The 72,089-nt window shown below is 42.3% G+C and overlaps 2 protein-coding genes across 3 annotated transcripts; one reads left to right on the forward strand and one right to left on the reverse strand.

The window, feature by feature from the left end:
- The first annotated feature begins 2,253 nt into the window (after window positions 1-2,253).
- capn1a (calpain 1, (mu/I) large subunit a) lies at window positions 2,254-36,589 on the forward strand. Its single transcript, XM_034184325.1, has 23 exons — window positions 2,254-2,360; window positions 5,628-5,632; window positions 18,025-18,271; window positions 21,242-21,311; window positions 22,092-22,210; window positions 22,289-22,422; window positions 22,553-22,721; window positions 22,854-22,937; window positions 23,023-23,108; window positions 26,131-26,205; window positions 26,289-26,449; window positions 26,551-26,720; window positions 26,851-26,862; window positions 32,296-32,507; window positions 32,636-32,675; window positions 32,787-32,852; window positions 34,726-34,783; window positions 34,914-34,978; window positions 35,068-35,136; window positions 35,212-35,290; window positions 35,390-35,503; window positions 35,626-35,684; window positions 35,783-36,589. The coding sequence occupies exons 3-23, from the start codon at window positions 18,026-18,028 to the stop codon at window positions 35,807-35,809; spliced, it is 2,115 nt and encodes a 704-aa protein (XP_034040216.1). The 5' UTR covers window positions 2,254-2,360; window positions 5,628-5,632; window position 18,025; the 3' UTR covers window positions 35,810-36,589.
- On the reverse strand, window positions 36,458-42,823 carry mrpl14 (mitochondrial ribosomal protein L14). 2 transcript variants are annotated; one of them, XM_034184326.1, is made up of 4 exons: window positions 42,763-42,823; window positions 42,478-42,562; window positions 36,738-37,163; window positions 36,458-36,698 (listed from the first exon to the last, which is right to left on the reverse strand). In XM_034184326.1, the coding sequence occupies exons 2-3, from the start codon at window positions 42,555-42,557 to the stop codon at window positions 36,797-36,799; spliced, it is 447 nt and encodes a 148-aa protein (XP_034040217.1). In that variant the 5' UTR covers window positions 42,558-42,562; window positions 42,763-42,823; the 3' UTR covers window positions 36,458-36,698; window positions 36,738-36,796. The 2 variants fall into 2 exon arrangements, with proteins under 2 accessions (XP_034040217.1, XP_034040219.1); XM_034184328.1 differs by lacking the exon at window positions 42,763-42,823 and adding an exon at window positions 42,690-42,724 and having other exon boundaries at window positions 42,478-42,623.
- Window positions 42,824-72,089: the final 29,266 nt, after the last annotated feature.

Consider the following 72,089-nt stretch of genomic DNA (forward strand, 5'->3'; position numbering starts at 1 on the left):
GCTCCAATTTTGGTAAAACGTGGTGCAAATTATTGGTTGAACTAATAGGATTAATAAATGGAATAGTTTTGACTGTGTTGAATGCTTGGTCTGCAAGGTAAAGGTAGAACAATGTCGACGTCCATTGGATTCTATTGCATGTGACATATGTTACCCTGTAACATGATAACTAAGCATGACACATAATGCAAACTATTCCTTTTTAAAACCCTATTAACCAATAATTTGCATCACATTTTAAAATATTTAGAGCAACTTTAACTTCTGACCCCTGTATAAACTAAAACTGACTTTTGTTACCGTTCTTGCTGTTTTTACCCCATAACTCCATAACATTCAGTCACAGATAGTCCAAACTATGTTTTTGAAATATTTGTTCAGACAAATAATGTGGTATAGCTTTCAATATGATTGGAACATTTTTAAATTTTGACCCCTGTGTAATTCTTCAATTGACCCCTAGCTGGCCGCCTACTGAAAATTCAAGTGGACACTTTTTTCAAAAGAATAATGTCTAAGGAGTATTTGTGCCAACTTTGGTGCTTGTTTCCAGATTTGAAGGATTCCTCTGTAAATATTCTGTTAACTGCTGCACTATTCTGTCTCCATCGTTACCCGTCTCCTGTCAGCTCCGTGGGCAACCACCTGGTTCCAGTTACCTGTCAACTCACCTGTGCTGGTCCAGCCTATGCCTCCTGCCTCTGGTGTCTTCAGTATATTTCAAATTCACTGTATAGCCCTTCCAAGAAATTGTTACTTTGTTTCCTTCACTCACCTCCTAGCTTTTTGAATCCTAATTTGGGTTTTGATCAGCTCGGGTGTAACAGTTGGATAACAGCCTATCTCAGCGGTCAATGGGGTACACCCTGGACAAGCCGCCAATCTATTGCAGGGCCAACACATAGACAGACACCTACGGTCATTTTAAAGTTTCCATTTCACCTAATCTTGATGTCTTTGGAAGGAAGCTCCTGGAGGAAACCCAGGCAAACACAGGGAGAACAGGCAAACTCCACACAGAATGTGCAGGTAGGACAGCAACAGCACTAAACATGAAGCCACCATGCTGCCTAACTTTTAAATGGAATTAAATCAAAAGTGTGATGATATACACTCAGCAGCCACTTTATTAGGTACACCTGTTCAATTGCTTGTTAATACAGCAACTCAGTGCATTTAGGCATCTAGACGTGGTGAGGATGACTTGTTTAAATTCAAACCAAGCATCAGAATGGGGAAGAAAGGGGATTTTAAGTGACTTTGAACGTGGCATGGTTGTTGGTTTCAGACAGGCTGGTCTGAGTATTTCAGAAACTGCTGATCTACTGGGATTTTCACACACAACCATCTCTAGAGTTTACAGAGAATGGTCCAAAAAAGAGAAGATATCCAGTGAGCAGCAGTTGTATGGACTAAAATGTCTAGTTCATGTCAGACATCAGAGGAGAATGGACAGACTGGTTGAATGGGCAACTGCGTGATGCTCTCATGTCAGTATGGAAAAACATCTTGGAGTAATGTTTCCAACACCTTGCTGAATCTATGTCATGAAGAATTATGGACGTTCTGAAGGCAGAAAGAGTCCAACCTGGTATTAGCAAAGTGTACCTAATGAAGTGGCCGGATAGTGTAAATCATAATCATGAGCTAAAAGTTAGAAATTTCAACTTTTAAAATTGCATATGATATGCAGAAACAGTTTTGAATTCCTAAATCATGAGAAGAAATATAAAATAAATCTAAACCTTAAGTTATTTATGTTAACATCTTTCCTTTGTGACATAATTATGCAATAATTGAGCTAAAAAGTGAAAAATAAAACTGAAACATATACATGTACAAACCTCTAAATTCTAAGTAACATGCCAAATCTTAACTTTAAAGGCCATTTATAAAACAGTAAGGCAAATTATTGGATTTTAAAGTGATAATCATGAGATTCCACTTCAGAATGCTGACTCTATAATTGAAATGAAGTGCTTAAATTTAAACTTTTTAAGCCACGTTGACAAGCCGCTTTAAATCACAATTTTGATTTTCTAATCCAAATCATAAATATCTGACTGAGACAGTCTTGCTCCCTCTAGAGGCCACAGTGTGCAGTTCAGTTTTGTACTTTGCTCGAAGCGCAGTGGGCCCCTCCCTCCTCTTGTGTGGGCGTGGCTCTCTCCTGCAGTGTGTAGTGCATGTGTGTGTGTGTGTGTGTGTGTGTGTGTGTGTGAGTGGCGCGAGGGCCAGAACGTGTCGCTCCCTTCTAGCAAACCACTTCCTTCTTCTCAGATTTTAAAATTGTTAATATTCGTATTACTGTTTGTACTATTGGAGCAGTTTTGAATGAGCTGTGCTTCGACTTCATAGCGGTGAGTATTGTTTGTTTGCTTTTCAGCGAACCTGAAGTTAACGGTGCATTAGGCCACCGTGCGTTTTATGTTAGCATTCTAAAAATAGAAATGATCTAAATAGTGATATCTGGTATTAACTGGATGTGACTGACTGTTGTTAAGACGACAGTAAGAAATCTGTGCAGCTGTCTGTAGGCCTGATGAACAGGTGCACAGAACTGCGTTAAAGCTGCTTATTTGGGCTGCAGCACTGTTTTTCTCTGCTATTTAATTAAAGGGTCATATCGCACATCTTTATAGGAAACTAATAGACTGTAGGTCATCAGGTGTCTTAAAAACAGATATACAAAAATACCCGGAGACAATGAGGTATGGACTGGCATTTTAAATCTTTCTGATACAAAATGTTCAAGCATTTTTAAAACACAATTTGCATCACAATAATCCAATTTATGAGTGTTTGGTAGTCTCAGGACTACTTAATATTTGTTTTAACAAGAAAATGACACCGGAATCAAGCTACACATGTTATTACACATATAGAAACCCTGTGCACACAGACTCCTGTAAACTGGCACCTTGTTATGAATTGGGCGCCATAGTCTTGTTTGAGGGCGGGCGCTAAAGGGTTAAAATATGACGCAGTAATCTTACATCTGGGGACAGCCCTCTTATGTCCCCATCTGGCACTTCATCTGAGTTTTTGGGCAAATTACACGGCAAACAAAGTGAAAATGCAAAGAAAAAGTGACAATGTGGTGGAAAGTGGACATGTGTTGCGATTTGTTTATGACCTGGAGCTCAAACATGTCAGGCGGTTGTGCAGGTGAGAGGCCGCAGCTACTCTGTCAAGGTGTGTAGGCTAAAACGTACCAACACAACCTCTCCCATTTGCCTTCTCCACTGGAAACTGAAAAAACTACATTTTTCGTGATTGCAGCCGAAAAACAAAACAGTACCATCTTTTCGTGTGAAGTGATGCTGTGTTTGTTGTGCAATAGCAGGCTGTCCCCGGAAGTGGTCATATCCCGCGATATCATGCAGGGGTTCAAACGAGACTGAGCTGCTCCAGAGATGGCAGTGCTGAGAAAGTGGTACAGGATGTTAGTCTTTCTTTTTATGCAAACTCCAGAGCAATGTTTGAAACACGTGTTTCAGAGGATTAGAAAGGTTTTGGAACAGTGTTTCTCGTGGCTATGGAAAAACTGTAGTTCCAATGGAATTATTATTATATTATTATTATTTTATCACAAGCAGTAAAAGCTGCCCAATGGTCCAGAAGAGGTGACAGTGTTTGTTACCTGTCTGGTGCACAGGCATACATAGCTCCGCAGCAGTGGCGTAGGGATAGACAGTGCAGCACGTGCTATTGCACTGGGGCCCAGGACATACCGGGCCCATGAATTTGTCTGAACTAAATTACATTATCATAGTGATGCACACTGCGCATAGCTGTAGAGGCTCATGTTGTGAGCGCCAATGTAGAAGTTGAGGGTTGCCTGTGTCAAGCCAGGCTTCTTTTGAACGGCAGCGTGCTGTTGAGCAAGACCTCTACATATCTCATTGCCGTAGAAGGTGAGCGTGAGAGAAAAATGACTCGACACACTGAATTGAGCTTAGAAGTGACGAGACTATGTTCAAGATATACAGCATTTATACAAGTTCACAAACAATGAAGCAAGAACTGCTTTGTTTTCATGAACAAAGGAAGGACAGTGAGACTCGGAAGACAGGCTTTGACCCACATTGATCATTTGTATATGATTGAGAACAGGTGGTCACCTTGAAGCAAACCTTCCTCTGTCATAGTTTCCCAATTGGTGAAATAGTTAAGTGCAGTGTATTCCAAAATTCTTTGTTTTTAATGAATAATAAGCTAAATTTACAATACAGAATACTCAGTTAAAAGAATAACATAATGTCTATTGGTGTATTTCATAAGATGCTATGCAGCTATGAATGCTGGGTAAACTATACGCTGCTTCTGTGTCAATCAATGCCATAGCTAGATTTATGAGAACTAGTAACACCAAAGAGCTTGCAGAAAAATGTCTTCTACAAAAATAAATCTGGCAGCAATAGAAGAAAGGATAAAAAAGAAAGCAACGAGAAGAGAGCAAAGCTGTCTACATTAGACAGCTATAGAGGATTTTGCCCACTGCAAGGCTCGCAAGATGTCCTATCACAGAGGCAAATATTTTTCAGGGAATTTATACTGGTCAACAATTTTTTTTTTATTTTTTTTTTGCATGACTGAACTGAACTGATTTAGGGTCATTTTTGGATTCTGAAGCCAAATCTGAGCTCAGCTTTCCTCTGTCACATCACGTTTTATCACATCATGTTTTATTTTGCAATTTGCATGTTCCCTATTGGCTCCACCAATCATGCAAAAAAGCAACTTCAAAAGCATAGTTTTCAAACCAGATTTGCAAAATGTGACCAAAGAGTCGTAATAACCTTTATGGCACGGAAGAGGTGTGCAAGACTGCAGCTTTTGCTTCAATGCTTGATACAAGAAGTAATCACGAAGATAGAAAAATAGCTGTTTCCAGACAAAGTAGTAAGGTTAAGAAATGTTATTTTTAAACATTTGTTTGACTCTAACAGCAATAGTTTCTTAACAGGAATGTTTGTTATTGTGACAGGTTCAGCAATTTACAGTTTAGGGAGGACTATGTGAAGACTTTGCCCTGAATCTTCTTTACACTATGGTAATTAACATGTCTATGACTTCCAAGCGAAGGAATGTTGCGATGACCCAGGTATTTTTTGTTATATCTGTGGTTGCTTCACTGTACCATCTCAAAGATGTAACATCAATACTTTTATCAAAAGAGTGTACCTTATTTATTTCGGAGTACCACTTGGTGACCAGGACAAAAATTGGGTACCTCACCAATGTTGCAAAACTTGTGTCGAAACACTGAGATCTGATCTGAAGGAAAGAATGCTAAGCTCAAATTTGGTGTGCCAATGGTTTGGAGAGAACCAAAAAAAAACACTTAGATGACTGCTACTTTTGCCTTGTAAACATCAAGGGATTTAATTAAAAAAAAACGATATGGTACATCCTCGTTGATATTCAACAGGCTTTGGGAATGTAATTGGAACTCCCTTTGGAAAGGAAGTGCTGACATCTTTGTTTCAAGCAACTCATGAAATCTTTGGGTACTTATCACAGGATTCTTGCTACATGGCTCATAACTGTTGTTTGAATGTAAAGTTCTACATGGAATGATCTCATTTTTGTGTGTGTTATTTCTCATCAGCCTGCACAGAAAGACAAGGTATGTTTCTCACTTCTTTTATTATTCTTGAGAGCAGTGATTCCCAAAGTGTGGTCTGTGGCCCACCAGGGTGCCATGAAGAAGGTACTTCAGGTGGACCACGAGAGGCCATGAGAAGTCATTAAAATAAATTTAAGTCTTTGATATGATTCTGTAATAAAGTTAAAAATACAGAATAATTAAGATGTGGGATTACTTTTTTAAAATTATTATTCCCTTTGGTAAATATATATATATATATATATATATATATATATATATATATATATATATATATATATATATATATATATATATATATATATATATTCATCAGCCAAGCTTGAACCTTCGTGTGCATGCGTGAGTTTTTTCACGCCTGTCGGTTGCGTCATTCGCCTGTGAGCAGGCTTTGAGTGAGCAGTGGTCCACCCCTCTTGTCGGATTTTTATTGCGTATAAATGTCTGAACGATTTGGAGCTTTGCTGCATCAAATTTTTCCAGAAACTGTGAGAGACCTCCAGGTGGACACCATTCAGAAAATTTAAATGGCTTTCAGCGATGATTGTATGGGGATTACACAGATTAAGGAGTGCTCCAGCCAGTTTAAAGACCGCCCACAGCGTCTGAGAGCACGGCGCGCTCCGAGCACCGATCGACAAGCCCAAACCCCGCTCAAACTGTTGTGTGGGCCGCCAGAAGAGGAGGTACTGCTGGTCCACCACCAGAGGGCGCCCTGCCTGAAGTGCGGGCTTCAGGCACGAGAGGGCGCTGCCGCCATGGACACAGCTGGGGGTGACAGCTGTCGCTCATTACCTCTTGACAGCTGTCACCCATCTACTCAACATCATCTCACTCCATAAAGACCAGACGTCATCTCCACCTCGTTGCCGAGATATCATACTTCATTGGAGGTAATATCCTCAGCCGTTCTGTAATTGCAATATTTGTATATTGTGAGTGTTTGCAGGAGTACCAGTTCCTCCGTCGGTGGAAGCTGTGAGAGTGCTGAAGGCACTCTTTTCCCCTGAGGAATCTACAGTACTCTGCAAGTTATTGAGTGAGAGGTGGAGGTGGCATTCCCACCGTTGTTACTGGGTGTACACACACCCACACTTGACTGTCTTTGTTCTTCGCCAGCAGTACCAGATCCGACAGTCGGGGACGGTGATCACCTGGGAATTCGGGACTTGGCGGCTCCAGTATTCACCAGGTTCTGGGGCGGCGGAAATCGTGTGGTTCCGGCTCTTCTTGGGACAGACGTCTTCTATCCTCGAGCCTGCCCACACGTCACCTTTGTGTATTGACTGTTATGATATTCTGAGATTGTCTGTATGTTCGTTGTGCACATTCACAACATTAAATTGTTATATTTTGGCTCATCTATTGACCGTTCATTTGCGCCCCCTGTTGTGGGTCCGTGTCACTACACTTTCCCAACAGGATATCTCGGCCAGCGTCATGGACTCCGAGGGGCGTCACCCGGCTGTTGAACGACCAATGGGAGAGCAGGGAGTGCAGGCGTCTGCAGGAGACGTGATTGGTGAGCTGCAGCACATTCTCACCGCCTTTACGGCTCGGTTGGATCAAATGACTGAGCAAAACATTCTCCTGAACCGCAGGGTGGAGGCTCTCTCCGCACAGATGGCGGCGAGCGCTCAGGGCGCTGCTGCAGCTCGTCCTCCTGCCGACCCTGTGCAGGATATAAACGTTCCAGTGGTGGTTCAACAACCCCTCCCACCATCCCCTGAAGCATACATAAGCCCTCCTGAGCCGTACGGAGGTTGTGTGGAGACGTGCGCGGATTTTCTTATGCAGTGTTCGCTTGTCTTCGCACAACGTCCCGTCATGTACGCGTCAGATGCTAGTAAAATAGCTTATGTGATTGCTCTGCTTCGGGGTAAAGCACGCGCCTGGGCTACGGCGCTCTGGGAACAGAACTCACGGTTGTCATCAGCATACACTGGGTTTGTGGGGGAGTTCAGAACAGTGTTTGATCACCCTAACAGAGGAGAGACCGCTTCAACCGTGCTGCTGTCAATGAGACAGGGACGCGAGAGCGCAGCCGCTTATGCAGTCAACTTCCGCATCGTGGCTGCGAGGTCCGGCTGGAATAACATTGCGCTCCGCGCCGCCTTCATAAACGGACTGTCGTTGGTTCTGAAGGAGCAGCTGGTAGCTAAGGAGGAACCGCGGGATTTAGATGGGCTTATCGATCTCGTTATACGGTTAGACAATCGGTTGGAGGAACGCCGTCGGGAGCGAGGCGAAGGACGTGACCGGATACGCGCCGCCCCTCTCCCTTCCGGGTTCGAAAAGGGGCCGCCCTCCCCACGCTCCACAGCCGCAGCGCTTTGTGGGGCAACAGCTCCCCCTGCTGACGTTGTTAGGGAAACGCACAGGGCCAAAATGGGGAGGCTGATCCGTGGAGAGTGTTTTCTCTGCAGCTCAACTGAGCACACACAGAGAAACTGCCCCAAACGGCCAAAACGACAACACTCGCCCTTAGAGACTGGGCTAAGGGGGGGTCAAAACATTCAAGTGAGACACACACAAATTGCCACACGACTCCCAGTCACAATCCTGAGCGGGGATTTAACCTTTCAAGCCCGAGCCTGGTGGACATGAGGTCAGAAGGGAATCTGCTAGACAGCAGATGGGCAAGGGAGGTAGGGCTCCCTCTGGTGGCGCTTCCTTCGCCGTTGCAGGTGCGGGCACTAGATGGCACCCTCCTCCCTTTACTCACACACAAGACACAACCAGTAACTCTGGTGGTGTCTGGAAACCACCGGGAGGAGATTGAGTTTTTTGTAACTCCTTCTACCTCCCACGTGATTTTTTGCATCCCATGGATGTTGAAGCACAATCCCCGGATTGATTGGCCGTCTGAGGTGGTGGTTCAGTGGAGCGAAACCTACATCCGGGACTCATTAGCTGCCGGGCTGATCCGGAACTCCACCTCCCCGATGGGGGCAGGTTTCTTTTTTGTGGGCAAGAAAGATGGCGGACTTCGGCCATGTATTGATTACAGGGGGCTGAATGAGATTACGGTTCGCAACCGATACCCGTTGCCATTGTTAGATTCCGTGTTCACCCCCCTGCATGGAGCCAAAATCTTTACTAAGCTGGATCTTAGAAATGCGTATCACCTGGTTCGGATCCGGAAGGGAGACGAATGGAAGACGGCATTTAACACCCCATTAGGTCACTTTGAGTACCTGGTCATGCCGTTCGGCCTCACCAACGCCCCCGCGACGTTCCAAGCTTTGGTTAACGACGTCTTGCGGGACTTCCTGCACCGATTCGTCTTCGTATATCTGGACGATATTCTCATCTTTTCTCCGGATCCTGAGACCCATGTCCAGCATGTACGTCAGGTCCTGCAGCGGTTGTTAGAGAACCGACTGTTTGTGAAGGGCGAGAAGTGCGAGTTTCACCGCACATCTTTGTCCTTCCTGGGGTTTATCATCTCCTCTAACTCCATCACCCCTGATCCGGCCAAGGTTGCGGCAGTGAGAGATTGGCCCCAACCAACAAGCCGTAGGAAGCTGCAACAGTTCCTCGGCTTCGCTAATTTCTATAGGAGGTTCATTAAGGGCTACAGTCAGGTAGTTAGCCCCCTGACAGCCCTGACCTCTCCAAAAGTCCCCTTCACCTGGTCGGATCGGTGCGAAGCCGCGTTCAAGGAGTTGAAACGACGGTTCTCTACTGCGCCAGTTTTGGTGCAGCCCGACCCTAGCCGCCAGTTCATGGTTGAAGTGGACGCCTCTGACTCAGGGATAGGAGCCGTGCTGTCCCAGAGCGGAGAGACCGATAAGGTTCTTCACCCGTGTGCCTACTTTTCACGCAGGTTGACCCCGGCTGAACGGAACTATGACGTCGGCAATCGAGAACTCCTTGCGGTGAAAGAGGCTCTTGAGGAGTGGAGACACCTGTTGGAGGGAGCGTCTGTGCCATTCACGGTTTTCACTGACCATCGGAACCTGGAGTATATCAGGACCGCCAAGCGGCTGAACCCCAGGCAAGCCCGCTGGTCACTGTTCTTCGGGCATTTTGACTTCCGGATCACCTATCGTCCCGGGACCAAGAACCAGAGGTCGGATGCCTTGTCCCGGGTACACGAAGAGGAGGTCAAAACTGCACTGTCGGATCCACCGGAGCCCATCCTGCCTGAGTCCACTATCCAGGACAGGTACATTGGCCCCTTCAGAATCCTCAAAGTCCTCAGTCCTGCCGCAGTGAAGCTCCAACTCCCATCCGGTTTTCCACGTGTCACGTGTCAAACCTCATCACACCTCACCCCTCTGTGCTCCCGGACCGGCGCCCCCTCCTGCTCGGATCATCGACGGGGGGCCGGCTTGGACGGTGCGCCGGCTTGGACGGTGCGCCGGCTCCTGGACGTCCGTCGGATGGGTCGGGGGTTCCAGTACTTGGTGGACTGGGAGGGGTATGGACCCGAAGAACGCTCCTGGGTGAAGAGGAGCTTCATCCTGGATCCGGCCCTCCTGGCCGACTTCTACCGCCGACACCCCAACAAACCTGGTCGGGCGCCAGGAGGCGCCCGTTGAGGGGGGGGTCCTGTTGTGTGGGCCGCCAGAAGAGGAGGTACTGCTGGCCCACCACCAGAGGGCGCCCTGCCTGAAGTGCGGGCTTCAGGCACGAGAGGGCGCTGCCGCCATGGACACAGCCGGGGGTGACAGCTGTCGCTCATTACCTCTTGACAGCTGTCACCCATCTACTCAACATCATCTCACTCCATAAAGACCAGACGTCATCTCCACCTCGTTGCCGAGATATCATACTTCATTGGAGGTAATATCCTCAGCCGTTCTGTAATTGCAATATTTGTATATTGTGAGTGTTTGCAGGAGTACCAGTTCCTCTGTCGGTGGAAGCTGTGAGAGCGCTGAAGGCACTCTTTTCCCCTGAGGAATCTACAGTACTCTGCAAGTTATTGAGTGAGAGGTGGAGGTGGCATTCCCACCGTTGTTGTTACTGGGTGTACACACACCCACACTTGACTGTCTTTGTTCTTCGCCAGCAGTACCAGATCCGACAGTCGGGGACGGTGATCACCTGGGAATTCGGGACTTGGCGGCTCCAGTATTCACCAGGTTCTGGGGCGGCGGAAATCGTGTGGTTCCGGCTCTTCTTGGGACAGACGTCTTCTATCCTCGAGCCTGCCCACACGTCACCTTTGTGTATTGACTGTTATGATATTCCGAGATTGTCTGTATGTTCGTTGTGCACATTCACAACATTAAATTGTTATATTTTGGCTCATCTATTGACCGTTCATTTGCGCCCCCTGTTGTGGGTCCGTGTCACTACACTTTCCCAACACAAACAACCAGATAATTTCCAACGTGAAGGCTTTGTTGATCCGGGACGTCGTCTAACGTTCACAAAAAAGGCAGAAGGCGTGGACGTCAGCACTTTTTCGGCACATTCTACTGTTACAGGAGTTTTTTTCATGGAAAGAGAAGCGGAGGATTGCGCCACCATGCCGCTCATGGCGCGGGACAAAACCACCTCTGTGTTGGTCTCACAGGACGGCTTTCAGGTGGCTTTTCAGTCGTGTGATTATCCGAGAAATTGTGCATGAGCTGGACATGCCCCAACATGTCCTGTGAGGCTTCATCACGGCGTTGCTTTGTGTCATGCCGCTCCGCCGCGACGCGCGGAGTTCCTCCGCTCCTCTTTCCATGACAAAAACTCCTGTAACAGTGGAATGTACCGTTCATTTCTAAACTGGACGCTGTCTTGATCCGGTATGTCGTCTGACTAGCACAGGAATTGCGGAAAACGTGGACATCAGCACTTTTTTGGCACATTGAGACAGACGTGCAGAGGAACTCCGCGCATCGCAGCGGAGCCGCATGGCGCAAAGCACCGCCGTGATGAAGCCTCACAGGACATGCTGGGGCATGTCCAGCTCATGCACAATTTTTCGGATACTCACACGACTGAAAAGCAACCGGAAGCCGTCTGAAAGCCACCTGAAAGCCGTCCTGTGAGACCAACACGGAGGTGGTTTTGTCCCGCGCCATGAGCGGCATGGTGGCGCAATCCTCCGCTTCTCTTTCCATGAAAAAAACTCCTGTAACAGTAGAATGTGCCGAAAAAGTGCTGACGTCCACGCCTTCTGCCTTTTTTGTGAACGTTAGACGACGTCCCGGATCAACAGAGCCTTCACGTTGGAAATGATCTGGTTGTTTGAGCGGGGTTTGAGCTTGTCAATCGACGCTCGGAGCACGCTGCGCTCTCAGACGCTGTGGGCGGTCTTTAAACCGGCTGGAGCACTCCTTAATCTGTGTAATCCCCATACAATCGTCGCTGAAAGCCATCTAAATTTTCCGAATGGTGTCCAGCTGGAGGTCTCTCACAGTTTCTGGAAAAATTTGATGCAGCAAAGCTCCAAATTGTTCAGACATTTATTCGCAATAAAAATCCGACGAGAGGGGTGGACCACTGCTCACTCAAAGCCTGCTCACAGGCGAATGACGCAACCGACAGGCGTGAAAAAACTCACGCATGCACACGAAGGTTCAAGCTTGGCTGATGCAATCACACGTGATTCAAATCCATATGGTTTTTGCAAAAAATAAAAAGGTCCGATACTTTTTGGGCAGACCTCGTGTGTGTGTGTGTGTGTGTATATATATATATATATATATATATATATATATATATATATATATATATATATATATATATATGTGTGTGTGTGTGTGTGTATGGAAATGCAATACTTCATCATATTTGCGTATATTAAACAAAATTATTAAAAAATTAATTGTGGGTGGATCCCAGACCATGTTCATTATACCCCTGTATTCTTAAATTTGGGAATGACTGCTCTATAGTTTGATTTGTGTAAATTGCTGTTGTGTGTTTCTGAAATTCTCTAGGCTCGCAGTATCTGTTATAGTTTCTTTCTTTTTCGTCTGTCTTTCTGAATGTTGGTAGCTGCATGATTTCTTTGATTTTCATGCCTATCAGCACAGGGGTTTCAACCTCAAATTAAGTGGAAGCCACTGCCTCTCTTCTGGAGTGGAAATAGCAACTTTGTCCTTGCAAATAAAGCTGTCACCTGTCAATCAAACCCCCAAAAATAACTATGTCTGGACTGTTTGATTCAGATCAGTTGTGCATTTTTGTGTCAGTTGACGTGTGTCAAAATGTTTTGTTGCAGTGCTTTGAATGCTTAAAAATCATTAAATAAAAAACTTAGGCTACCCCACGTGCACCCCCTTTGAACTGGGACATGCCCAGCTCTTGCACCATTCGGAAGATTCAGACAGCTTTTGGTGGCTTTTCAGTCGTGTGACTGTCCGAGAAATTGTGGACGAGCCGGGCATGTCCCAACATGTCCTGTGAGGCTTCATCACGGAGGCGCTTTTGCTGCACCATCAGCTTCGTGCCGATGAATTTCGCTGCAACTCTTTTCATGGCAAAAATCTTCTGTCACAGTGGAATGTGCCGAAAAAGTGCTGATGTCCACCTCTTCCACAATTTCTCGGATAGTCACACGACGGTCCCACATCATCACAGCGTTCACTTTGGAATGATCCGGTCATTTCAGCATGTTGATGGCCGCCCGGAGCGCGGCGCGCTCTCCACCGTTGTGCGGCCGTCTTTAAACCGGTTGTACCGCTCCTTAATCTGTGTGATGCCCATAGCATCGTCACCGAAAGTGGTTTGAATAATCCGAATGGTTTCCACCTGGCTGTCGCCCAGTTTCTGGCAAAATTTGATGCAGTCGCGCTGCTCCAGTCGTTCCGCCATTTCCTTGCGAAGAAGAAACGACGAGAGACTACACCCATCCTCACACAAAGGCTGCTTACAAGCAAATGACGCAACTGACAGGCGTGAAAAAAATCACGCATGTGCACAAAGGTTCAAGGTTGGCTCATGCAAGCACACGTGATTCAAATCCATCAGGTTTTTGAAAAAATAAAAAGGTCTGATACTTTTCTAACAGACCTCGTATATATATGTGTGTGTGTGTGTGTATATATATATATATATATATATATATATATATATATATATATATATATACACTCAACAAAAATATAAACGCAACACTTTTGGTTTTGCTCCCATTTTGTATGAGATGAACTCAAAGATCTAAAACTTTTTCCACATACACAATATCACCATTTCCCTCAAATATTGTTCACAAACCAGTCTAAATCTGTGATAGTGAGCACTTCTCCTTTGCTGAGATAATCCATCCCACCACACAGGTGTGCCATATCAAGATGCTGATTAGACACCATGATTAGTGCACAGGTGTGCCTTAGACTGCCCACAATAAAAGGCCACTCTGAAAGGTGCAGTTTTGTTTTATTGGGGGGGGGGGTACCAGTCAGTATCTGGTGTGACCACCATTTGCCTCATGCAGTGCAACACATCTCCTTCGCATAGAGTTGATCAGGTTGTCAATTGTGGCCTGTGGAATGTTGGTCCACTCCTCTTCAATGGCTGTGTGAAGTTGCTGGATATTGGCAGGAACTGGTACACACTGTCGTATACGCCGGTCCAGAGCATCCCAAACATGCTCAATGGGTGACATGTCCGGTGAGTATGCCGGCCATGCAAGAACTGGGACATTTTCAGCTTCCAAGAATTGTGTACAGATCCTTGCAACATGGGGCCGTGCATTATCCTGCTGCAACATGAGGTGATGTTCTTGGATGGCACAACAATGGGCCTCAGGATCTTGTCACGGTATCTCTGTGCATTCAAAATGCCATCAATAAAATGCACCTGTGTTCTTCATCCATAACAGACGCCTGCCCATACCATAACCCCACCGCCACCATGGGCCACTCGATTCACAACATTGACATCAGAAAACCGCTCACCCACACGACGCCACACACGCTGTCTGCCATCTGCCCTGGACAGTGTGAACCAGGATTCATCCGTGAAGAGAACACCTCTCCAACGTGCCAAACGCCAGCGAATGTGAGCATTTGCCCACTCAAGTCGGTTACGACGACGAACTGGAGTCAGGTCGAGACCCCGATGAGGACGACGAGCATGCAGATGAGCTTCCCTGAGACGGTTTCTGACAGTTTGTGCAGAAATTCTTTGGTTATGCAAACCGATTGTTTCAGCAGCTGTCCGAATGGCTGGTCTCAGATGATCTTGGAGGTGAACATGCTGGATGTGGAGGTCCTGGGCTGGTGTGGTTACACGTGGTCTGCGGTTGTGAGGCTGGTTGGATGTACTGCCAAATTCTCTGAAATGCCTTTGGAGACAACTTATGGTAGAGAAATGAACATTCAATACACGAGCAACAGCTCTGGTTGACATTCCTGCTGTCAGCATGCCAATTGCACGCTCCCTCAAATCTTGCGACATCTGTGGCATTGTGCTGTGTGATAAAACTGCACCTTTCAGAGTGGCCTTTTATTGTGGGCAGTCTAAGGCACACCTGTGCACTAATCATGGTGTCTAATCAGCATCTTGATATGGCACACCTATGAGGTGTGATGGATTATCTCAGCAAAGGAGAAATGCTCACTATCACAGATTTAGACTGGTTTGTGAACAATATTTGAGGGAAATGGTGATATTGTGTATGTGGAAAAAGTTTTAGATCTTTGAGTTCATCTCATACAAAATGGGAGCAAAACCAAAAGTGTTGCGTTTATATTTTTGAGTGTATATATATATATATATATATATACATGCAGAAAGAAAGAGATACATAAATACATATGCACACATATACATGTACACATTTATATATATATAAAATAAAACAGAATGTATATGCATGCATACATGCAGTTGTTTTGGCACCCCTGACAATTTTCATAATTTTCCTTTATCAATCATTGGTTTTCTGGATCAGAAATTTCAGTTAAATGTCATATAGCAGATGAACACACTGATATTTGAGAAGTGAAATGAAGTTTCTAGTATTTACAGAAAGTGTGCAATAATTATTTAAACAAAATTAGGCAGGTGCATAAATTTGGGCATTTTATTGATTTGAATACATTTGCCACTAATTATTGGAACACAAAATTGGTTTGGTAAGCTCATTGACCCTTGACGTCCTTACACAGGTGAATCCAATCATGAGAAAGGGTATTTAAGGTGGCCAACTGCAAATGTTTCCCCTCTTTGCATCTCTTCTAATGAGTGGCAACATGGGATCTTCTAAACAACTCTCAAATGACCTGAAAACAAAGATTGTTCAACATTATGGTTTAGGGGAAGGATGCAAAAAGCTATCTCAGAGATTTCAGCTGTCAGTTTCCACTGTGAGGAACATAGTGAGAAAAGGGAAGCCCGCAGGCACAGTACTAGTTAAAGCCCGAAGTGGCAGGCCAAGAAAAATCTCAGATAAGCTGAAGCGAAGGATGGTGAGAACAGTCACAGTCAACCCACAGACCTGCTCCAAAGACCTACAACATGATCTTGCTGCAGATAGTGTCTCTGTGCATTGTTCAACTATACTGCTGTGTGATGCTGGAGTGTAGAGGAAGCCTTTTCTGCATACACACCACAAACAGAGTCGCTTGAGGTAGGCTAAAGCACATTTGGACAAGCCAGCTTCAGTTTGGAAAAAGGTGCTGTGGACTGATGAAACTAAAATTAAGTTATTTGGACATAACAAGGGGTGGTATGCATGGCTGAAAAAGAACACAGCATTCCAAGAAAAACACTTGCAACCTACAGTAAAATTTGGAGGTGGTTCCATCATGCTGTGTGGCTGTGTGGCCAGTGCAGGTACAGGGAATCTTGTTAAAGTTGAGGGTTACATGGATTCCAGTCAATATCAGCAGATTCTTGAGAACAATGTTTATGAATCAGTGACAAAGTTGAAGTTGCACCAGGGCTGGATCTTTTGACAAGACCCTAAACACTGCTCAAAATCTACTAAGTCATTCATGCAGAGGAACAAGTTCAATGTTCTGGAATGGCCATCTCAGTCCCCAGACCTGAATATATTGAAAATCTGTGTTGTGAGTTTAAGCGGCCTGTCCATGCTAGGAAACCAACAAACCTGAGATGTTTTGTCAAGAAGAATGGTCCAAAATACCTTCAACCAGAATCCAGACTCTCATTGGAAGCTATAGGAATCGTTTAGAGGCTGTTATTTCTGCAAAAGGAGGATCTACTAAATATTTATGTATTTTTTCTGTTGGGGTGCCCAAATTTATGCACCTGCCTAATTTTGTTTAAAGAATTATTGCACACTTTCGGTAGATCCTATAACCTTCATTTCACTTCTCAAATATCACTGTTTGTCTGCTATATGATATATTTAACTGAAATTTCTGATCCAAACAACTAATGATTTATAAAGAAAAATCATGAAAATCATCAGGGGTGCCCAAACTTGTACATACGACTGTGTGTGTGTGTGTGAGATATATATATATATATATATATATATATATATATATATATATATATATATATATATATATACACACACCTCGGTCAGATATTTTCCCATGCAGACCTTGCACTCGGTTAATAATCATTTAATATTTACCTAGAAACAAAGCAGTTTTGGAGTGTCAGAGAGAGCAGCCAGTGATGTCATGGTGCCACTCTACTCTGATTGGCTGTCACCCCCCCATGAAAAAAAAACCCAGCCAAAAAACAGATATGCATGATTCATAGCATAAAAATAGTAAACAGATTGTGAATTTTCCCTTTTAAAATACCTGATAAAATAGGTCAAGATTAGCCATCTTTGAACTTGTCCAAGGTCTCCTTGTCCCCTGTGAATTTGAAGACCCTGGCAGCAATAGTACTGGACAGACGGACAGACAGACAGATGGATAGACAGACGGACGGGCGCAAAGCCTTCACAATACCCAATGGCCATATTTTGATGGCTTCAGGTAAAAACCATTTCAGTGATTGAAAAAAACTCACATGACACATGCTGTCCGGTATCATGAAATCAGTTTCTCTTCTTCCTGTGCATGAATGAGTGAATGTGAGGCATCACTGTAAAAATGCTTGAAAGGTGCTATAGAAATGCAGTCCATTTACCATGGAAATGTACCTAGGGTCTTATAAAATTTGACCCAGGGCTCGCAGTTTGAGACCCCTGTACCACTACGTTCAGAAATAATTTAAGCAACCTATGTGGTTTTTAAATATTGTGATTTTACAGACATTACTTATACAGTCAGGCTTAACAAGCGTCAGGATTATTTGTGACATGTCAGAATTAGAAGACTGAGTTCACAGCAGTCTGTGGAAGAACTTTGTCCTCATAAATAGGTACATAGGTGTTCTACAAACACAGTCTTCACCTGATTGCCATGCTGTAGCTCTTTTAGACAAGTGTGTGCCACTGTTTAGCTTGTTGCTATTTATAGTCTTTACTGTGCATGCCCACCCAGCATATTTTTATCTTGCCCCAGTATGTATTCAGGAGGAGGCATCTCTGCAAGCATATACGCCAACAGGCTGCGGGCTGAAGGCATGGGCTCCAAGGAGCAGGCTGTTCTGTTTGCTAACCAGGACTACGAGGCCCTGAAGCAACAATGTCTGGAGGACGGCTGCTTGTTTGAAGACACCTATTTCCCTGCTGAGCCTCCATCCCTGGGTTTCAAGGAGCTTGCCCCACACTCCGCTAAAACCAGAGATGTGGAATGGATGAGGCCCACGGTGAGAATAATGAAAATTCCAATAAAGAAAACAATGGAAAAGTCCACAATGAACACTTTGAAAGCATGGAGCCACCGTCTGTGGAAATTCCAATGCAGAGACTTTATTTACTAAAATACGAGGTCTGTTAGAAAAGTATCCGACCTTTTTATTTTTTTAAAAAACCTGATGGATTTGAATCACGTGTGCTTGCATGAGCCAACCTTGAACCTTCGTGCGCATGCGTGAATTTTTTCACGCCTGTCGATTGTGCCATTTGCTTGTAAGCAGCCTTTGTGTGAGGTGTGTGTCGTGCGCTCGGCGTTTTGTTCATTCCAAGCTGACTCAGAAAAATGATGCCCACCTCTTCCACCATTCGGAAGATTCAGACGGCTTTCGGTGGCTTTTCAGTCGTGTGACTATCTGAGAAATTGTGGAAGAGCTGGGCATGTCACAACATGTCCTGTGAGGCTTCAACACGAAGGTGCTTTTGCTCCACCGTCAGAAGCTTCAGGAAAGAATTTCGCTGCCACTCCTTTTCATGGCCAAATCTTCTGTCACAGTGGAATGTGCCGAAAAAGTGCTGATGTCCACCTCTTCCGCAATTTCTTGGTTAGTCACACGATGGTCCCGCATCACCACAGCGTTCACTTTGGAAATGATCTGGTCATTTCAGCATGTTGATGGCCGCCCGGAGCGCGGCTCGCTCTCCACCGTTGTGCGGACGTCTTTAAACCGGTTGTACCGCTCCTTAATCTGTGTGATGCCCATAGGATCGTCACCGAAAGCCTTCTGAATAATCCGAATGGTTTCCACCTGGCTGTCGCCCAATTTCTGGCAAAATTTGATGCAATTGAGCTGCTCCAGTTGTTCCATCTTTTTCCTTGGAATGAAAAAACATGGAGCGCACGACACACACCTCACACAAAGGCTGCTTACAAGCAAATGACGCAATCGACAGGCGTGAAAAAGGTTCAAGGTTGGCTCATGCAAGCACACGTGATTCAAATCCATCAGGTTTTTGAAAAAAATAAAAAGGTCGGATACTTTTCTAACAGACCTCGTAAATCCATACTGCAAGATTATATTAGCACTGCTAGTGAAGTCACTTTTTGTATATGTGGGCCAGAGACAAATTGGAAAGGCCTCATTTGTTTTTCCTTGCAATGCATCTCTCGTCTGATTTTATTCATGCAGTATTTTAAAACTGTGTATGACTGATGCTGTGGACACAACACAAAACATATCAGTGACCCACTCATATATCTGACACCAGATCATGTTTGCTAACTCCGACAGAATAGGACAAGTAAGAACAAGTTAAGGATACTTTGAGTGTGCACACCACTGCAGCTCTTGGCATACTGTGGCATCCCTGACCACTCCTCCGCTGTGACATTTGTTTACAGCACTTCAACAAAACAGAGTGCTAATGCATGCAAGAATAGCAACAGTCTGAAAGTGGCATTGCCATTATGTATGTGTGAACGTTACAATGTAGGTTTAACACTATTGGCGCATAAAAAGAAATCACTTAAAGATGAGTAATACCTTAGAAGAGGTCAAAAATACAGTTTGTACATCAATGTACAGCAGTCATTAAGAATTTTTGTGGACTTCATCCACTTTTCTTTATCTGTGCTGGGAATTTGTGACAATATTAACTAGTGGTTGCAGATGACTTCAAAAATAGTGGTTGTAAAGTCCTGTTTTCCTTTACACAGATGTGCATTCTGGAAGGCCATGGTTTGAAACCCTCTCAATACCATTGAAAACCTTTGAGGATCTGTCAGGGAGTCAGTGATGAATGCAAACCCAGTCTCACGCTTTTTTTGTGCTCCTGTCATGAAATGAGTCACATTTTTGTGACGTTTTTTTTTTTTTTTTTTTTTTTTTTTTTGCGATTTCTAACTTTACCCCTTGCCCTAACCATAGCCATAACATAACCCTTTCCCTTCCCCTAATCATAACCTCTACAGACGCCCCCCCCCCCCCCGCCCCCACATCACCCCGCATTGCGTGCTCCTGTCACAAAATGTGCCACTTTTTGTGACAGTATGACGGTATCATGAACCAATAGGTTGATTTTCGTTTTGTGATAATACCATAAAATGGCGTGAGAGTGGGTTGCGAATGCAGATATTCTGTCACTCTGCCGTGGTTTTGTTTTGGGGGGATTTTCAGTTTCAAAATGTTCAAAAATGCCTTTTTTCCATTGTGAATTTTGACATACTGTAATCCCTTGCATTTCAGTGAAGTACGAAACATTGTCATATATGCCTTGACATCACTGGGAGGTTTTCTGAAAATGTTAAGGTTGTGGTAAATTTTAACTGTCGGTTTCCCATGATTGATTTTATACATGTCACATGGTGCAAGTTTGGCATGTTGCATCATGAAATGGCATGCTGTAACGCATTTGTGGTGGGCAACTGTGATCTTCATATGCCAGTTTGTTATGGTTATAGACTGACCTTCCAAAAAGCATAACTGTGAAAGTGAAAAAGCGGCTCAAGTTAATGCTCAGGTGGACAAGTGGTTACTACCATTGGTTTCAGTGTAGGTTCTGGGTTAAAACCCCACTTCTGCCACATTTCTCCATGTAATGTGAAGTTCCGTCAGGAAGGGGTCAATAAAATTCAAGGCCACAGTGAGATATTCAAGATATTGTCATTGCCACCCTTGTTAGTGCAATATCTCAAGAAACATTTTACCAGTTTTATTCATTCTTAGCATGTGTGTCCTTGGGTGATCCCTGGCACTCTGTATTACTGATTTGTGGGCACCGGGAATGTATGTCCTCTCTTGATGACTCTTGTTACACATGTTCTCTATAATTTAAAGGTGTACACATGATGGTACACAGAGACAATATATATATATATATATATATATATATATATATATATATATATAGTTTAAATACACATAATTTTGAATGCATAGTAAATGTTACTATAGTTTATACTCAAACATTTTATTTATCATTAGGAACTGACAAATGACCCTCAGTTCATTGTGGGTGGAGCTACCAGAACAGACATCTGTCAGGGAGCTTTGGGTAAGTAAAATTTTTTTTTTAAAGAATTCAAATGTTTAATTTACAGAACAGTGCAGCATGTCACAGAACAGATACACTCTAAAAAATGAACCACCGAGAAAAAGTGATGTAACAATTTGTATAGATTTTTTAAAAGTTATTTAAACTTAACTAGAGACATCTTGTAGCATTAGCTCAGTTGAAAGTTGAAATAACTAAAAAAAATCTATGCAAATTGTTACCAGTTTTTCTCATTGAGACAATAGTTACTTTTTATAAGTGTACAGTTCAGCACATACAGTAGTATACAAACATTTTACGAATTTGAACTTAAACTAATCTAAAGCTCTTTAATGTGTAATATTTACAAATAAAAAATATAAGACCAATTTCAATCATAATTTCTTTGAGGTGGTACCCTGAAGTTTGTAAGGAAATTGTGTTGTATTTAATCAGATTTTTACAGTTGTTTATTAAGTGATCATGAAGCAACTGTCTTTGTGTTTTTCCCCAGTAATGCATGTAAAAATGTTTTTAAATGCCCTTCTCACCTGTGATGAACTCTCAGAATGTTTATAGGGCCATGTTTGGTACATTTGCCTTTTCACCAAGTATACACAGTTGTGGATGTTTTACATCTAAAATAGATTAAATATACAACACTCCCAATTTATATGCAAGTGTAACCACCTTATTTGCATACTTCCAACTCTGCTTGGTGGTCAGTGTCATCAGATCATCATTAATTTAATGTCTGGCACAAAAAACCTGCAGGAACACAAAATGCTTTGTCACTTGTAGGTGACTGCTGGCTCTTAGCCGCCATCGCCTCGCTCACTCTAAATGAGAGACTTCTTCATCGGGTTGTTCCACACGGACAGTCCTTCCAAGATGATTATGCTGGAATCTTCCACTTTCAGGTACTGAAAGATGGTTTTCTGCAGTCTTGTAAAGTGATGCTTTCAGTTACAGAGTTTTTGATTTGATTCATCTTGCAGTTCTGGCAGTTTGGCGAATGGGTAGATGTTGTGATAGATGACAGATTGCCGGTCAAAGACAGGGAGCTTATGTTTGTCCATTCTGCTGAGGGCAATGAATTCTGGAGTGCACTCCTCGAGAAAGCTTACGCTAAGTACGTATTCGTCATTTCCTGAATAATTCAGAATACTGTATATATTTAGTAGGAAGTGGCAAATGGTTCTCAACATTCATTGCTGCAGTTAATGGAAATGAAACCATAATTTTTCTCTCTGTGGTGTCAGGCTGAATGGTTCGTATGAAGCTCTGTCTGGAGGCAGCACCACTGAAGGCTTTGAGGATTTCACCGGCGGTGTGTCTGAAATGTACGAGCTCTGCAAAGCTCCCAGAGATCTGTACAAAATAATTGGCAAGGCTTTGGAGAGAGGCTCACTGCTGGGTTGCTCTATTGACGTAAGTGCTCAACACAGCCAAGATGCACAATCTATACTCCACTATCTTCAATGGACCAATTACATTAAAAGGATTTCTAGTTAATGCTGCGCTCAACAGCTCTTGCTTAGATGTGCTTTCTTATGAATACAGATCACAAGTGCCTTCGACATGGAGGCTGTTACATTCAAGAAGCTTGTGAAAGGTCACGCTTACTCCGTCACAGGACTGAAACAGGTCCGTCACTCTGTAGATATTTTCCCATCATGACAGTGCCTGCTATCTATGGCGCTTAACCCTCCATCTCTCTGGTATTACATAGGTTGATTTTCGAGGCAGCGTGGAACGGCTGATCCGAGTACGAAACCCATGGGGCCAGGTAGAGTGGACTGGTGCGTGGAGTGACAAGTAAGTGTTTCTGATCAATACCTGCATTGCTTAGTGACCACTAAAGTTATGTAATGTATCACGGTCACAGGTTTCAGAAATTTTGGTGGAATAATCAAGATTGTCGGGTGGAAAAATCCCATTACATTTACTGGTGCAACAAAAAAAATACCTTGCTGCAAAACTATATTTTCAAGGATTTTAGAGCAAAAGGATAGGTATGGTATCTTCCTATAGTTTTTCAGTAGACTGGGATCAAGGTCAGATTTCTTAAGAATTGGTTTAATCATTGCAGATTTAAAACATTTAAGAACATCTCAAGGTTAATAACAGGTTAATAATTTCCAGTACAGTAGGTCCACGTGTAGGCCACAGGTCCTTCAACAGTTTAGGTGATATCGGGTCAAAAAGACAAGTGCATTTAGCAGAAGTTACAAGTTTTGTTAGCATACCCAGCAGAATGGTATCAAATTCGGTAAATCTTGGCATCCTATCAGAGATGGCACCCACATCAGTAGCAGCATGCAGTGGTGGGACTAAGGCATGTTGGGATATATTTGACCTGATGTCATCTATTTATTCTATGAAATAATATGAGAAATCCTGAGCAGTAAATGGAGAGCAGCTTACAGGTGGCTGTCCTTGAATAGGTTTAGCCACAGTGTCACCATGCACAGTCATTGAAATGTGGGACTTTGAGGATGTTAATCTGTAACCACAAAAATATATAAAGTTAAAAATCAGCAAGTCCTATGCAGACCCCTGTCACACCTTGACAATTTAGTCAGCATATGCCGACTGTATAGACCATTTCACGAATACCTCCATTTAGGATTTGGCGGGGTGCGGGGTTGTGATCCTCCGATGTGACCTAGTAATTAAGTCAGAAAACCCTGCTGAATCTGATCATTGTACTCATTTGTCATGCCAGTGTGTGCCTGAGCCTGAGAGCATAGTCATAGTGGGTGGTGGTTCTGATTATTATTATTTTAAGCAGCAAGAAAAGAGAATCTTCAGCCACTATCATAGTAAATAAAAACAGTGTGCAGTTTTTATTAGTTCCTCATTAACGTGCCTTTTTTCATGGGGCAACGCAAATTCCTCTGGCATGGACTGGACCATTAATATCTCCCGGTTCACCGGTTCGTGAAGTTACATGTGTAAAAGAGAAAAAATAAAATTATAATAATAATAATCCTTGTTGTTGTGGCTAAGGATCATTCCTCTAAATGCCGCTGTTGTTACCTGCTGGCAAGGTTACAGTTTGTGTAAAAGGGGGAAAAATAATAATAATAATAATAAAATAACAATAAGCACCACCATTATACTCTCAGTCTCAGGCACACACTATGACAAATGAGTATGATGATTTTATTATTTTTTAATTCCCCCCACCTTTTAGCACGGACGTAACTTCAGTTTGCCAGCCGGTGACAACAGCGGCATTTAGAGGAATAATTCCATACTCCACCAGTATGCTAGCCTTATGGGGGGATTAATTCATTTTCTATACTTGCTTACTCCAGTTAAGGGTCATGAGCATAAATGTATCTTGAAACTATTATTTTTAAATAATTTAATGTGAAAATAAAGTTAACATTTGAACATAGTGTTGTTTCATGCATTTTACACTCAACAAAAATATAAACAATCTTCATTTTGCTTCCATTTTTCTTGAATTAATTGTATTTCTTCTGTGCATACAAAATGCTTGTTTCTCAAACTTTGTTCACAAATTTACAACTCCAATTCCAATGAAGTTGGGACATTGTGTAAAATGTAAATAAAAACAGAATACAATGATTTGCAAATCCTCTTCAACCTATATTTAATTGAATACACCACAAAGACAAGATATTTAATGTTCAAACTGATAAACTTTATTGTTTTTGTGCAAATATTTGCTCATTTTGAAATGGATACCTGCAACACGTTTCAAAAAAGCTGGGACAGTGGTATGTTTACCACTGTGTTACATCACCTTTCCTTCAAACAACACTCAATAAGTGTTTGGGAACTGAGGACACTAATTGTTGAAGCTTTGTAGGTGGAATTCTTTCCCATTTCTGCTTGATGTACAACTTAAATTGTTCAACAGTCCAGGGTCTCCGTTGTTGTATTTTGCGCTTCATAATGCGCCACACATTTTCAATGGGTGACAGGTCTGGACTGCAGGCAGGCCAGTCTAGTACCCGCACTCTTTTACTCACGGGTCACGGGCATTCAGTGTTGGATTTTGGCTTTGCCACTTACGCGTAGAAAGTTCTCCAGATTCTCTGAATCTTCTGATTATATTATGGACTGTAGATGATGGAATCCCTAAATTCCTTACAATTGAACGTTGAGAAACATTGTTCTTAAACTGTTGGGCTATTTTTTCATGCTGTTGTTCACAAAGTGGTGATCCTCACCCTGTCTTTGTTTGTGGACGGCTGAGCCTTTTGGGGATGCTCCTTTTATACCCAATCATGACACTCACCTGTTTTCAATTAACCTGTTCACCTGTGGAATGTTCCAAACAGGTGTTCTTTGAGCATTCATCAACTTTCCCAGTCTTTTGTTGCCCCCGTCCCAGATTTTTTGAAATGTGTTACAGGCATCCATTTCAAAATGAGAAAATATTTGCACAATAAAGTTTATCAGTTTGAACATTAAATATCTTGTCTTTGTGGTGTATTCAATTGAATATAGGTTGAAGAGGATTTGCAAATCATTGTATTCTGTTTTTATTTACATTTCGCACAAAGTCCTAACTTATTGGAATTGGAGTTGTATAAAATTCTGTGCTGGTGAGCACTTCACCTTTGCCAAGATAATCCATCCACCTGACATTTGTGGCAAATTAAGATACCCAAACTCTATTATGGTGTCATGGAATCACAAAGAATTAATTTGAATGAATAGATGACTAGGTGTTAAAATGTGGGTGTTACACTCTTGGAGTGTACCTTCTATTTTCATTTATGTCTATATATTAGTGAAACAAGGGAGAACCCGAAGCGGCTGACTATATTTATGTATTTATTTCCCACCTTTTGTGCAGTTCTCCTGAATGGGATGAAGTTGATCCCTCTGAGCGAGAAGACTTGCATCTTAAAATGGAAGATGGAGAGTTTTGGTAAAACCAGAAGAAGCAACATGTCCGATGATCAGTATAAAGCAGCATTTCACTCATCAAATACTTGACTGTTGTTCTTTTAGGATGTCCTTCAGTGAGTTCACAAGACAGTTTTCCAGGCTAGAAATCTGTAATTTGACCCCAGATGCTCTGAGCGAGGACAGTCTCAGCTACTGGAACACCATCAAGTTTTACGGAACGTGGAGGAGAGGCAGCACCGCTGGAGGCTGCAGGAATCATGCCAGTGAGTTTCAGTGTTAACTGACAAGGAACTACCTCTGAAGCAGAAGACTATATTATTGTGTATTTGACACACTAATACTGACAACAATGCTGTCCTTATAGATACGTTTTGGATAAACCCTCAGTACAAGATCAATCTGTTGGAGGAGGATGATGACCCAGATGATGATGAAGTTGGGTGCAGTTTCTTGGTGGCTCTAATGCAAAAGGACCGGCGCAGATATCGACGCCAAGGCCAGGACATGCACACCATTGGCTTTGCTCTCTACGAGGTGTGAATGGACACAGCGTTATGTTTGCTCATTTGTCAGTTTCATTTTTTTACCTACAATATTTTAAGATGTTTTGATTCAGATAATGTATGTTTACATATTAACTCTTTCCTCTTTCCTTTTTGTGCAGATTCCAGAAGAGGTAAGCACAGCATGAAATACCACTTGTCTTTTATTGTTATTCTTTATCAAAGCATTATGCTCAACAACATGTTTTTATTTTGCATGTATTTCTTAGTTCACTGCATATAATGTACATATCATTGTATTGCTCATCATTTTAATGCACTAGTCCTATTTTTATGCAATTGTTGGTTTTTTAAATTTCTTACAGTATAAAGGTCTGTTTGAAATTTGATGGAAAAAGATGGGTCATTACAATGCTCTTGCACTAAAACCAATACATACGATAGGCCTGTTTTTCAATGTGATTGATTGCCAATTTCAAGCAGGTTCTTGATACTGTTAAGCTGAATATTACAGTAAAATTGGGTTCATTTCATATCAAATAGATGAAAGATGGTTTCATCACCATCTCACAGTCCACAGTTTTTATTATTGTTGAGAACAGTCAAAATAATTGTCAAATGAAAAGTTATAAGTACGACGGTGTGTTTTAAATGAATCTGTGAAGCTGCTGGCATACGCTGGTGTACATGGGTGTAAAACTGATTATTTACAGGTATTATATCAGAGCGTTCCATTACTTACGCAACCCATCATCTTGGCTTTTATACTAATTAATTTAGATGTTATTGAGTTTTGCTTTCAGTTTGAGTTTAAGGAAGATAATTTTAGAATTTTTTGTATTTTTTGTATTTGAAATGGCATAAACAATTAAAATGTGTGAAATACCAAGTGTTCCAATACTTTTGGAGGACACTGTATGTCATAGAATCCAATGGACGTTGACATTGTCTGACCTTTACTTTGGAGACCAAACATTCAACATCGTCAAAACTATTCCATTTATTAATCATATTAGCTCAACCAGTAATTTGCACCGCTTTTTCTAAAATTGGAGGAACTTTTAACTTTTGACCCCTGTACAAACTGACATGGACCTTTGTCACCATTTTTGCTGTTTTTGCCCCATAACTCCATAGAATTCAGTCAGATAGTCCAAAATATACCTTTTTTGAATCTTTATGATCACACAGATAATGTGGTATACCTTTCAATATGATTGGAGTATTTTCAACCTGGCTGCCTATTGCAAATTCAAGTGGCCTGTCTGCTTTTTCAAAAGAGTAATGTCTAAGGAGTATTTGTGCCATGTTTGGTGCTTGTGTCACCATTTGAAAGATTGTTTCAATTATCTGCTGCACTAATTGATATGTGGTTAGAAAAGGCATTGATTCTCACCAAAGCATTAACATTGGAGAACATTTTCTCCTTTTTGTTCATTCCATCATAATTTTGGTGAGCTGTTGTCCAGTTGAAATTATACTGCATCAACATTAGTTTGAGGGCAGCACGGTGCTTAGTGGTAAGCACTGTTGCCTCACAGCGAGAAGGTCATGGGTTCAGTTCCCATGGCCTTTCTGTGTGGAGTTTGCATGTTCTCCCCGTGTTTCCTCCGGGTGCTCTGGTTTCCTCCCACATCCAAAGACATGTGGGTTAGGTGGATTGGAATCTTTAAAATTGTCCGTAGGTGTGTGTGTGGGTGTGTCTGTGTCAGGCTGGCGTCCTGTCCTGGGTGTACCCCGCCTCGCGCTCCATGACTGCTGGGATAGGCTCCAGCCCCCCGCGACCCTTAATTGGACTAAGCGGTAGAAGATGAATGAATGAACATTAGTTTGATGGCATCATGTGACTCGATATCAATTTTGATCGGCTGTTGTATGAAACTAGTTTCATAATGAGTTTTACAACTGTTGCAATTAGGGCTGTCACGATTAGGAATTTCTGGAGACGATTAATTGTCAGACAAATAATTGCGATTGTCTATTTGTTTTTCTTTTTTCCCTTCTTTATATTCTACTATCGTAGTATAATTACGCAACTCTGGAAGAACGTTTGGCTTCTGTGAGTGGAGAAACTGGGAATATTGTTGGGAAAGTGTAGGTACACGGACCCACAACAGGGGGCGCAAATGAACGGACAATGGAGGAAGTCAAATAACACTTTACTGTTGTGAATGGGCACAACAAATACAACAGATAACAACAATGGACAAAAAGCCAAATCACAAAAGGTGTCGTGTGGGCAGGCTCGAAGATAGGAGACGTCTGTCCAAAGCAGAACCGGAACCACACGATTTCCTCCGCCACCAGACCCCGGGAATACTGGAGCCGCCAAGTCCCGAATTCCCAGGTGGCCACTGCCTCCGCGTGTCGGACCTGGTACTGCTGGCGAGGAACAAAGAAACAATTAAATGTGGGCGCGTTTGCACCCAGCAATCCGCACGGCAGGAAAACTACCTCCACCTCTTGTTGGAAAAGGAGTCTGTTATACAACGCACAAAAGTCACAAAAGGTTACTGTCACACAGTTAGCTGAGAATGTTACCTTCCAGGTAGAACGATATCTCGGCAAAGAGGTGGAGACGTTGTCCTGCTGATCTACCCCTGCTGATCAGATGATTGGTAACAGCTGTTGCAGGTGATGCGTGGCAGCTGTCACCCTGGCTGCTCCTGTGAGGCAGCTGCGCCCTCTGGTGCCTGGAGCCCGCACTCCAGACAGGGCGCCCTCTGGTGGTGGGCCAGCAGTACCTCCTCTTCTGGCGGCCCACACAACAAATATAGTGCAACATTTTTATCTTCATTTTGCATACAGTCCCAACTTTTTATGATTTGTGGTTGTTTCTGTTGCATTTCTGAAATTGTTTCTCCACATCAGTCACATTTTGTGCTTAAACACTACATTAAGCTCAAGATTGAACAAATAAATACTTTTGGAAAATAACAGCTGTTAAAGTTCAGAGTTCTCACTTGCTTTTTGTGATCTGTGCGTCTGAACATCACCACAGCTTCTCCACGTTCATTCATATATTCTCATTTTTTAAATAAGTTTTTAAAGATATTTGACCGTTTATTTCATCTCATGATCTCATAAATTCAGTATACGACGCGCACATGGTGTGAACAGGACGGTAACGGCAGAATCACACCGGGAGAGAAAATTCAGAGAGAAGTAAAAGCAGCTCCAGGTTTTGTTTTTGTTTTTTTAACATGTTCACTCGGGTTAAAATCCTCTCTCTGCTCCGCGCTCGCTGTCTCACGTGCACTGATGGTTCTCAGCAGCGTGTCATGCCTCCATTCAGGAATCTCCCTCACCCACCCCCTCCCTCGTAGTCTGCAGCCTGTTGACTCCATGCGCACACAGACACACACACCGACAGCTCCTTGGGTAAACTCCGCATTTTACACGGCTTTGAAGAAGACGGCCACTGTTTTAATCGGCCGTCTTATCCAAACGGCAGGATGGATCGCTCCTCAGCCTCCATGTTATTGTCCTGCCTTAAGACGAGAGCGAAACAGAGTGAGCGAGGCTGCAGCACAATGACGTCAGATTGAGTCGTTTTATGCTTTGTGGATAAAATAAATAACTGACGGTAATCGCGAATATGAAAAATAATCGCGATTGGCGAATATTGTAATAATTGTGATTGCCCTAGTTGCAATTGAGTTTGACAAGTTTCAAGTATGTTACAAAGTGCTTTGCACCACGCAACTCCACAGCAGCTTAATTTCATCCATGTTTAAAATAACTGAAGTTGCAAGAATTTTTCACTGTAAAGTAAAACAATCCTAAGAATGACTCAGAAGCTTGGTATCAAAGACATCCTCACCAAATTTTCTGGATCTGACAAATGGAGATAGTTGTACATTCTCAGTTGAGCAAACAGCCCACCTAACAACAAAAATAACATCTTGCACACAATTACACACAAGGTGTAAAAATGCAAGCATATAAATTAAACACCTTTATTGGGCATGTGAGAAGATGATAATTTGTCATTCTAAGTCAAGTTCTTTTGATTGCAGTGCTATAGTTTTTGTCAGACCATAAGACACACCAGTCCAATATTCAGGTCAAATTGTCTCTTTACAAGCTTGTATCTTTGTGAAACTTTTCCATATATACACTTCCCTCTTTCTGGGGTGGTGATGTGTGTCACCTTAAAACTCAGGTCTTCCACCAGAAACTTGGGAGTTTGAGAGGGTCTTGAGTATTATCTTAGCTGTTCCTGCACTTTTCTGGTCAAAGACCTCAAATGTTGCATCTGGAATCTACTGGAGCCTTTCTCACTTTTGGGGTCATAGCCCTAAGAGCTCTTGTTACCACTGGAACAGCCGTGGCCTTTGCCTTCCACATATTATCCAGTTTTTCCTTCCACTCCTGGTACTTTTCAGTCTTCTCATGCTTTCTTCCTGAAGCTGCTGTCACTTGGAATTGCCACAACTGCTACAGTTGCCATTTTCTACTCAACCATCACCATGTCTGGTTGTTTGGATTTCACCTGTTTGTCTGTGTGGAACTTGAAGCCCCACAGCACCTTAGCTCTACTGTTCCTCACCACCTTTAATGGTGCTTTCCATTTGTATTTGGCACAGATGTTCCGATACACTATTCCAGCTGCTTGGCTGTGTCTCTCAGTGTGTGCTGTCCCATCTTGCCTTCTGCCACTACATATGTGCTGGACCGTCTCAGGAACATCTTTGCACAGCCTGCACATGTCCTGTCTTCTGTGATAGATCCCTGCCTCTATGGATCTGTTCCTCAGAGATTGTTCTTGTGCAGCCATGATCAAAGTCTTTTTCTGTCCATCAGGCAAGCCTTAGTTAGCAATTAAGCTTGGTCATGTAGAACTAGCCCCACATTGGCAATGAACTTGGAATGACTCAGTGGACCGAAGTGCTGTTGGACAGCAATGAGGCTGAAGTAATCTGCTATCTGTGTGATCAGCTGTTTAAATGTATTTATTTATTTTATGCTTACTTCTACCGGGATCCTCGCCATCCTACCAGACACTTCTAATGACTTTTTTCCCTATTCAGTGGTGACAAAAAGAATTTTACTGAGTGTTTTTAGCTTGCTCCATACCTTTACTTTGTATAGTTGGGTTAGTCAGTGAAGTTGTAAATCAATATTGCACTGAGTAAAATTAACCCCAGAACCATTTCTGAATCTCTGCTATCACTTTTGATTGTGATTCTATGGATTAAATGCAGCCATTTATTTCTTTATTTGTAGTTTTAAAAAATTGTAAATGAAGGATTTTAATCATACCCTCTTTTTTTTCCACATGGCATCATTGGACTTTATACATATTTAAGGTCCTGAAAGTTTCACAGATATCTTAAACAGTTCTGAAGATGCATTGATTTTAAAATGGGGGAAACAAACAACGCAGCTTTGTAAGCCTAAACAAAGTAGTGCTGGAAAGAAAATGTGCAATTCTGAGAAGTCTGTAACCATTTTCTTCCTTTATTTATTTGATATGAGAATGACTCACTGTTGTCCGCTTAGTTGTGTTGGTGGGCGGTAATGCAAAAGGCAATAAGTGAATTTTAATAAAGTAATAAAGCAAATTACTGGCATGATAAGTGGCTGTTTTCTGTTGCTCGCAGTACAGAGGTTGCCAGAACGTCCATTTGAAGAAAAAATTTTTTTTGAGCCACTCATCATGTGCTCGATCAGAGACCTTCATTAATTTGCGAGAGGTGAGCACACGGCTTCGTCTGCCACCTGGAGAGTACCTTATTGTCCCCTCCACCTTTGAGCCAGGTAGAGAAGCCGACTTTGTCCTCAGAGTCTTCACTGAGAAGCAGTCGGATACACAGTATGTGCCTGTACATTTCATTTAATGCCAGCTTTTTTAAAAAAAAAAAAATGCTGTTACCTTGTCATGTGTGTGTTCAGACCTTTTTATAATGTGTGAAAGCAAAAACATATTTTTGGACTTTTCAGAGAACTCGACGATGAAATCTCTGCAGAGTTGGGTGATGAGGTTGGTGTTAGTCACATGACTTGCATTTAAAAATCAAAGCAATTATATTCATATTCTGAACTATTTAGTCATTATTTGCACCTGTGCATAAATATTGTTGCCCTCCTGCAGGATGAAATAACTGAAGATGATATTGATGACTCCTTCAAGTCCATGTTTGCCCAGTTAGCAGGAGAGGTAGGTTGTCAAAAAGTCTTGTTTTTGTCTGTTTCAAAAATCTATTATGCTGGAGGTTTCCTGTGCCAGTGCATGATTCCGCAAGGACAACAGATAGGAGAGGGACTGAGCTGGAAAGGTTGTGTAGCAGTTTAGGGCATTAAAGGATACAGGTGGAAATGTGCTGACAAATGAGGACAGTGTGTTGAGAAGGTGTACCGGTTCTGATTTTTAAGAGTAAGAGTGATTGTATAGCTGCAGTAACTACAGCGGCACAAGGTTGGTCAACCACAGCATGAAGTTGCGGGAAAGAGGAGTGGATAGAGGCTTTGTCAAAATGTGAAGATCTGCAAGCAGCAATATGGTTTTATGCCTAGAAAGACCACTATAGATGCAATATTAGCTTTGAGAGCTGATGGATAACTATAGAGAAGGCCAGGCGAAGTTTGACTGTGTATTTGTAGATTTACAGAAAGCTTATAACAGGGTGAAAGAGAAAATGTGTGGCATTGTATGAGGAATGAAGCGATTAGAGGCATCCTGTCCAGGGTGTACCCTGCTTCTCACCTGATGACTACTGTTATAGGCTCCAGCCCCAGCAAGTGGGTATAGAAAATGAATGTATGAATTATGAGGAAATCTGACAGAGAGGTATGTCAGGGTGGTACAGGATATGTGCAAGGACAGTGTGACAGCAGTGATGTGGAGTATAAAAGACAGATGCATTCATGGTGAAAATGTAATTACACCAGCGATAGGCTCTGGGCCCTTTTCTTGTCTAGAGTGGTGATGGACAGGTTGCCGGACAAATCAAGCAGAAGTTACCATGGACTATGATGCTTGCAGCTGGCATTGTGATCTGTAGTATAGTAAAGAGCAGGTTGAGACTAGCCCGGAGAGGTGGAGATACACTCTGGAGAGCAGGGAAATAAGTCATTTGGAGCAATCTATCAGTCGATCATATCAATCTATCAATCAGTCATTCTCATATCAAATAAATACTGTATATGTGCTTGTATGAAGGGAACATAGTGGAATACTGAGGTTGAAATGAAGAGGTAATGAAATCCTTATAGGCCCTGAGGTGTCCGGTTTACAGGTAGGTAGTGAAGGTAGATGAAGGTTTCAATACTTGGAGTCAACCATCCAAAATAATGGAGAGTATGTTAGAGAGGTAGAGAATAGAATAGAGCCTTTGTTGTCATTGCACACATATATCCATACAACAAAACTTGTCCTCTGCATTTAACCCATCCTAATTACAGTTAGACACAATCTAACCACAAGGAGCAGTGGGCAGTCACAGTCCAGCACCTGGGGACCAACTCCAGATGTAGACTGTGCCTTGGTCAGGGGCAGAAACAGGAGCAGACCCTAAATAAGCATGTTTTTGAACAGAGTGCAAGCAGAGTTGGACTGGGTGGAGGAAAGTGACAGGAGCAATTTATGACAGAAGGGCATCTTGCAAGAGTGAAAGGTAAGGTTTACAAGATGGTAATGAGGCCAGTTATGCTCTACAGCTTAGAGGCAGTGGTGCTAATACAAAGGAGGCAGAACTGAAGCTGCAGTTTTCCTTGAGAGTAACAAAGGAATGAACACATCAGTGGGACAGCGCAGGTCAAACTGCTTGGAGACAGAGGCAAGATTGAGATGGTTTGGACATGTACAGATTATTGGTCTGTGGGCACTGGTCTGTGGCCGTCCACTGGTTGGATTGTGTCGAACTGTAATTATGACAAGTTAAATGCACAGGACAAATCTTGTATATACACAATAAAGGCCTTCCTTCTTCTAATTTGGATCAGTTTTTTAAAATATATAATCAACACTGTAAGAAGTGCTTACCCTGTAAATTCTGTACTTGATCTCTTTTCTTTACCCCTTGGCTTTCCAGGATATGGAGATTTCTATTCGTGAACTTAGGACCATTCTAAACAGAGTTGTCTGCCGCCGTAAGCTATGTTTACAATAAATGACTTTTTATAGCTGTTGGAAAACTTGTACACACCATCCAGTTCCATCTTTTTTTGGGGTATGTGTAACAGGTTTTGTTCAAGTTTTCTTCTCCCTGCCCCATTTCAGATAAAGATCTGAAGACTGATGGCTTCAGTATGGAATCTTGTAGGACCATGGTCAACTTGATGGATGTATCCTCGTCTGCGATGAGCCATTAATAAAACACAAAATATATCACTTCTTTTTGTCATGTTTGATCCCTTGACCCAGCAATTCCCAGAAAGATGGCAGTGCTCGTTTAGGGCTGGTTGAGTTTCAGATTCTGTGGAATAAAATCCGGAAATGGCTGGTAGGAATCAGAATGCCCAAAGAAGACTGCATACAATTTCATATGTATAAATTTACTTTTTTTTTTGTCTCACAGGTCATTTTTAGACAATTTGACCTCGACAAGTCAGGGGCCATGAGCTCTTATGAGATGCGTCTTGCTGTAGAGGCGGCAGGTAAAATGCATTTTGGCACTTATTCCTGAAACCCTACGGTAAGCATGAGAATAGGAGAGGTGAGTCACCCTTTCTTTTTTTTTTGTTCCTTCTCTGTAGGTTTTAAACTGAATAACAGACTGAACCAGATTCTGGTAGCTCGGTATGCAGACAACGAGATTATCGATTTTGACAACTTCATCTGCTGCTTGGTCAAGCTCGAATCCATGTTTAGTGAGTATTACTACTACAGATGTTGGTGTATGTAATTGCCCATTTGCAGAAAAAAAAAATATCAATTATGAACTCATGTACACCACACTTGGTATGAATAAGTTTGTTTTGTTTTTAAACAGGAGCTTTCCAGCAGCTTGATAAAGAGGGGTCAGGATTGGCTGAGATAACGCTAACAGAGGTGTGTTCTCCTTGAAGAGTAAATATGTACAGTAAATGATCTGGGACTTGATGGCTGCTTTTTCTCCCCTCACTGATTGTCTTTTATCTAATCCATAGTGGTTGTACCTGACCATGTGTGGTTGAAGTGGACCATCTTTGCTGAAGCAGGGACACTGAAAGATTTAGTATCCTGCAGCCTGCCATGAACCTGGAGCCCCGAAGACCCTCTGCCTTTTAACAGTTCCCACCACAATAGCTGCATGGTGCAGAACCAAAGTCCACCCAAGCCAAGAATTTCTTCTGTCTCTGAACCTATGCAACCCCACAGTACAGAGCAGTCACTGTGCCATGTAGACACATCTGTAACACAGCATGAGCAAAGTATGGAGGGAAAAAAAAAAATCTAAGTATAAATTCTGTTATTTTTAATATTTCTGCACTTTAGTTTTACAGACTGTCTGAATGCTAAAAGTAACAATTCTGAATACATTAAAACTGACAAAATGGACAAATATAAGTAAAATGTAACTTCAGATATGTGAGATAATTATTTTACTGTAATGCTTTAGAAAGTCTTGTAGGGTCTCACTGTACTTCCTGATTTGAAGTATTTTAACATATTCAGTTGGTTCTTTCATCAGTTCACCTGTGGGTGGCAGTGTAGACATGACTAGATTTCAGTTTTATTTTATGGATGTGATACTGGTTTAGATGGTATCTATGATTAAAAACTTTTTCACTGAAATGTTAGCTCAGTCAGTTGCACTATTAATATGTATGTGAAAACCAGTCCACTGTAAAGACATTTACAGGGATCACAATACTGAATGCCTTAGACATAAAGTTATACCAGTGCTGTTAATGCTGCAAGTTAAAATAAATTGTGTTGTAATTATAAGCTGTGCCTTCAATAAATATTTACCCTCTAGAACTTGTGCATATGTAGTGTTATCATGTGTTCAGGTCAACATAACACAAACCTCTTGAATGAATTAATAGTTGAAATTTACTGTCAGCATTTTAAGCTCTGGAGGAAAAGCAAAAACCAAACTAGCATCATTTTGTTTTTAACCCAAAATGTGAAACAAGCTCTGGTTGTGTGGAAAAACAACTACAGTGATAAATGACAACTTATACAAATGAACTAGCAATTGCTAACAGTTTTGAGTTGTCCCCCTCTATCTTGCGGAGATGTGTGGGTATGGGGACCTTGATTCTTGTTCCTGTAGGGTTCCCGTTGTCCTCAATCAAAACAACATTGTTCGAATCAAAACGCGGCGTCATGACTGCCCCAGGCATTTTGTGTCCAACAATAATGGCCTTCTTCTTCTGTCCTTTGATGGCAAGCAACACTCTATCACCGACTTTTCCCACACCATTCTTGGTGTAGACGTGGATTACTCTTGGTGGGCGGTGATACAGTGTGTTTCCAAGAGAGCTGTTATCCACAACACGAACTCTTGTCATTTTCTGAATGGCTGCTGCAACAGCTGACACACTGGGAAGAAAAACAACATACACCAGTCATCTTAAAGCTACAACAAGCCCGCTGGAACCCAAATCAATACTAAAATGGGGGATGAAGATAAAGGCTTCTTTCTCACTTGCAGTGAAAGCTGTGAATGAATTGGAAATATTCCATTTTAGTGTTGTGTGGGAATAGAAGCGACTGATGTTAAGGACGTGAGCCCATGTTTGCCAGTCGTGAAAAATCGGAGCTGCCTCCAATGCCTCATACCTGTCGCTACAACTATTCGTGCACAACAACGGCTGAAAGAGAGAGCATGCCTCGTGAGAGCCCATTCGATCCCTCTCTTGGCAGGGGTTGACCAAATTCCAGGTGATACACACGAACTTTTGAGCTGGCTGTGGAATTTGTCTAAATGCCCCCACGACAGTGGAGATGCCAAGCAACACATGGTGTGCCAGAGTGTCAGCTCTCCCCTCAACATGTGCTATGCATGTGTATCGCGCCCCGCTCCCCCCACAATACATGTGGTGTGCGTGTGTTTAATGCCCCCCCTCACTCCCCCTGCAACACGTGGTGGCGTGCATGTGTTTTGCCCCCCACACACACAGACACACACACAACATGTAGCATATTGGGGGGAGGGGGGCATACTTGCATGGAATGCTGATATGTATACAGCATTCCACCTCATTGTGTACATCACAATGAGGCGCCTCTCAGCTGATCACTGGCCAGAGACTCAAAGACAGCTAAAAATGACAGCTCAGTCCACACGATGTGTCTCATTAAAAACAGAGACCATAGCCAGCACAGGTATAGAAATAACTACTACAATAACTACATACACAATTACATGCCAAAATAAACAAAACAAAAAAAAAAAAAACGATCACATAACACAGAGAGTGACACTTTGGTCTTTGCGCTGAACGGACAGGGGGCGTGGCTGGCTGCCAGCAGCAGCAGCTGTTGACATCTCCAGTCCTGGATGTCACAGCTGTACAACACATACCATGTTTTGACGGACACGACCTTACAACTGTCCACCGTGGCGTGTGTGTGTGCTTGCTGTTGTCACGTGGAAATACATATATTGCATGTGCGATAGGATGGAGCGCGCACATTGACAGGCTGTCCCAAGTGAAACGGACCATCAGATCACGTGGACATGCAGCAGGCAATCTGAATGCCACGTCTGTCTGACAGGACATGCGTGTCCTGTGTGTGGTGCACCACAGGACTATGACAAGCCAACAGTGTGACAAATATGCCACTTTCAGTCACGTATCACCAAAAATACACCGTAACAAATGCCATTTTGTCAGTTATTATGGGACTTTTTTCACCATAATTAAAGACGACGAAAACTTCATTGACAAATACATGATCTAATTTCTCTTTTTACCTCCGCCAAGGAGGTTATGTTTTCAGTTGCATCCGTTTGTTTGTTGGTTGGTTTATTAGCAGGATTAGTCAAAAAATTCTCAATGGATTTCAATGAAATTTTTACCACGGGTGTATCTTGGCCTAACTTAGAGGTCATTAAATTCTGGTAATGATCCGGAACATGATCCGGATCCAGTATTTTTTTTAAGAATTCTTTATCATTGCAGGATAGGGCCAGTTTCAACATTTTTGCATCTAACTTCATGAAGACGGGTAACACAGGCTGAACAAAATTTAAGTTACGACACAACAATAACTTAGCATTTGTTTCTCCTCATTGAATAAACTTATTAGAAGAAAAAAAAAATTGTGTAATTCATGCAGTTTCTCTTTATAAATACATTTGCTGAAGAACTAAGGGTTTAACCACTGAATCTGAAACATGACGGTAGAAGCGTGAAACGACGTGGAATAAGTCTCTTTGCCAAAGGGTATTCCATGTGACGTCAGTGACCCTATGGCATTGGTTTGCGCTCTCCGAGTGCTTCTAGTTTAAAAAAATACATTTATCTCCTTGGTTATTTTAGGCATTTTACGCTCCTGTTATAAGACAGTGATTGTACAACCCCTGGCAAAAATTATGGAATTACCGGCCTCAGAGGATGTTCATTCAGTTGTTTAATTTTGTAGAAAAAAAGCAGATCACAGACATGACACAAAACTAAAGTCATTTCAAATGGCAACTTTCTGGCTTTAAGAAACACTATAAGAAATCAAGAAAAAAAGATTGTGGCAGTCAGTAACGGTTACTTTTTTAGACCAAGCAGAGGAAAAAAATATGGAATCACTCAGTTCTGAGGAAAAAATTATGGAATCACCTTGTAAATTTTCATCCCCCAAATTAACACCTGCATCAAATCAGATCTGCTCATTGACACTGACCCTATGCCATGACATTGACCCTATGTGTCTTTTTGCAAGGAATGTTTTTGCAGTTTTTGCTCTATGGCAAGATGCATTATCATCTTGAAAAATGATTTCATCATCCCCAAACATCCTTTCAATTGTCCAAAATATCAACATAAACTTGTGCATTTATTGATGATGTAATGACAGCCATCTCCCCAGTGCCTTTACCTGACATGCAGCCCCATATCATCAATGACTGTGGAAATTTACATGTTCTCTTCAGGCAGTCATCTTTCTAAATCTCATTGGAAAGGCACCAAACAAAAGTTCCAGCATCATCACCTTGCCCAATGCAGATTCGAGATTCATCACTGAATATGACTTTCATCCAGTCATCCACAGTCCACAATTGCTTTTCCTTAGCCCATTGTAACCTGTTTTTTTTCTGTTTAGGTGTTAATGATGCCTTTCGTTTAGCTTTTCTGTATGTAAATCCCATTTCCTTTAGGTGGTTTCTTACAGTTCGGTCACAGACGTTGACTCCAGTCTCCTCCCATTCGTTCCTCATTTGTTGTACATTTTTCTATTTTTGAGACATATTGCTTTAAGTTTTCTGTCTTGACGCTTTGATGTCTTCCTTGGTCTACCAGTATGTTTGCCTTTAACAACCTTCCCATGTTGTTTGTATTTGGTCCAGAGTTTAGACACAGCTGACTGTGAACAACCAACATCTTTTGCAACATTGCGTGATGATTTACTCTCTTTTAAGAGTTTGATAATCCTCTCCTTTGTTTCAATTGACATCTCTTGTATTGGAGCCATGATTCATGTCAGTCCACTTGGTGCAACAGCTCTCCAAGGTGTGTTCACTCCTTTTTAGATACAGACTAACAAGCAGATCTGATATGATGCAGGTGTTAATTTGGGGGATGAAAATTTACAGGGTGAGTCCATAATTTTTTCCTCAGAACTGAGTGATTCCATATTTTTTTCCTCTGCTTGGTCTAAAAAAGTAACCGTTACTGACTGCCACAATCTTTTTTCTTGATTTCTTATAGTGTTTCTTAAAGCCAGAAAGTTGCCATTTGAAATGACTTTAGTTTTGTGTCATGTCTGTGATCTGCTTTTTTTCTACAAAATTAAACAACTGAATGAACATCCTCTGAGGCCGGGGTTGTAGAGCAGTGGTAAAGTTTCGTCTGTTAATCAGAGCTTGCAGGTTCAAATACCGCGAGTGGCATTTATTTTTTATTTAACCATGGTTATTTAACTGCAGGGTTCTGTATTGGGTCCCCTTTTATTTATTATTTATATCAACCCAGTGATTTTCACTAATTATACACCAATATCTAATCTATAATGTCCAGCGGTGATTGTAGTAATTATTTATATACCCGGCTGGACATAATAAGCGAGCACTGCTTCATTCATGTCATTTCATGACTGTACGTCTGTAACCATGGGTCATATACAGAGGCACAGAGGGATCATACTTGTCTGCTCAATAATTAGGATTAAATATTGGACATTATTATCACTTTACCAAGGCGTTGCTAGGCCGGTATCGCAGATTTACGTCAACGCTACCTGGCTATACCCGCCAGCTGTGTAAACAAATGACGTCATAGCGCGCAGCCCAAGAACTGTCCGCGGAGGAAAAGATGAAAATCAATCAATCAATTTTTTTATATAGCGCCAAATCACAACAAACAGTTGCCCCAAGGCGCTCTATATTGTAAAGCAAGGCCATACAATAATTATGTAAAACCCCAACGGTCAAAACGACCCCCTGTGAGCAAGCACTTGGCTACAGTGGGAAGGAAAAACTCCCTTTTAACAGGAAGAAACCTCCAGCAGAACCAGGCTCAGGGAGGGGCAGTCTTCTGCTGGGACTGGTTGGGGCTGAGGGAGAGAACCAGGAAAAAGACATGCTGTGGAGGGGAGCAGAGATCGATCACTAATGATTAAATGCAGAGTGGTGCATACAGAGCAAAAAGAGAAAGAAACAGTCCATCATGGGAACCCCCCAGCAGTCTACGTCTATAGCAGCATAACTAAGGGATGGTTCAGGGTCACCTGATCCAGCCCTAACTATAAGCTTTAGCAAAAAGGAAAGTTTTAAGCCTAATCTTAAAAGTAGAGAGGGTGTCTGTCTCCCTGATCTGAATTGGGAGCTGGTTCCACAGGAGAGGAGCCTGAAAGCTGAAGGCTCTGCCTCCCATTCTACTCTTACAAACCCTAGGAACTACAAGTAAGCCTGCAGTCTGAGAGCGAAGCGCTCTATTGGGGTGATATGGTACTACGAGGTCCCTAAGATAAGATGGGACCTGATTATTCAAAACCTTATAAGTAAGAAGAAGAATTTTAAATTAAAGGCGAGAAGTGTGTATTGGTCCCAATATGGATGATTTTCTCATGGATAGTCCGACAATGAACAGCAGCCAAAGCAGCCAGCTTGATAAAGGATGCACTACCAAATTTGGAGAGCAAATTTTTTTTTCTCCACAGCGACTGCACGACGTGGTTCCACACGCCCCAGCTGCTCGCATGGTGTTCCCGCTGTGACGGTTTCATGCGCGCACATCACAATGTGATCTCTCATGCCTGGCCGACCATGTGTCCCTCCTGACGTTGGCTCGATGTTATCGGGGTTCGCTCATTTGGGCTGTTTCGTCGTGATTCCTACTTATTCGTGCTATGTGTGAAGGGGGCCTTAGTTAGGAACCTAGTACCCAACTGTTACTGTATTAAGTACTATGGTGGCTTAGTGGTTAGCATTGGTGCCTCACAGCAAGAAGGTTGTGGGATAGCTTCCCGCCCTTTCTGTGTGGCATTTGCATGTTCTCCCCGTGTCTATGTAGGTTTCCTCCCACAATCAAAAACATGCTTAATTAGGGTCTGCCCCTTTCTCTGACCATAACCAAGGCAGTGTCTCTACATCTGGAGTTGGTCCCCCGGTCACTGGACTTTGGCTGTCCACAACCTCAACCCTCTTTAAGTGCAAACTACAAACATGGCGACTAAAATTTAACAAAACATATCTTACCTAAAGGTCCTCTGATGGGCTACAGACGAAGCACAAACCAGGAGCCCAGAAAGTCTGGTTGAAAGCTGAGGAAGAGCCATAACTACAACAAAGACCACCACAGTTAGCAGCTAGCCTCACGCTAGACAGTCTCGACAGTCATTAAACACAAAACTAATCAGGCTACTTTCACGAGCGACTAACACTCACGCAACATCTGACAATTTTATTACCCAAGCGTTAACTAGAGATCTATAAAAATATTTTAAAATGTGAAATATACAAACCATTAAAGCATTAGCTTTATGTAACTGTCCAGCTCTCCACTCCAATGTCAAAAGTATGGCGTCATCGCAATGCGACGTAAGTCTATATTTCCATGGCTCAGCGTAGTGTGGAGTTCAGTGCTCAGCGTGCCGCTGAAAATGTACTTGCGCATTGACTCCTACAGTTACGGTACCAGAGGTTGGTACGGATGCTTGAGGTGGCCAAAATAGATGTGTACAGCAAACCTTAGAAACTATATGAAAATTTATAAGGTATATCTTATATATTGTATTCCAATTCTAAGGTTGAACTATGCTAGTATATTAAGGTATATCTAAATATCTAAAAAGGAAGAGCAAAATAGCAGAGTAGAAAAGAGTAGAGTAGAGCCATTTAGGTGCCTGGTCTTGAGAACCAGGGATGGTAGGTTGAAAAGATTTTTTTATCCCATGGGAACTCTCCCTACCCACCCAAGAGGCTCAAGAAAAAAGTATATATAATAATAAATAATAAGACATAAGAAAGATAAGACATCATATATATATATATATATATATATATATATATATATATATATATGTGTGTGTGTGTGTGTGTGTGTGTGTGTGTGTGTGTGTGTGTGTGTGTGTGTGTGTGTGTGTGTGTGTGTATAGTTATTTCTTCCCCCAGTTCTTTCTGAGCTTTTTTTCTTTCTTTCTTTCTTGAGATAATAGGATTAATAAAAGGAATAGTTTTGATTGTGTTGAATTTTTGGTCTCCAAATTAAAGGTCAAACAAGGTCAACATCCATTGGACTCTATGACATAGTAACATGTTAACTAAGAATGATACATGGTCGAAACTATTCCTTTTTAAAACCCTGTTAACTCAACTAATAATTTGCATCTTTTTTTTTTTTTTTACCAAAATTGGAGCAACTTTACCTTTGGACCCCTGTACAAATTGAAACTGACCTTTGTCACCATTTTTTGCTGATTTTACCCCATAACTCCTGATCATTCAGTCATAGATTTTCTAAACTATACCTTTATGGAATCCTTACAATCAGACAAATAATGTGGTATAGTTTTCAAAATGATTTGAGCATTTTTAATTTTGACCCCTATGTAATTCTTCAGTTGACCCCTACCTGGCCGCCTATTGAAAGTTCAAGTGGCCAGTCATTTTTTTCAAAAGAGTAATGTCTAAGGAGTATTTGTGCCAACTTTGGTGCTTGTATCACCATTTGCACGATTTTGCTCTAAATATTCTCTTAGCTGCTGCACTAATTATGTGAGATGCCTGGACAGTTACTGCAGATGTGCTGAGGAACATGGCTAAGAAGATGTGACATCTAGACAGAGGAAGGAAAAGGAGGCAACTTGGTGTTGGACTGAGGAAGTACACGAAAGCACAGAGTCAAAGTGATAAAGAATTGGGATAGCAGGTGGAGATGAAAAGAGTCAACAGGAGTACCAGGAGATCCATTGTATGTTGAAGAGAGTGCAAAAAGCTAAGGAAAGGGCATACAGCAGTGAGTTCTACATGAAGTTTAACACTAAGATGGGAGATATGAAGGACTTGTATCAACTGGCCAGACACTGGGACTGAGCTAGGAAGTATGTGCAAGCAGGTTAAGGTGACAAAGGATGTAAATGGAAATTTACTGATAAGTGAGGAGAGTGGGTTGAGAAAGTGGCAGGAGTATTTTGAGAGACTGATGATTTGTGAAAAATGAGAGAGAAAGAAGGCTGAATCATGTGGAGAGAGTGAATCAGGAAGTGCAATGAGTTAGTAAGGAGGGTTATGAAGAGTTGAAAGGCAGCTGGTCCTGAAGACGTGCCATTGGAGGCAGGGAAATGTTTTAGGAGAGATGGCATTGGAGCACAATAAAATCTTGGAAAGGGAGAGGTTGCCATACTGGTTCAGAATTTTAAGAACAAGAATAATGTGCAGAACTGCAGTAACGACAGAGGCATAAAGTTGTTCAGCCACAGCATGAAATTATGGAAAAGAAGAGCGGAAGCAAGGCTTATGTTGTGTGGGCCGCTGAAGAGGAGGTACTGCTGGCCCACCACCACCAGAGGGCACCCTGCCTGGAGTGCGGGCTCCAGGCACCAGAGGGCGCTGCCGCCTCACAGGAGCAGCCGGGGTGACAGCTGACACTCATCACCTATGACAGCTGTCACCACTCATCTGATCAGCATCGGTATAACAGCAAGACGTCATCTCCACCTCTTTGCCGAGATATCGTTCTACCTGGAAGGTAACGTACCTCAGCTGACTGTTTGACAGTATCCTTGTGATTTTGTGCGTTGTATTGTGGACTACTTTTCCAACGAGAGGTGGAGGTAGCTTTCCTGCCGTACGGATTCCTGGGTGCAAACGCGCCCTCATTTAATTGCTTTTTGTTCCTCGCCAGCAGTACCAGGTCCGACACGCGGAGGCAGTGGCCACCTGGGAGTTCGGGACTTGGCGGCTCCAGTATTCCCGGGGTCTGGTGGCGGAGGAAATCGTGTGGTTCCGGTTCTGCTTTGGACAGGCGTCTCCTATCTTCGAGCCTGCCCACACGACACCTTTGAGAATTGACTCTTGTCTATTGTTGTAATCTGTTGTATTTGTTGTGCACATTCACAACAGTAAAGTGTTGTTATTTGACCTACTCCATTGTCTGTTCATTTGCGCCCCCTGTTGTGGGTCTGTGTACCTACACTTTCCCAACAGGATATCTCGGCCACCGTCATGGATCCCGAGGGGCGTCAACCGGCTGTTGAACGGCCAATGGAAGAACAGGGCGCACAGGCGTCCGCAGGAGGAATGATCGGTGAGTTGCAGCGGATCCTCACCGCTTTCACGGCTCGGTTGGATTTAATTACCGAGCAGAACGTCCTCCTTAACCGCAGGGTGGAGGCTCTCGCCGCGCAAGTGGAAGCGCGCCCTCAGGGCGCTGCTGCGGCTCTCCCTCCTGTCGACCCTGTGCGTAACAGTAACGTTTCACAGGTCGTTCAACGACCCCTCCCACCTTCCCCGGAAGCATTCATAAGCCCTCCAGAGCCGTACGGAGGTTGTGTGGAGACGTGCGCGGACTTCCTTATGCAGTGTTCGCTCGTCTTCGCACAACGTCCTGTCATGTACGCGACTGATGCCAGCAAGATAGCTTATGTAATAAACCTGCTTCGCGGTGAGGCACGCGCTTGGGCTACAGCGCTCTGGGAGCAGAATTCACGGCTCCTTCAGACATATGATGGGTTTGTGAGGGAGTTCAGAACAGTGTTCGATCACCCAAATAGAGGAGAGACCGCTTCAGCCGTGCTGCTGTCAATGAGACAGGGGCGTCGGAGCGCAGCTGCCTATGCAGTCGACTTCCGCATCGCGGCTGCGAGGTCCGGCTGGAATAGCACTGCCCTCCGCGCCGCCTTTGTAAATGGACTGTCGTTGGTCCTAAAGGAGCACCTGGTGGCTAAGGACAAACCGCGGGATTTAGATGGGCTTATTGATCTCGTTATACGATTAGACAATCGGTTAGAAGAACGCCGTCGGGAACGAGACGAAGGGCGTGGCCGGGCACGCGCCGTCCCTCTCCCTTCTGGTTCCGACCGCGTTCCGCCCTCCCCACGCTCCACGGCCCCTACGCTCTGTGTGGTTACAGCTCCCCCTGCTGACGAAGCTATGGACACGAGCAGGGCCACATTTAGGGCACCAGATAGACTGAGGAGGCTGGCCCGCGGAACGTGCTTTGTTTGTGGCTCGATAGAACATCAGATAAGAGACTGCCCCGAGCAGTTAAACACCAACGCCCGCCCCTAGAAACTGGGCTAGGGGTGGGCCGAGACATTCACGTGGGACACACCCACATTGCCACACGACTCCCAGTTACAATCCTTTATGAGGATTTAACCCTGAAGGCCCCAGCACTGGTGGACACGGGCTCTGAAGGGAATCTGTTAGACAGCAGATGGGCCAGGGAGATAGGGCTCCCTCTGGTGGCGCTTACCTCGCCTGTGCAGGTGCGGGCACTAGATGGCTCCCTACTCCCTCCAATCACACATAAGACACCACCAGAGTTACTGGTGGTGTCTGGAAATCACCGGGAGGAGATCGAGTTTTTTGTGACTCCTGCTACCTCCCGTGTGATTTTAGGGTTCCCCTGGATGTTAAAACACAATCCCTGGATCGATTGGCCGTCCGGGGTAGTGGTGCAGTGGAGCGAGACCTGCCATCGGGTATGCTTAGGTTCCTCGGTTCCTCCCGGTTCTCAGGCTAAGGAGGAGGTCAGAGTCCCGCTCAATCTAGGGACGGTGCCGGTGGAGTACCATGACCTTGTGGATGTGTTCAGTAAGGATCTGGCGCTCACCCTTCCCCCCCACCGTCCGTATGATTGTGCCATTGATTTGGTTCCGGGCGTTGAGTTCCCGTCCAGCAGGCTGTACAACCTCTCACGACCTGAGCGCGAATCAATGGAGACCTACATCCGGGACTCTTTAGCTGCCGGGTTGATCCGGAATTCCACTTCCCCTATGGGTGCAGGTTTTTTTTTTGTGGAAAAAAGGATGGCGGACTACGTCCATGCATTGATTACAGGGGGCTGAACGAAATCACGGTTCGTAACCGATACCCATTGCCCTTGTTGGATTCAGTGTTCACGCCCCTGCATGGAGCCCAAATGTTCACCAAGCTCGATCTCAGGAATGCGTATCACCTGGTTCGGATCCGGAAGGGAGACGAGTGGAAGATGGCATTTAACACCCCGTTAGGTCACTTTGAGTACCTGGTCATGCCGTTCGGTCTTACAAACGCCCCCGCGACGTTCCAAGCATTGGTTAATGATGTCTTGCGGGATTTCCTGCACCGATTCGTCTTCGTATATCTGGACGATATACTCATCTTTTCTCCGGCTCCTGAGACCCATGTCCGGCATGTACGTCAGGTCCTGCAGCGGTTATTAGAGAACCGGCTGTTTGTGAAGGGCGAGAAGTGCGAGTTTCACCGCACTTCTTTGTCCTTCCTGGGGTTTATCATCTCCCCTAACTCCATCGCTCCTGATCCGGCCAAGGTTGCGGCGGTGAGAGACTGGCCCCAACCCACCAGCCGTAGGAAGCTGCAACAGTTCCTCGGCTTTGCTAATTTCTACAGGAGGTTCAGTAAGGGCTACAGTCAGGTAGTTAGCCCCCTGACAGCCCTGACTTCACCAAAAGTCCCCTTCACCTGGTCGGATCGTTGCGATGCCGCGTTCAAGGAGTTGAAACGGCGCTTCTCGTCTGCACCCATTCTGGTGCAGCCCGATCCTAGTCGCCAGTTAGTGGTTGAAGTGGACGCCTCGGACTCAGGGATAGGAGCTGTGCTTTCCCAGAGCGGGAGGACCGATAAGGTCCTTCACCCGTGTGCCTATTTTTCCCGCAGGTTGACCCCGGCCGAACGGAACTATGACGTCGGCAATCGAGAACTCCTTGCGGTGAAAGAGGCTCTTGAAGAGTGGAGACATCTGTTGGAGGGAACGTCCGTGCCATTCACGGTTTTCACTGACCACCGGAACCTGGAGTATATCAGGACCGCCAAGCGGCTGAACCCCAGGCAAGCCCGCTGGTCACTGTTCTTCGGCCGTTTTGACTTCCGGATCACCTACCGTCCCGGGACCAAAAACCAGAGATCGGATGCCTTGTTCCGGGTACATGAAGAAGAAGTCAAAGCGGAGTTGTCGGATCCACCGGAACCCATCATCCCGGAGTCCACTATCGTGGCCACCCTTACCTGGGACGTAGAGAGAACCGTCCGGGAGGCCCTGGCACGAAGCCCGGACCCCGGAACTGGGCCGAAGAACAGACTCTACGTCCCACCAGAAGCTAGGGCTGCAGTCCTGGACTTCTGTCACGGCTCTAAGCTCTCCTGTCATCCAGGGGTGCGAAGAACCGTGGCAGTTGTCCGGCAGCGCTTCTGGTGGGCGTCCCTAGAGGCCGACGTCCGGGATTATATCCAGGCCTGCACCACCTGCGCCAGGGGCAAGGCTGATCATCGCAGGGCTTCGGGACTGCTCCAGCCGCTGCCCGTGCCCCATCGCCCCTGGTCCCACATCGGCCTGGATTTTGTCACGGGCCTCCCGCCGTCCCAGGGCAACACCACCATCCTCACGATAGTGGACCGATTCTCCAAGGCGGCCCACTTCGTGGCCCTCCCGAAGCTCCCGACGGCCCAGGAGACAGCGGACCTCCTTGTCCACCACGTCGTCCGGCTGCATGGGATCCCAACAGACATCGTCTCCGATCGCGGTCCCCAGTTCTCCTCGCAAGTCTGGAGGAGCTTCTGCCGGGAACTGGGGGCCACGGTGAGTCTCTCATCCGGGTATCATCCCCAGACCAGCGGGCAAGCAGAACGGGCCAATCAGGAGGTGGAGCAGGCCCTGCGTTGCGTGACAGCCGCGCACCCGGTGGCCTGGAGTACCCATCTGGCCTGGATCGAGTATGCCCATAACAGCCAGGTGTCGTCAGCCACCGGCCTCTCCCCTTTCGAGGTATGTCTGGGGTACCAACCTCCTTTGTTTCCGGTGGTTGAGGGAGAGGTCGGTGTGCCCTCGGTCCAGGCCCACCTACGGAAGTGCCATCGGGTGTGGCGTGCCGCCCGTTCTGCCTTGCTGAGGGCCCGGATGAGGACGAAGGCCCATGCAGACCATCGGCGAACCCCGGCCCCTACGTACCGGCCAGGGCAGGCAGTGTGGTTGTCTACTAAGGACATTCCCCTTCAAGTGGACTCCCCTAAACTGCAGGACCGGTATATCGGTCCGTTTAAGATCATCAAGGTACTCAGTCCTGCCGCAGTGAGGCTTCAGCTTCCGGCCTCACTGCGGATCCATCCTGTTTTCCACGTGTCCCGGATCAAGCCCCATCACACCTCACCCCTCTGTACTCCGGGTCCGGCACCATCTCCTGCCCAGATCATCGATGGCGAGCCGGCTTGGACTGTGCGCCGGCTCTTGGATGTCCGCAGGATGGGCCGGGGCTTCCAGTATTTGGTGGACTGGGAGGGGTACGGACCTGAAGAACGCTCCTGGGTGAAGAGGAGCTTCATCCTGGACCCGGCCCTCCTGGCTGAATTCTACCGCCGCCACCCGGACAAGCCTGGTCGGGCGCCAGGAGGTGCCCGTTGAGGGGGGGGGTCCTGTTGTGTGGGCCGCTGAAGAGGAGGTACTGCTGGCCCACCACCACCAGAGGGCACCCTGCCTGGAGTGCGGGCTCCAGGCACCAGAGGGCGCTGCCGCCTCACAGGAACAGCCGGGGTGACAGCTGACACTCATCACCTACGACAGCTGTCACCACTCATCTGATCAGCATCGGTATAACAGCAAGACGTCATCTCCACCTCTTTGCCGAGATATCGTTCTACCTGGAAGGTAACGTACCTCAGCTGACTGTTTGATAGTATCCTTGTGATTTTGTGCGTTGTATTGTGGACTACTTTTCCAACGAGAGGTGGAGGTAGCTTTCCTGCCGTACGGATTCCTGGGTGCAAACGCGCCCTCATTTAATTGCTTTTTGTTCCTCGCCAGCAGTACCAGGTCCGACACGCGGAGGCAGTGGCCACCTGGGAGTTCGGGACTTGGCGGCTCCAGTATTCCCGGGGTCTGGTGGCGGAGGAAATCGTGTGGTTCCGGTTCTGCTTTGGACAGGCGTCTCCTATCTTCGAGCCTGCCCACACGACACCTTTGAGAATTGACTCTTGTCTATTGTTGTAATCTGTTGTATTTGTTGTGCACATTCACAACAGTAAAGTGTTGTTATTTGACCTACTCCATTGTCCGTTCATTTGCGCCCCCTGTTGTTGGTCCGTGTACCTACACTTTCCCAACAGCTTAGACCTGTTTAAAGAGCAAACATAGAACCACTTTTGTCCTGCATTCTGCTGCATTTTGCTTGAGGAGTTAGGTATCACTAATATCGAAGTAATTACATTTGAACACTTTTGTTCTCTTCTAGATCAGCAGCACAACGTTCCCAGAAGGAGCCTGCCCACAACTGAAAAAACTGGAGTTGGACACTTTTCAGTGTCCTTTTTGTCACAAGGAAGGGGTATGCTGGCCTTATAGCTCATTTGCAGGGCCATCATTGGTCTATTGTAAAATAAGGAGGTAAGTCCATCTAAATTATCATATTTAATGATTTGAATTTTGACTGCTGTGAATAAAATATAGGTGATACCCAGTGTTGCCACAGTTACTTTGAAAAAGTAATCCAATTACTGATTACTGATTACTCCTTGAAAAAGTAACTTAGTTACTTTACTGATTACTCAATTGTAAAGTAACTAAGTTAGATTACTAGTTACTTTTTTAGTTACTTTCCCAGCTGTCGACAACAACCCACGTCAACATGACAATGATACCTGTTTTGCCAAAACTCACTTTATAGTCACCCTTTCTTGACTTCAATGAAAATAAATACTTGTTTTATAAAAAGTAAAATAAAGACCTCTTTCTTGACCTCATATTTAACTGTTGACAGCACTGTAACAGTAAAACTTGCAATTTCAAACCTACATTGTTTATAAATGTAACTATTAAATTCTAACATTTTTCTAACATTTAAATTCTCTCTAAACATTTTACTTGTCAAAATTATTATTATTTTAAGCAATATTAGTAGTTGTAGTAAAAAACGGCTTCAAAACTGGACCTTTAATCTAGGGGTGTTGTGGGGGGCACATCCTTGCCCCACGCCCCCATTCCATCTGGATTCGCCCCTGCTTTGGCGTTTGAGCACAAAGAATGGATAACATTTATTTATGCAGAAAACAGGACCAGATTTACAGGTAAGAAAGTTTTATTGCGTTTTCACATCATGTGGTCCTCAGAAAGAGAGTTTAGGTGAATTTGAGTGGAAAATAGTGTTAGTTGTTGATGCGTCGCGGAGGATCAGCTGTTTTTAACGAGACGATACAGAGCGGCTCAGCTCAGAATTCTAAATAAAGGAGGAAAAAAGTATAAAAATGTCTTCGTAAAGCTCAGTGCAGGTGTGCTGATCACCGCGCTTTAAGAGGTGAGGACGAGTCGAGCAGCTGCAAAAAACCGCGGATGAAAAGCTCACAGCTCGCTTAAAGTGGGCAGTTCAGTCGAACCCCGACCTCCTGCCCACAGACCAAGTTTAATGCTGCTATCGACCCACAATGAAGAATAATAGTAACGCACAGTGACACGGAGAAGTAACTTTAATCTGATTACTGACTTGGAAAGATTAACGCGTTAGATTACTCGTTACTAAAAGAAGCGGTCAGATTAGAGTAACGCGTTACTAAACGCGTTACTAACGCGTTACCGGCATCACTGGTGATACCTTAGTGTTCTCCGTTAATGCTGTTTCCGTGGCCCAGGGCATTGTTTTTGTTTTATTAGTTTTGTATTCGATGTTAAACACTACTTTTGTGCTTGTGAGACCTTTCACATTCCAAATTACAGTTGTGGTCAGACATTTACATACACACATTATGGGCATGAATGTCATGGTAATTTTGAGCTTTTAATGATGCCTTTGATCGGTTCTTGTGTCAGAGTGTAATGATTGTACAGCATACATCATTAATGAGTTTAAAAAACAAGAATTAGGTGGACAAGTAGGAATTTATTCCGGATCCTCTCTATTCCACACAGGGTCACAGTATCAAGCTGCATGCCGACCAGGCACTGTTGGTAGCCATCAACAACCTTCTGGCAATTTGACCGCTCTTCTGGAGAGAATTGGTAGAGTTCATTTAAATTGGTTGGTTTTACTGGCACATGACTCGGCTTTTAAGAGTAGTCCACAAATTTTCAATAGGGTTGAGGAAGGCCATTCCAGAAGCATGTTAGTCTGCTTCATCCAGTGCATAATCAGTTTTCATGTGTTTTTGGGATCATTGTCCTGTTGGAACACCCAATTGTGGCCAAGTTTGAGCTGTTGATTAGAGGTGATGTTGAAGAATTTGAAGGGACTCTTTCTCCTTCATTATTCCATCCACTTTGACTAATGCACCATTACTACTGGGAGCAAAACAGTCCCAGAGTGCGATGCAGCTACCACCATGCTCGATAGTTTGTACAATGTTCTTAGGTTTGAAAGCCTCACCTTTACCCTTCCAAACATACCTCTTGTCATTTTTTGCCAAATACAACCCCAGTTCCAATGAAGTTGGGATGTTGTGCAAAATGTAAATACAAACAGAATACAATGATCTGGAAATTCTCTTCAACCTATATTCAATTGTATACACCACAAAGACAAGATATTTAATGTTCAAAGTGATAAACTTTATTGTTTTTGTGTAAATATTTGCTCATTTTGAAATGTACACCTGCAACACATTTCAAAGACTGGGAAAGTTGATGAATGCTCAAAGAACACCTGTTTGGAAACAGATGAGTGTCATGATTGGGTATCAAAGGAGCATCCCTAAAAGGCTCAGCCATTCACAAGCAAAGATGGGGTGAGGATCACCACTTTGTGAACAACTGCGTGAAAAAATAGTCCAACAATTTAAGAACAATGTTTCTCAATGTTCAATTGCAAGCAATTTAGGGATTCCATCATCTACAGTCCATAATATAATCAGAAGATTCAGAGAATCTGGAGAACTTTCTACACGTAAGCGGCAAGGATGAAAACCAACATTGAATGCCCGTGACCGTCGTAAACATACCACTGTTGTTGTATGGCTGGGGGGGCCTGGCTGCTGGTTTGTTTGCCTTTTGTGTTTCCTCCCAGGTGGCGTGCATTTGGGACTGAGTGGCTGTGTTGCTGAGGCTGTTAGGACTTCACCCTGATCACCTGCGACTCGTCAGGACTCACAGCTGAGGTGCATCTGGAGGGATTGGAGTATGTTGGCATTTAAGACTGAAGTGCACAGTGTGCACTTGCCAGAGACTCGACCTTGTGACCAGACGGGTGAGATCGTCGTCTTGGGAGCCATCTCATCAGCAGCGGACGCTGAGAATGTCCAGGTTTGATGCACGGTCTGTGAAAGAGGAGAGGGTGAGGTCTCACGCTCGTCAGCACACTTCCTGAGGTACGTTGGATTTTGTGACTAACAGTTATACAGTCAGTAAATGTGGTGTCCCTCACACCTTATTGTATTGAGCTGTATGTTAGTCATGTATCAGCTTCCACTGCGGTGGTGATTTGTGAACGGGATGTTCCATGCCTGCAGGTTGGAAGCTGATCAGTAATCAAGCCAGGAAGTGTTTGCTGTTTGTACACCTTTAAGTGTTCTGTGTGTAGAGTGTGGACTCACATAATGGTTCCTTCTTTCACAGACTCGGTTGTTGCGGCCACCTGGGGGGTGTCGGCGGGGTCCTTGGGTCCGAAACAGCTTCTGGCTCCGGACCATTAGCGCTGCTGGGAGCGCACCACGCCAGACCGCACTTTTTATTATTATTATGATCACTGTTATGTGTCGGACGCAGCTCGGAGAACCGACCAGCGTTTGAAGGACCCAGTATGAAATAAGCAGAGCACGGTACAAAGGCTAACTGAATTTAATACATAACAGTGATCATAATAATAATAAAAAGTGCGGTCTGGCGTGGTGCGCTCCCAGCAGCGCTAATGGTCCGGAGCCAGAAGCTGTTTCGGACCCAAGGACCCCGCCGACACCCCCCAGGTGGCCGCAACAACCGAGTCTGTGAAAGAAGGAACCATTATGTGAGTCCACACTCTACACACAGAACACTTAAAGGTGTACAAACAGCAAACACTTCCTGGCTTGATTACTGATCAGCTTCCAACCTGCAGGCATGGAACATCCCGTTCACAAATCACCACCGCAGTGGAAGCTGATACATGACTAACATACAGCTCAATACAATAAGGTGTGAGGGACACCACATTTACTGACTGTATAACTGTTAGTCACAAAATCCAACGTACCTCAGGAAGTGTGCTGACGAGCGTGAGACCTCACCCTCTCCTCTTTCACAGACCGTGCATCAAACCTGGACGTTTCTCAGCGTCCGCTGCTGATGAGATGGCTCCCAAGACGACGATCTCACCCGTCTGGTCACAAGGTCGAGTCTCTGGCAAGTGCACACTGTGCACTTCAGTCTTAAATGCCAACATACTCCAATCCCTCCAGATGCACCTCAGCTGTGAGTCCTGACGAGTCGCAGGTGATCAGGGTGAAGTCCTAACAGCCTCAGCAACACAGCCACTCAGTCCCAAATGCACGCCACCTGGGAGGAAACACAAAAGGCAAACAAACCAGCAGCCAGGCCCCCCCAGCCATACAACAACTGTCCCAGCTTTTTTGAAATGTGTTGCAGGCATCCATTTCAAAATGAGCAAATATTTGCACAAAAGCAATAAAGTTTATCAGTTTGAAGATTAAATATCTTGTCTTTGTAGTGTATTCAATTGAATATAGGTTTTAGAAGATTTGCAAATCATTGTATTCTGTTTTTATTTACATTTTACACAATGCCCCAACTTCACTGGAATTGGGGTTGTAGCTTGATCTTTGTCTCATCTGACCATAAAACTTTTTTACAGAATGCATTTGGCTTGTCCATCTTGGCAGCTGCAAATTTCAGCCTCGTCAATGTGTCTATTTTGGAGCAGGGACTTCTTTCTTTGTCGGCACCCTGTCCATCCATGGTGATGTAAAACTTACTTCACTCTGGACAGTGACAGTGGTATTGTAGCAGTTACCAGTTCATTGCAGGTCTGAGCCTTGGTCGTTCCTGGGTTGTTCTTGAACGTCTTAACCAGTTTCCTCTCATCTGAGGGTCACAGTTTGTGTCTTTTTCCAGACCTTGACAAAGTGGTGACACAGGCGCCTAACCTGTATTTGCATACAATTGTTTGATTTTGATTTAACCTTTATTTAACCAGGTAAGTTATTAAGCAAAAAAAATCCTTATTTATAATAACAACCTGGTGGATAGGGAAAACACAAAGGTAAATCATCAAGACCTTTGAAGATCTTTGTTAGAGCAGTTGCTTAGAAATTACTCCAATACCTCAACTTGTGTAAATCTTCATTTGTCCTTCTTCGATATTTCCTGAGTTCCTTGGACTTTATCATTGTTCTGAATATTGGCCAATCCAGTGAGTGCTGTCAAACACATCATGGTTTTCCTGGCAAAGAGAAACTACCAGTTGTACTCCATCATCATCACTAACAAGGAATTAATAGGTTTTGGCCTTCTCAAAAGGCATTGTTTAACCTTCAGCACAACTTATTAAAAGATTTAAGCAAATGTATGTATATGTTTGAGACTATATGTTAGATCTCTCTCTTCTAAGTCCCTGTTAGTAAATGATATAATAATTGATCAACATATTGATTTATTCTGCCTTACAGAAACCTGGTTACAGCAGGATGAATATGTTAGTTTAAATGAATCAACACCCACGAGTCACACTAACTGCCAGAATGCTCGTAGCACGGGCCGAGGCGGAGGATTAGCAGCAATCTTCCATTCCAGCTTATTAATTAATCAAAAACCCAGACAGAGCTTTAATTCATTTGAAAGTTTGGCTCTTAGTCTTGTCCATCCAAATTGGAAGTCCCAAAAACCAGTTTTATTTGTTATTATCTATCGTCCACCTGGTCGTTACTGTGAGTTTCTCTGTGAATTTTCAGACCTTTTGTCTGACTTAGTGCTTAGCTCAGATAAGATAATTATAGTGGATGATTTTAACATCCACACAGATGCTGAGAATGACAGCCTCAGCACTGCATTTAATCTATTATTAGACTCAATTGGCTTTGCTCAAAATGTAAATGAGTCCACCCACCACTTTAATCATATCTTAGATCTTGTTCTGACTTATGGTATGGAAATTGAAGACTTAACAGTATTCCCTGAAAACTCCCTTCTGTCTGATCATTTCTTAATAACATTTACATTTAATCTGATGGACTACCCAGCAGTGGGGAATAAGTTTCATTACACTAGAAGTCTTTCAGAAAGCGCTGTAACTAAGTTTAAGGATATGATTCCTTCTTTATGTTCTCTAATGCCATATACCAACACAGTACAGAGCAGCTACCTAAACTCTGTAAGTGAGATAGAGTATCTCGTCAATAGTTTTACATCCTCATTGAAGACAACTTTGGATGCTGTAGCTCCTCTGAAAAAGAGAGCTTTAAATCAGAAGTGCCTGACTCCGTGGTATAACTCACAAATTCGCAGCTTAAAGCAGATAACCCGTAAGTTGGAGAGGAAATGGCGTCTCACTAATTTAGAAGATCTTCACTTAGCCTGGAAAAAGAGTCTGTTGCTCTATAAAAAAGCCCCCCGTAAAGCTAGGACATCTTACTACTCATCACTAATTGAAGAAAATAAGAACAACCCCAGGTTTCTTTTCAGCACTGTAGCCAGGCTGACAAAGAGTCAGAGCTCTATTGAGCCGAGTATTCCTTTAACTTTAACTAGTAATGACTTCATGACTTTCTTTGCTAATAAAATTTTAACTATTAGAGAAAAAATTACTCATAACCATCCCAAAGACGTATCGTTATCTTTGGCTGCTTTCAGTGATGCCGGTATTTGGTTAGACTCTTTCTCTCCAATTGTTCTGTCTGAGTTATTTTCATTAGTTACTTCATCCAAACCATCAACATGTCTATTAGACCCCATTCCTACCAGGCTGCTCAAGGAAGCTCTACCATTATTTAATGCTTTGATCTTAAATATGATCAATCTATCTTTATTAGTTTGCTATGTACCACAGGCTTTTAAGGTGGCAGTAATTAAACCATTACTTAAAAAGCCATCACTTGACCCAGCTATCTTAGCTAATTATAGGCCAATCTCCAACCTTCCTTTTCTCTCAAAAATTCTTGAAAGGGTAGTTGTAAAACAGCTAACTGCAGAGGAATGGTCTGTTTGAAGAGTTTCAGTCAGGTTTTAGAATTCATCATAGTACAGAAACAGCATTAGTGAAGGTTACAAATGATCTTCTTATGGCCTCAGACGGTGGACTCATCTCTGTGCTTGTTCTGTTAGACCTCAGTGCTGCTTTTGATACTGTTGACCATAAAATTTTATTACAGAAATTAGAGCATGCCATAGGTATTAAAGGCACTGCACTACGGTGGTTTGAATCATATTTATCTAATAGATTACAATTTGTTCATGTAAATGGGGAATCTTCTTCACAGACTAAGGTTCATTATGGAGTTCCACAAGGTTCTGTGCTAGGACCAATTTTATTCACTTTATACATGCTTCCCTTAGGCAGTATTATTAGATGGCATTGCTTAAATTTTCATTGTTACGCAGATGATACCCAGCTTTATCTATCCATGAAGCCAGAGGACACACACCAATTAGCTAAACTGCAGGATTGTCTTACAGACATAAAGACATGGATGACCTCTAATTTCCTGCTTTTAAACTCAGATAGAACTGAAGTTATTGTACTTGGCCCCACAAATCTTAGAAACATGGTGTCTAACCAGATCCTTACTCTGGATGGCATTACCCTGACCTCTAGTAATACTGTGAGAAATCTTGGAGTCATTTTTGATCAGGATATGTCATTCAATGCGCATATTAAACAAATATGTAGGACTGCTTTTTTGCATTTGCGCAATATCTCTAAAATTAGAACGGTCTTGTCTCAGAGTGATGCTGAAAAACTAATTCATGCATTTATTTCCTCTAGGCTGGACTATTGTAATTCATTATTATCAGGTTGTCCTAAAAGTTCCCTGAAAAGCCTTCAGTTAATTCAAAATGCTGTAGCTAGATTACTAACGGGGACTAGAAGGAGAGAGCATATCTCACCCATATTGGCCTCTCTTCATTGGCTTCCTGTTAATTCTAGAATAGAATTTAAAATTCTTCTTCTTACTTATAAGGTTTTGAATAATCACGTCCCATCTTATCTTAGGGACCTCATAGTACCATATCACCCCAATAGAGCGCTTCGCTCTCAGACTGCGGGCTTACTTGTAGTTCCTAGGGTTTGTAAGAGTAGAATGGGAGGCAGAGCCTTCAGCTTTCAGGCTCCTCTCCTCTGGAACCAGCTCCCAATTCAGATCAGGGAGACAGACACCCTCTCTACTTTTAAGATTAGGCTTAAAACTTTCCTTTTTGCTAAAGCTTATAGTTAGGGCTGGATCAGGTGACCCTGAACCATCCCTTAGTTATGCTGCTATAGACTTAGACTGCTGGGGGGTTCCCATGATGCACTGAGTGTTTCTTTCTCTTTTTGCTCTGTATGCACCACTCTGCATTTAATCATTAGTGATTGATCTCTGCTCCCCTCCACAGCATGTCTTTTTCCTGGTTCTCTCCCTCAACCCCAACCAGTCCCAGCAGAAGACTGCCCCTCCCTGAGCCTGGTTCTGCTGGAGGTTTCTTCCTGTTAAAAGGGAGTTTTTCCTTCCCACTGTCGCCAAGTGCTTGCTCACAGGGGGTCGTTTTGACCGTTGGGGTTTTTACGTAATTATTGTATGGCCTTGCCTTACAATATAAAGCACCTTGGGGCAACTGTTTGTTGTGATTTGGCGCTATATAAATAAAATTGATTGATTGATTGATTGATTGATATGTGTAATTTTGACCCTGTGTGGATTAGAAATGATCCAAAATGACTTGAGATTGTCCATCTAATTCTTGTTTTTTTTTTTTTTTTTAATTCATTTATGGTGCATGCTGTTCAATCATTCCACCCTGGCAAAAGAACAGTTCAAAGACATCATGAAAAGCCTAAAATTACCATGACATTCATGCCCATGACGAGTATATGTAAATTTCTAACCACAACTGTATATTTATATTCTGATTCTGACCTGTTAGCAATGCTGAACCTAATATGTATGTGATAACAGCAATATTATAATACATTCAAAATTTAAATTTATGAATGTGTTCTTGAAAAGATATTATGACATTACAGCTGTCACACTAACCTTTCAAATTATACATATTTACAAATATAGATATATAAATATAGAGCGGCATGGTTGCTTAGTGGTTTGCAGTATTGCCTCACAGCAAGAAGGTCTTGAGTTCGCTTCCCTTCTGGTCTTTTCTGTGTGGAGTTTGCATGTTCTTCCCATGTCTGTGTGGGTTTCCTCCGGGTGCTCCGGTTTCCTCCAATCAAAAACATGCTTATTTAGGGTGTGCTCCTTTCTCTGCCCCTGACCAAGGCAGTGTCTCTACATCTGGAGTTGGTCCCCGGGCCCTGGACTGTGGCTACCCACTGCTCCTAGTGGTTGGATTGTGTCTAACTGTAATTAGGATGGGTTAAATGCTGAGGACAAATTTCATTGTGTGTATGTATTTATCTATGTATGTATGTATGTATGTATGTACAATGACAATAAAACACCCTTCTTCTCAAAGTTTTTATTTATTTATATATGTTTCTACAATCTTCTAAATAATTTTCTGTCATTCTTTTAGGGTACAATGTCTATAAATGCCACCTTGGCTGTGTGGCCAGCAGCCATTATCACTTTGGTTTTTGCCCCATGTCATAGCAAGAAAGGAGTTGTTTTATAATCATTTAAAAAAATGCTGCACTAAACACTCAATGACAACTACTCTAATGGTGGAGGGTACAGTGGCTCTGATATCTCCAGTGGCGGCACCTCGAACGGATGCTCCAGGGACTGTTCCAAAGCATACCCTGACAGCAAAGACTACAATGGCAGAGGCAAAGACAGTGATGATTGCGCATATTGCTGATCCACCAAGTGGGTTGTCACATTTTCATAGCCCCAAATATGTTGTCAAAGTGCCAAAAAATAACCTGTTGTCTTTGTAACTTGAGGCTGCAAAAGAAGAACCTCAAAATGCACATCCAAAGGCACCACTCATCTTTAAAGACATTATAGTGCAACACCATCTGCAGTCACTGTGTGTCGACAAAAGAAGGGAAATATTTGCTATTTCCAGGACCTTTAAGAGTCGGGTTCCTTACATTCATGAGGTACATTCCAAAAATGTACCTGAGGTGTTAACCACCATGTCTGCTGTCAGTTGGAAACATGCAGAAGGGCATGGAAACGTGGTCTAATGGGATTTGATTGTGACAACATTCAGTCTGTGGTGTACTGTCCCGTGGCCAGAAATTCTATTCGTCTTGATGAAGGAAGTCTCACACAGATGGTAGCGAACAAGTGGTTGCGCAAGGAGACAATGACTGAGTGTCTGAGAAGGAAGGTAGCAGCTGATATGGAAGGTACACCAGTGAGTGTGGAAGTTGAGTTTGATTGTATTTAGGAGGGTCATGGTCCACTATGATAATACCCAAAGCACATGGCATTGTCCATGCACAAAAGCCCCAAAATCATGCCCACACAAATCGATAGCCAAGTGGCATCACCACCAATCGAGGGCTGAATTTTTTAAACAACTCATGAGGATGACAGACACATTTTTGCAGATGCCTTTCCTGCAATAGATGACACTTGAGGAGAAGGTAATCCTCTGTGTCCCCCAGAAGATAAGGTGCTTGTGGCCTTTTCTGTTGTTGCACCTAAATTATGGAACAGTTTGCCTTTGGGTGTAAGAGAGGCACCTTCATTGGCCATTTTTAGGCATCGTCTTTAAATCTATCTTTTTTCCTTGGCTTTCGACCGCAGTGAGACTTAGTTTTTTAGATTTTATAGTTTTTTTTTTATATATGTTATATTTATCTATTAACCTATTTAAATATATTGCTTAATGTTTTAACTGTATGTTTTAGTGTACAGCACTTTGAGTCAGCTTTGGTTGTATAAAGTGCTTTATAAATAAAGATGGTATGGAAATGGGATAGCATGTTATATCACATGAAGCTCTGCCAGCAATCCTTCCAGAAACATAACATCATTACAGTGATCAGAGGATATGCTGAGGGAGAACTGCCAGAAGTCTCCCAACAATGTTCCTCTTTCTAAACCAATTTCTATCTTACTCAGGTTCCTTTTATGTAATGATTTATAGGTTTGTTAGACATATTTTTGGAGACTTGGAAAACTATACACTTTTACCAAGCTTATGAAATGAATCCAAAAACAATGTTTACCTTTTTTTTTTTTCAAATGTTGTTATGGCAGCCATCTTCTAAAAATTTAAGCCTTTGAAAACTAACTTTTCACTTTCTGGACTTCTGGTTAACCTAGGATCATGAATGAAATGACTAAATAAGAATTGTGGTGGCCACGGATCCAAAGATGTTACAAATGACTGAAGCTGATGAATATTAATAGTATTTCCTGCTATTTTTGATTTTTAATGCTCATAGCGGATCTCAATTACTTATGGGACAAAGGAAACTGTCTTTTCCTTAGTAATCAGATCCAAATATTTGTATCTATTGTTAAAAACAAAACAAAAAAGTATGCAATTCTTCTTGGAATTTGTTACAAAGGTTATGAAGCTTTAAACCAATGTTGCTCTGTTATTTTTTTTAACAGTGTACCATAAAGTTGACCCACTAACAACAAAGAGTCAAGAAAGTGAATAGTTTATGAATGTCACCAATTTTGAAAGTCCAAGATGATGGCCATAACGACCTTTGAAAAAAATTAAAACATTGTTTTTTTAAGCCTCATTTAATTTACATTTCTAAAAATGTATATTTCACCTAATCTCCAAAAACCTCAATGAAATTACACAAGGAACCTGACTACATCCAAAAAAAAAAGAAAGAAAAAAAAGACACGATTGTTACAGTCACGGAATGGTGTAGTGTCTCCTGCATTTAATGACAGACATGGTTTCTGTAGGTTCTAAAGAGTTCAAAATTTATAATCCGTTTAGCTGATTTTGACAGGTCTTAAAATGGTTTTATTACTTAATATTACCTTTCTAAAGTGGTATTACTTGGTTAAAATAAAACTTAAGTGTTAAGGTAAATGGGTTCTGTTAAAGTTACTTTCATCTAATATGTTTAAGATCGGCTCAAGAACAGAATATTCAGTGTTTGTTGAAGCCTGTTGAAAATGTGGAATTTGAAGCCCCTGTCTGACACATTATGGAAGAAAATGTTCACATGGAATTTTTGGTATAAGGGCATTAGAATGAAATGAAATCATAAAACTGAAATGTCTGCCATCACCCACTACAGAGTTGAATGTTTATATTAAATACCAATAAACATAAGTATTTGTGGAGCTCCAATTTGCTCCTGTGCTATCTCCTCAGTTATAATCCAATAAAAATCTGGTCATGTTCAAAGTGGTCTTTTTGCACTCTGGTTTTATTTTATTTTATTTATAATTACATGCGCTCGTGTAGCTTTTACTGAAATTCAGTTGACATTTGAACAAATGCAGTTTCATTTATATAGCAGCCTGACTATGAGTCATGGAATTTCTGGGATATGGGATTTTAGAAAGTCTATTCTGCACATGGAAATTCAGGGGTTATGATATTTTTTTCTTTGGTACGTCATGGAATACACACAGCAATACTATAAGTTTGTTATATACTTTAATTGAATTGCAGCTATTACAAACACTAATATGATGAGCAATGTCCAAACATGTACAACAGATGCGTAATTGCTCGGATAATCTAAAGTGCAATAACGGATAGAGACTGCACATGTGTACTAGCATAGTAATTCACAAACTCAAAGAAAGCTTTTCTTTGTATTTTTATGCTTTACAATACCGCCACCAATGAAGAAAAAGAGATTTTAGATTACACTTAAATTTGATTTAACAATTCATCTACCATTTAGCAAGGGAGGAAGGACCACCCCTTTTTCCCATAGTCCAAACCAACTTTTGTTTATATTCCTTTGACAGTCTCAACATATTCAGAATATCTTTTGGCTGCAAAAATAAAAAAGTGTCCTCAAGGCCGGTATTCAAAATGGCAACCTTAAATGGTATGTCAGTATGGTGTTTTCTTATCAATTGAAGTGTTTGCTGCTAGGATGCATTTTAATGGACACAAGTCATTTGATATCCATTGTTAATTTAAAAATAGTAATTCAAATTCTGAGCAAAACTACGCCCTCCTCAATGGTGATGGAAATTTAAAAATATATTGGGGGGTGATTTGAGTTTCTTTGCATCAACCTATTTGGTTAGAAGAATCATAAGTCACTTTTCTTGTTTGATGTGACGCCATGGTTGCTGCTTGCACAGATGACGATCAAACTTAAGTTTAGTTTGGTCATAGATGTGACTGTATTAAGATATTTAATACAAGTGGGAATCATCCGGGCTGCTGTGTCCTATGTGTCATCTGTCACATAAGCCAGAGCTGTAACAGAAGAAACATTTGACGTGATCTGGGTCAGAGGCCACCATAAAACAAAAAGGGAACAACTAAGCATGTGATGCTTCTGTGTCCTAATTCATTTTCATTTCATTTCATTTATTTCATTCATTTAAAAGAAAATAAAAAACAGAAAAGCAGAATCAACAAAACACTGAATGAAAAGGAGCAGTTTAGAAGAACAAGTCTTATATACTCTGCCCCCTTTTTTACAATACAATCTCACAAAGCATCATCAATCGACACACGAATAATTACATTTCTATGATTTTGTCACATGCCACCAACTTATTTCCTAATTTTAACCATTATTTATAAGATTACACCCCTAACAGATTACATTTTAAAATTCAAACATTCTAAATATTATTAACAGCTTACATTTTAGCTTTGTCACAGTCCACTGACCTATTTCATAGTTTCATACTTTTGAAATACATCAAGTTTAATATGTTTTTTAAAAAATTTATGTGACCTTGATTCTGTTATGTGCAGACGCAGGTTGAGGAGCGGACCAACGTCTGACCGAACCCAGCGCTAAATAACCAGAAAGCGGTTCCACAAACAAAACGATTTTATTTCCCCTCCAGTGCAATAATTAGTGTACAACATAAATATATGGTTTGTCTGGCGGAGTGAAGGACGGCGCGCTCTCCAGTGCCCAAAAGGATCGAAGCCTCGGCGCTTCTGGACTCAGATTCACCGCCAAACACCCCCCAGGTGGACACGACAAACTGACTCTGTGAAGGATGGAAAAAGGTGAGGTAAGTCAACAGAGCTACAACAAATATCCTTCAGAGGCACACACTATCAGCAACACATTCAGGTCTGAATTTAAGCTTTATGTAAATGAGCAGCTTCTCACAACAGGTGGAGGATCATCAGTCCGTACGCCACGGCAGTGAGAAGCAAACTGCACAATTCTCATCAATGTTCAAATATACTGCGTAACAGAATGCCAAATTACTATTAACGATCATTCAGACAATAATCACCTCTGATGTGTGCTGACAGCATGTGTCCCTCACCCGTCCTCCTTCACAGGCACGATGTGTCAAACCCTGGCGCGGTCCTCAGCGTCTCACAAACGAATGTCACAAGGTCGAGTTCCCAGCAATCTGCTTGAACCACTCATGGCTTAAATGCAGAACGCCATCTCATTATCTGCTTCAGCTGAAAGTCTTTAAGTTTGCACGTGAGCATCATCCACAGGTGCTGCGAGTCAGTAGGCCTGCACGTGAACATCCTCCACAGGTGCAGCTAATAATGCTGATGAGGGTGAAGGACTCTTCTGCCAGCACCTTCTCCACAGACAAAAACCAGTTTGCATACCACCTGGAGAGCAAAGAAAAGAAAACAACACAAAAACATCCAGCCAAACCCCCCAACACACAACAGATTCTTTGATTTCTTTGCTGAGGTTGTTCCATAATTTTACACCATTGACTGCAAAACTCCGTTCCTTTATCTTGGTTCTGTATCTTGGTTTCTTAAAGACTTCTATGCCCTTCAAATTATAACTACTTACTCTTTTGTCAAATATATTTTGAATGTTTATTGGTAAGGCATTGTTATTAGCTTTGTACATTGTTTGTAATAATTTCAAATCAACTAAATCATGAAATTTAAGTACCCTATACTTAATGAACAATGGATTAGATGGATCTCTAAATTGACTGTTGCGAATCACTTTTAAAGCTATTTTCTGCAAAATAAATAAAGGCTGTGTATAAGTTATACATGTTGATCCCCAGATTTCTACACAATAAGTCAAATATGGAACAGTCAATGAATTGTACAATGTTAATAATCCATAGTTATTTAATGAATATTTAACTTTATGCAAAACAGCAATGGCTTTCGCTGTCTTTCCTTTTATGTAGTTTATATGTGACTTCCAAGCAAAATCCTCATCAATCATAACTCCTAAAAATTTCGTTTCTTTTACCCTTTGAATGTCCATTCCATCTATTTTTATTGACACCTCATTTTTTTTACTCTGTCATTAAACAATATGAAGATTGTTTTATTAAGATTAAGTGACAATCTGTTTGTATCAAACCAGTATTTAACTTTTTCCAACTCTGTATTTATCACCTGTACTACTTCCTGTATATCTGATCCAGAGTAAAATAATGTTGTATCGTCAGCAAATAAAATGCTACCAAGTACCTTTGACACATTCACAAAATCATTAATATACAAAATGAATGTCCAAGTACCGATCCTTGTGGTACTCCACTCATAATATTACACAATTCTGATTTAGTATCATTTATCTGAACAAACTGTTTTCTATTTTCTAAGTAGCTTTTTACCCATTGATGTGCAATCCCTCTTATTCCATATTGTTGTATCTTATGAAGCAATCTTGAATGATCGATAACATCAAAAGCTTTTTTCAAATCAATAAAAACACTTACAAAATAATCATTATTATCTATTGCTGTTGATATTTTCTCTGTTAATTCCATAATTGCCATAGCTGTCGAATGTTTTGTTCTAAATCCATACTGAGCATTCTTTAAAATATGATGTTTCTCAATGAATTTATCCAATCTTGTCACAAAAACCTTTTCCATAATTTTAGAAAACTGTGGAAGCAATGACACTGGCCTGTAATTTGAAACGTTATGTTTGTCTCCATTTTTATATAATGGTACTACCTTGGCAATTTTCATTTCTTGTGGAAAAATTCCTGTTGACAGAGACAGATTACAAATGTAAGTGAATGGTTCAATAACAGTTTCTATTATACTTTTTACAGTCATCATGTCTAAATCTTCATAGTCAGTTGATCTTTTGCTTACACAGTTTTTTACAATATTCCTTATTTCATCTTTTTCCACATTGTCAAGGAAAATACTATTGACCGTATTTACAATAGTATTTAATTTATCTTCTACTATTAGTTTATTTCCCACCAGATTTGATCCCACCTTCGAAAAATAATCATTAAACTCATTTACAACTTCTTTTATGTCATATATCTCTTTATTTTCCTTGACAAGGTAGTTCGGAAAAGTTGATTTCACTCCATCACTTTCCATCACCCTTTTTATAATTCCCCATGTTGCCCTCATATTATCTTTACTCTTATTCACTTGTTCACTATAATAATCTTTTTTTTGTTTCCTAATTATTGTCAATAGTTTATTTTTATATTTTTTGTATCTGTATTCTGTTTCCTTTGTTTGCATTTTTAAAAAGCACCTGTATAAATAGTTTTTCTTTACACAAGCGTTTTTTATTCCCTTGGTCAGCCATGGTTTATCTACTCTTTTCTTACTAGTTTTTATTAATTTACAATTTTTATTATATGATTTCATCAATATTTTCATAAATGAACTATATGCTACATTAACATTAAACATCACCGACATAAACTTCTTCCCAATTTTGATTATTAAGGTCATAATTTAATGCCTCTAAGGCTTTTAATGACTTATCTCTTTTAAAGTTTATATCAGTTTTTTTAATGCCTATTTTTATATTTAAATATTGAAAAAACTGGTAAATGATCACTGAGATCTGTCATCAATATCCCATTCTTAATAATTTCATCTGTTCTATTTGTGAATATATTATCAATTACAGTTGCACTTTGTGATGTAATTCTGGTTGGTTTTGTTATCAAAGGGAATAAGCCCAAGCTGTTCATTGAATTCACAAAATCACTTACTCTTTGGTAAGTGGAACTTTCCACATTAACATTAAAGTCTCCACACATAAAGAGTGTTTTATTTTTGATTTGATAGAATAATTATATTATTTTATCTGTAAATTTCACAACACAAGAATCTGGTGCTCTGTATACACAACTGATTAGAATATTTTTCGATGTTTCCTGTACAATTTCCACTGTTAAAATTTCTATAACATCATCTATAATTGTCATTTCTTCTACAATTTTGCATGTCACATCTGTTTTTATGTACAAAGCAATGCCTCCGCCTTTTTTTTCTCTTCTATTTACAAAATATAACTCATATCCCTCCATTTGAACATCAGCCATAAGGTCATTTTTAAGCCAAGATTCTGTGATTGCAACAATGCTAAATCTATTTTTAAACTGGTTTAAATAATCTTTTATTTTTGACATTTTACAGTACAAGCTTTGGATGTTTATATGTATAAGTTACAGAGTATCTACAGTGATTTTTTTTTACTATTTAACTGTTTTTCCATATAATACTCACAACCAATTGTAGTCAAATCAAATATACTTTCATCAATAGTATCTATGTCATATATTTTATCATCTGTTTCCATGTTTGATCTGATTTTTGTTGGTCATACTACCAACTACCAAAAGATCTTCATCTTCAATATTTCTAAATGGTAAAGTATAATCCATATCCATACTTGTCATTTGTCGTTTTCATTGTCTGTTAAAGCCATAAGGCCAAACATTTGTCCACAATTGTTTATCCATAATCTCCAGTCTTCGCACATTTCCACCAAAAAATGTAAACTCGTGATGTAAACAGCTGTGATCATTTCAGTTTTATTTATATTGTTCTAAGTCTTTGAGTTCTCTTATCATCACTTCTCCTGTCTCTCCCGCACTTTTCTGCTCTGGGTGTGAAATGTTTAGTTATTCCTCGGCCTCCTTTAGCAGTAATGGTACTTGTAATAAGTGTAGCTTATTCGTAGCTTTGGAGGCCAGGCTGGGCGAATTGGAGACTCGGCTCCGCACCGTGGAAAATTCTACAGCTAGCCAGGCCCCTGTAGTCGGTGCGGACCAAGGTAGCTTAGCCGCCGTTAGTTCCCCCCTGGCAGATCCCGAGCAGCCGGGAAAGCAGGCTGACTGGGTGACTGTGAGGAGGAAGCGTAGCCCTAAACAGAAGCCCCGTGTACACCGCCAACCCGTTCACATCTCTAACCGTTTTTCCCCACTCGACGACACACCCGCCGAGGATCAAACTCTGGTTATTGGCGACTCTGTTTGAGAAATGTGAAGTTAGCGACACCAGCAACCATAGTCAATTGTCTTCCGGGGGCCAGAGCAGGCGACATTGAAGGAAATTTGAAACTGCTGGTTAAGGCTAAGCGTAAATTTGGTAAGATTGTAATTCACGTCGGCAGTAATGACACCCGGTTACGCCAATCGGAGGTCACTAAAATTAACATTAAATCGGTGTGTAACTTTGCAAAAACAATGTCGGACTCTGTAGTTTTTCTCTGGGCCCCTCCCCAATCAGACCGGGAGTGACATGTTTAGCCGCATGTTCTCCTTGAATTGCTGGCTGTCTGAGTGGTGTCCAAAAAATGAGGTGGGCTTCATAGATAATTGGCAAAGCTTCTGGGGAAAACCTGGTCTTGTTAGGAGAGACGGCATCCATCCCACTTTGGATGGAGCAGCTCTCATTTCTAGAAATCTGGCTAATTTTCTTAAATCCTCCAAACCGTGACTATCCAGGGTTGGGACCAGGAAGCAGAGTTGTAGTCTTACACACCTCTCTGCAGCTTCTCTCCCCCTGCCATCCCCTCATTACCCCATCCCCGTAGAGACGGTGTCTGCTCCCAGACTACCAATAACCAGCAAAAATCTATTTAAGCATAAAAATTCAAAAAGAAAAAATAATATAGCACCTTCAACTGCACCACAGACTAAAACAGTTAAATGTGGTCTATTAAACATTAGGTCTCTCTCTTCTAAGTCCCTGTTGGTAAATGATATAATAATTGATCAACATATTGATTTATTCTGCCTAACAGAAACCTGGTTACAGCAGGATGAATATGTTAGTTTAAATGAGTCAACACCCCCGAGTCACACTAACTGTCAGAATGCTCGTAGCACGGGCCGGGGCGGTGGATTAGCAGCAATCTTCCATTCCAGCTTATTAATTAATCAAAAACCCAGACAGAGCTTTAATTCATTTGAAAGCTTGTCTCTTAGTCTTGTCCATCCAAATTGGAAGTCCCAAAAACCAGTTTTATTTGTTATTATCTATTGTCCACCTGGTCGTTACTGTGAGTTTCTCTGTGAATTTTCAGACCTTTTGTCTGACTTAGTGCTTAGCTCAGATAAGATAATTATAGTGGGCGATTTTAACATCCACACAGATGCTGAGAATGACAGCCTCAACACTGCATTTAATCTATTATTAGACTCTATTGGCTTTGCTCAAAAGTAAATGAGTCCACCCACCACTTTAATCATATCTTAGATCTTGTTCTGACTTATGGTATGGAAATAGAAGACTTAACAGTATTCCCTGAAAACTCCCTTCTGTCTGATCATTTTTTAATAACATTTACATTTACTCTGATGGACTACCCAGCAGTAGGGAATAAGTTTCATTACACTAGAAGTCTTTCAGAAAGCGCTGTAACTAGGTTTAAGGATATGATTCCTTCTTTATGTTCTCTAATGCCATATAACAACACAGTGCAGAGTAGCTACCTAAACTCTGTAAGGGAGATAGAGTATCTCATCAATAGTTTTACATCCTCATTGAAGACAGCTTTGGATGCTGTAGCTCCTCTGAAAAAGAGAGCTTTAAATCAGAAGTGTCTGACTCCATGGTATAACTCTCAAACTCGTAGCTTAAAGCAGATAACCCGTAAGTTGGAGAGGAAATGGCGTCTCACTAATTTAGAAGATCTTCACTTAGCCTGGAAAAAGAGTCTGTTGCTCTATAAAAAAGCCCTCCGTAAAGCTAGGACATCTTTCTACTCATCACTAATTGAAGAAAATAAGAACAACCCCAGGTTTCTTTTCAGCACTGTAGCCAGGCTGACAAAGAGTCAGAGCTCTATTGAGCTGAGTATTCCATTAACTTTAACTAGTAATGAGTTCATGACTTTCTTTGCTAACAAAATTTTAACTATTAGAGAAAAATTACTCATAACCATCCCAAAGACGTATCGTTATCTTTGGCTGCTTTCAGTGATGCCGGTATTTGGTTAGACTCTTTCTCTCCGATTGTTCTGTCTGAGTTATTTTCATTAGTTACTTCATCCAAACCATCAACATGTTTATTAGACCCCATTCCTACCAGGCTGCTCAAGGAAGCCCTACCATTATTTAATGCTTCGATCTTAAATATGATCAATCTATCTTTGTTAGTTGGCTATGTACCACAGGCTTTTAAGGTGGCAGTAATTAAACCATTACTTAAAAAGCCATCACTTGACCCAGTTATCTTAGCTAATTATAGGCCAATCTCCAACCTTCCTTTTCTCTCAAAAATTCTTGAAAGGGTAGTTGTAAAACAGCTAACTGATCATCTGCAGAGGAATGGTCTATTTGAAGAGTTTCAGTCAGGTTTTAGAATTCATCATAGTACAGAAACAGCATTAGTGAAGGTTACAAATGATCTTCTTATGGCCTCGGACGGTGGACTCATCTCTGTGCTTGTTCTGTTAGACCTCAGTGCTGCTTTTGATACTGTTGACCATGAAATTTTATTACAGAGATTAGAGCATGCCATAGATATTAAAGGCACTGCGCTGCGGTGGTTTGAATCGTATTTGTCTAATAGATTACAATTTGTTCATGTAAATGGGGAATCTTCTTCACAGACTAAAGTTAATTATGGAGTTCCACAAGGTTCTGTGCTAGGACCAATTTTATTCACTTTATATATGCTTCCCTTAGGCAGTATTATTAGACGGTATTGCTTAAATTTTCATTGTTACGCAGATGATACCCAGCTTTATCTATCCATGAAGCCAGACGACACACACCAATTAGCTAAACTGCAGGATTGTCTTACAGACATAAAGACATGGATGACCTCTAATTTCCTGCTTTTAAACTCAGATAAAACTGAAGTTATTGTACTTGGCCCCACAAATCTTAGAAACATGGTGTCTAACCAGATCCTTACTGTGGATGGCATTACCCTGACCTCTAGTAATACTGTGAGAAATCTTGGAGTCATTTTTGATCAGGATATGTCATTCAAAGCGCATATTAAACAAATATGTAGGACTGCTTTTTTGCATTTACGCAATATCTCTAAAATCAGAAAGGTCTTGTCTCAGAGTGATGCTGAAAAACTAATTCATGCATTTATTTCCTCTAGGCTGGACTATTGTAATTCATTATTATCAGGTTGTCCTAAAAGTTCCCTAAAAAGCCTTCAGTTAATTCAAAATGCTGCAGCTAGAGTACTGACGGGGACTAGAAGGAGAGAGCATATCTCACCCATATTGGCCTCTCTTCATTGGCTTCCTGTTAATT

This window comes from Thalassophryne amazonica, chromosome 13, assembly GCF_902500255.1.
Source record: "Thalassophryne amazonica chromosome 13, fThaAma1.1, whole genome shotgun sequence".
Classification (NCBI taxonomy): domain Eukaryota; kingdom Metazoa; phylum Chordata; class Actinopteri; order Batrachoidiformes; family Batrachoididae; genus Thalassophryne; species Thalassophryne amazonica.

Bases quoted from the DNA above. Each gene is read 5' to 3' on its own strand.
- capn1a (XM_034184325.1), top strand. From the start codon at position 18,026: ATGTATTCAGGAGGAGGCATCTCTGCAAGCATATACGCCAACAGGCTG. The intron at 22,722-22,853 runs GTAAGTGCTCAA...TTATGAATACAG, and splicing joins TGCTGGGTTGCTCTATTGAC to ATCACAAGTGCCTTCGACAT. The intron at 26,450-26,550 runs GTGAGTTTCAGT...CTGTCCTTATAG, and splicing joins AGGCTGCAGGAATCATGCCA to ATACGTTTTGGATAAACCCT.
- mrpl14 (XM_034184326.1), bottom strand. From the start codon at position 42,557: ATGGCTCTTCCTCAGCTTTCAACCAGACTTTCTGGGCTCCTGGTTTGT. The intron at 37,164-42,477 runs GTAAGATATGTT...TTTTCTTCCCAG, and splicing joins GCCCATCAGAGGACCTTTAG to TGTGTCAGCTGTTGCAGCAG.